Source organism: Marmota flaviventris, chromosome 12 (genome assembly GCF_047511675.1).
Source record: "Marmota flaviventris isolate mMarFla1 chromosome 12, mMarFla1.hap1, whole genome shotgun sequence".
NCBI classification, from domain to species: domain Eukaryota; kingdom Metazoa; phylum Chordata; class Mammalia; order Rodentia; family Sciuridae; genus Marmota; species Marmota flaviventris.
Window position 1 is genome coordinate 70,544,230 of NC_092509.1, and position 72,089 is coordinate 70,616,318.

General features: G+C 41.1%; 1 protein-coding gene across 1 annotated transcript; it reads left to right on the forward strand.

Moving 5' to 3' along the window:
- The first annotated feature begins 43,495 nt into the window (after positions 1–43,495).
- On the forward strand, positions 43,496–50,453 carry Slc30a1 (solute carrier family 30 member 1). Its single transcript, XM_027934831.2, has 2 exons — positions 43,496–44,168; positions 45,740–50,453. Exons 1-2 carry the CDS (start codon positions 43,547–43,549, stop codon positions 46,645–46,647), a joined length of 1,530 nt encoding a protein of 509 aa, XP_027790632.1. The 5' UTR covers positions 43,496–43,546; the 3' UTR covers positions 46,648–50,453.
- The last annotated feature ends 21,636 nt before the right edge of the window (positions 50,454–72,089 follow it).

Here is a 72,089-nt window from a genome sequence, read left to right on the forward strand (position 1 = left end):
TAAGAGTAATGACAAAGTCTTACTAACACAACTATCCCAAGGAGGGCATTGGTAAAAGCTGGATAACTCTGGGTTGAATGCAACTAAATTGAGTTTTGCAATTGTTGATGTATTTACACACACACACACACACACACACACTGTTAAGGTGTACCAAGGACTGTGGAAGGACGGGAGACCAGAAACAAATGCCACTCTCATGGGAGGTTTTGCAGAAATGTGAGAATGGGAATAAATTCAAGTCCACTGCCATTTCCACTGGCCCACCCACTCTAAACAAACACCAAGGCCACACTGTGTCTTCTCTAACAGCTACAAACTGTAACTCTTGCCTGTAGTTTCTGAGCATCCAACCTTCTATGTCATAAAGCCTGTGATCCTACAGTTCTAGAATCAGAATCATTTTTTTAAAGCAGGGGTAGTGACAATGAACTTTCCAAGCAACTCCAATGCTCCCTTTCTGCTCTCCCAGGTTGGAGGCTCCTTCCACAGATCAAGGGCCATGGGCTCAAGTCTTCGATTCATTTACTCGGTCATGTAATCATTAGTTGAGCCAGTAATCCTTAATTATGGGAATTTTACCTGTTAGATTTGGGATAGGCTCTGGAAACTTAAAGAAAGAAAGAAAAGATATGGTGCTCACCTTCTAGGTCTTTACAGTCTCGAAGACTATAAATAAGTATTTGACATTTTTATAGGAGTGACACCTTGACCCCACCTCTCATCTGCCCCAACCCTGAGTTTCCATTGAATTTAATCTGCGTTTGTGGGCCTGCCTTTGTACAGCTTCCTTAATGAATGACCTGATAGATTCTTCCAAGGAATGAATGAACCAATGAATGAATGAGAAGCACTGTACCTAGCATGGTACAGATATGCCCAAGTTCTGCACCCTGAGGGGACCTATGGCCATCTCCCAAAGAACTGTAGTTAGTCTCCCCTTATCCATGGCTTTACTTTTCTCCCACAGCCAACTGTGGTCTAAAAATATTTAACAGAAAATTACAGAAATAAACAACTCATTACATTTTAAATTAATTATGTGTTATAATTGTTCTGCTTTATTGTGAATTATTGCCGTTAATGTCTCACTGTGCCTAATTTATCAATTAAACTTTATCATAAGTATGTGTATAAGAAAAAAAAAGATATACAGGTTCAATACCATCCACAGTTTTCAGCATCCACGGGGGGTCTTAGAACATATCTCTTGTGGATAAGGGGGGATTACTATTTCATGGAATCCAAATGGGAGTTTGAGGCCTGCGATAAGTGAGAAGAGACCAAAATTCTTGAAGTCTTCCTGCTTCTTCAGCAGCACTCAACCTGGTGGGGAGGAGCTGACTCCTGGCTCAAGCTGGGGAGGGTTGGGCTCATTAAAGACAAAGACAGCTTGAAAAATGCAAAGTCTCATTAACAAAGGGCCCAGACAGCCAGGTCAGTGGGTGAGGGGTTGCTCTGGGGTGCAAGGAGTTGCTGTCAATACATTTCACGATCAAAGAAAGAAATGCATCGGCTGGGATATATATATATATATATATATATATATATATATATATATATATATATATAGAGAGAGAGAGAGAGAGAGAGAGAGAGAGAGAGAGAGAGAGAGAGAACACATGTTGTCATTATGGCCAGGGGCTCTGGGACACTGGTTCTAAAGCTGGGGCTGTTGATAAAAGCAGAAGGCCTGGGCTTCTTCAGGGACTTTGGTCAGGTGGCTCAGGGAGCCAAACTGAGCTGTGGAGCCACTAGTCAATGTCAGGTAACTCTGGAAAAGCCCCATTTTCTTGGCTTCTCCTGTTAGAAGCAATTCACTACCCACCCGACATGCCCGACATGCCTGTCAGAGAGGAAGTCCTTCCTTGTGCTTCCCAGGCAGCGGAGAGGCCCCAGTTAAAGAGGTCATCAGTCCTCTCTCCCCCTTTGCTTTGTGCAGTAGGGTTGGGCTGGTGGTGTAGGCTCTGAGTTCTGCGAAGGGCTTATGGCCTGGAATCATTCAGGATTTATGAAGAGGTGTCAGGAAACTGTAGGGCCTCTGGAGGCAGAATCTGAGGGCCTTTAATTCTGCGGGGCGGAAGCTTCCCATCGGGGCTCCTCTGGACTGCTGTCTAGAACACAGTGAGGCAGGAACAATAGGAGAATGGGAGAGTGTCTGGGCTCGGATGGGGGCGGGGAGTCCAAGCCAAGGACTTGGCCCTGAAGGTTTTCAGTTACTGCTTAGGCTACTGGATCCCATGTGTAGAGCCTTGGAAGGTGGCCTGAGCACAGTGTGGCCTGGGCCACATGCCAGGAAGAAAACCTGGTCCTGGGTGGATGAGTCCTCAGGGAGGGACTTGGGAAAAGGTATCTGAAGTGGGATGCCAGGACTTAGCAGCCCAGGTCCTGCCTCACAGGACAGCTGAGGAGCACCCACTTCTCTGGGCTTAGAAGCCCCAAATCTCACTGAAGCTTACGAAGCTGTGTATAGGAGGCTCTTGGGAGCACCAGGAGGGTGAGTGGGTAGGTTTCCTGGGGTGGTCGAGCATCCTGGAGAGGCCAGTTTGCAAAATTCCTGGGGGATCAGGGTCTCTGGCAGATCAGGCTGGAAAACCTTTTACCAGCTCACTAAAATGGGCTGGAGCAGCACCGATCATACTAGACATGCAGGAATATTATTCCCCTGAGACCCTGCAGTGAAAAGAGAATTGTTTTCAAGAAAAGTGCCGTTCTTTCCATTTGCAAGTTTTTCATAATCCCCTGAGAAACTGGCGAGAGCCCTTTCCTGGCTCCATCTCTCCCTCCCCAACAAGTCCACGTAGCTCTGACTTGTCTGGGGACTGTGGGGGATGTCTACCTGACTGAGCCCCCAGGAGCAGGAACAGCAGGGGAGCCTTTGGCTGCATCAGAAGGGAAGAAAGGGCAGCTCCTAGATCCTTCTGGCTGTGGCCCAGGACAGTATGCCAAGGCCAGGCATCTCCCTGCCAGGTGTGGAAAAGACCTCTTGGACACTTCTCCACCTCCTTTTGTCCCTGTCTGTCTCAGAGGGCAGGAGCAGGCTGAGCCCTACTTTCCCCACATTCTTGAAAATAACAAAGGCCAAGGTCTTGCCTTGGCTTTATCCCCTGGCTTAGACCCCAGGTTGAGTCTGTGTATCTGAGCATGTGTGTGTGTGTGAACATATGTATGAGTGTGAATATGTATGAACATGTGAATGTATGTATGAGAACATGTGTGAGCATGGTGTGTGTGTGTGAATATACACATCAACATATGTGATGTGTGCAATATGTGAATTAGTGTGTGAGGTGTGGCTGGGTGTGCACGGAGTGTATACATGGTGAGTGTGTAAGGAGGCTTCCCAGTTTGCTGGGTGCTGCATTCCCAGCTGATCTTGATGGTCACCAGGAGCAGTAGTTAGTGGGAAGTAGAGATCCTATTTCCACAAGGTACGGCACTAGCCTTCTGGAGCTCTTTCCCCAATACCCTAAAGAGGGAATCCTTTCTGGTTAAAGGACTGACTGCTTCAGTCTTTGCCTTCCCTTTCTGACTCCATCCTGTGAGGGTGTGCATGTCTGTAAGCACACAGAATACTCTGTGGGTCTCTGTGGTACTCCATAGAGCTGCCCCCAGCCCCCCACTTCTAAGCACAGGTCTCACTATTGTGGGTCTCTGCCTCTGTGGATGGAGTCCCTCTCAACCATCACAAGGATGCTGGACATGGCCTTAGAGCTTTCTTTAGGACTTTGAGTCTTTGTTGGAGCTCACCACTGTCCTGTGGTCAGGGGCTTACCTTGTAGCAGAGGGCCCCTGCTCCATCACATACACACCAGCCTGGGGTGCCAGAGCTGAAAGAAACTTGGGGTACCTACTGTGAGGGTGACACCCACTTATCAGAGGCAGGGCTGGCCCCCTCCTCCTGACTTGGTGGTGCTCATTCTGGTAGGTACCCCAGGGATTAAGGGCAGGGCTCTGGAGTTCCTCAGATACAGATTCAAATCCCATCTCATCAGTCATGGCACCTCTAATACCTAAAATGAGAATAATACTAAGTGTTTTAGTCAGCTTTTTCACTCCTGTGACTAAAAGACCTGACAAGAACAAATTTTAGAGAAGGAAAAGTTTATTTGAGGGCTCACAGTTTCAGAGGTCTCAGTCCATGGACAGCAGGCTCCACTCCTCAGGGCTTGAGCTGAAGCTGAATCATGGTGGAAGAGTGTCAGGAAGGGAAGCAGCTCACGTGAAGATCAGAAAGCAGAGAGAGACTCTACTCACCAGATACATAATACATACCCCAATGTCCACCTCCTCCAGCCACACCCTACCCGCCTTCCGTTACCACTCAGTTAATCCCCACCAGGGGATTAATTCACTGATTGGGTTAAGATTCTCATAACCCAATCATTTCTCCTCTAAACCTTGCATTGTCTCACACACGAGCTTTTGGGGAACACCAAACCATAACACTAAGCCATACCTTGGGGTTGTGCTGGCTAATATGGTAGCCACTAACGATGTGTGATTATTTAAGTCTAATAATAAAGTTCAACCTTCTCTGTTGCACCAGTCACGTTTCTGAAGCTCAATAGCTGCGTATGGCTAGTGGCTACTATATCAGACAACGCAGACATAGAATATTTCCATTATTTCAGAAAATTCTATGGGTAAATGCTGTCTTGGAGGGTTGTTGTGAAGACTAAATGAGACAATGCAGATCCAGTGCTTAGCTCAGCCTGGCTCTGAATAAATGGTGCCAGCTGTCACTATGATTATCAGAGCCTCCTGTGGGGAATTCCTCCCAGGTAAGGCTAGCCTAGAAGCCAGGGCATTCCTTGGGACCATGGCCGCAGGGGCTGCATGAAAGCACCAAAGTGACACATCCCCTTGAACCGCACTCTAAAGATGGGAACAAGTTGTTCAAGCTCCCTCTTTACTTTACCAATGAGGAAACTAATGCCCCAAGAAATGAAGTGACAAAATTATCTGACAGAACTGGGGCCAGAATCATGTTTCCTAACTTTTCCGTAGTCATGGGCACTCAGAGTTGGTGTCCTCAGGATTGTATGGAGGCTTATTGGAAACTCAGATTTCTAGAACTTACCTTAAGTGTATTGAGCCAGAACTCCCAGGTTGTGGTTTGATGTCCACTTTGTGCCAAGAGCTTCAGGTGCTTTTGATTTTTAGCCAGTTTGGGGTTCCCAGTGTCTGACTCAGGACCCTGGTGGAGCAAACGTGGCCAACCCAGGAAGAGATGGCCTTCCCTCACCCTTCTATTTTCCTTGAGCCTGTTTCTCCAATGTACTTTTCTTCCACCTTAATAACACACATCAGAAATTGTCAGGGTGCCTTGGGAAAAGTGAATAGGTGAGGACATTCAGTCTGTTCCTCTTGGATATGCTGAGGTGGTTGTTCTAACTAAGGTGGAGCCAGGCTGAGGATGAGGAGGCCGAGAAGCACTCAGGTAGCAGCACCATGCTCCCCGAGGAACTGTTTTTGGCCTGGATACCTTGACTTTGCCTCAAGTAGGTTATCAGAGAAGGGAGCCGGTCACTCCAGCCCTGGCTGCCAAGGGCGGCCCTGACAAGATGGCCGTCGGCCAGCCTTCAGTGTTGTTTGGCTCGGGAGGACTGCTCTCTCCAACAGGAAGTCTTTAATCGCCACAACATTGGTGATCTCAAGTTCAGAGTCCAGCTTCCCATTACAGGGAGCTCAGCGGCATTGGCAATCCAGCCCTTCTGAAGGAGAGCCCCCTTTCATCTGAGCATGCCAAGTGTCTTGTTATCTGTGGGGCCTGGGGACAGAGTGACACTCCCCCCACAACCCCCCTCCCCACATGTGACTTAGCTGTTGCTCTGGGAATGACGAACCAGAGTCCTGGGGGGCTTAAACTGAGAGTGGGCAGCTGGATGCCCATAATCTCTGGGGGTGGCCCCATTCAGGAAGTTTCTTTGCTCTCCACAACTGCCTGCAGACCTGCCCCATTCCTGTCAGGAAACTCTCAAGAATGGGGATCCCCTGGGGATGGGGTGGGAACTGTGCTGTCCATCCTCTGCTCAGGGCTTAACAGGTCTCAACAGGGGGCTCCTCACTAGCAACAGCCAGCTCCCTTTCCTGCAAAGCGCAGGGCTCAGAAGACTCTCCATTTGGCTGATGCTAAGTGGGAAATTCAGGTTCAGAGGACTCAGGATTCTGACACCCATTCCCTGGAGAAACTAGATGCAGAAGATAAGGAAATGTGATTAAATGACCCCTCAGAGCACAATCACTCATTCACTCATTCACTGGGCCTCTACCGAGGGCTTTTTCTGTGTTCTAGACAAGGGGAGCCATGCAAAGCAAAAGACAGAATCTTGTCCTTGTGGAGCTTAGAGTCTTTCTGGGAGGAGAGACAGAGAGAAAGGAAAGGTTAGTATTTACAATTTAAGGTGAGTTAGAGAAAAGGGCCATGAAAAAAAAATAAAGCAAAGGAAAGAAGGGGTGGGGAAAGTAGTGGCAGGAAAGGGACATTTTTGGTAGGATATTTAGAAAAATAGGGTTAGGAAAGGAAAAAAGACCACACTTTTCTCTGGTATCAAAAACATCCTCAGCCAGGCGTGGTTGTGCATGCATGCACGCCTGTAATTCCAGCAAAGGCAAGAGAATTGCAAGTTCAAGGCCAGCCTGGGTTAATTTAGCAAAACCTGTCTCAAAATAAAGAAGTAAAAAAGGTCTGGAGATGTAGTTTGTTGGTAAAGTGTTCCTGTATTTGTTTCCCAGTACTGGAAATCAGTTAAAATGCATGGGTACTCCTTGTGTGTCTCATACCTGCTCTGTACACTACTTTCCTGGGAGTTGAATAATTCCATTTTGTTGAGAGCCACAGCCCAGTCGAGTCGGGATGGTGCATGGCATTTTGCCAGAAGGAGTGGTTGAGAGGTGACGCCAGCGAGCCATTAAGATGATGATAATTAAGTTAAGCTGTGTATAATTGCTGTGACTGGATGATACTGAATTTAAACAGGCTGTGTATTCAGTTGTATATAGACCCCTGCTGTCCAGCAATAGGGCGGCAGCTCCTGCTGCCTCGGGCGCCCGCTACTTTTGAGTTCTCACAGAGTTCCCATTGAGTTCTCCCGGGGAGTTCAGGCAATAAAGGAGTTCCTGTTTGAATCTACAAGTGGCTCGTGACCTCCCAATTTGGTGCCCAGCCAGACTGTGGCATTTGGTGGCCCATACGGGAACGCCTGAAGCTTGGGGGTAAGTGAAATTGCTCGCCCCTGAGGGCAGGGCGAGAGAATGGGTGACCATTTCAAAAAACAATGTGTTCTTGTTTTGATTTGTCACATTTCTGTTTCAAGCTGCCTGTCCGTAGAACTTTATCAGGCAAACTGGGGAAAGTGGTTGTCTCAAGGTTTGAAGTTGTTTGCCCCTGAGGAAGAGATAGAGATAGACCACAAATGCACATGTCAAGAAAATAGAAAAACTGATACAACGATTTTTTGTTCCGTTTTTGTTTCGTTTTGCTTCGGTTTTGTTTTGTGTTATCTTGTTGGGTTGTGTTATTTTTATAGCAGAAATATGGAATTAAAAATTAGTAAAAACCAAACTGAAAGGGTGTTAAGTAAATTGCTAGAGGAAGGAGGCATCTCAGTAAAATCAAGAACAGTTAGGGCATACGTTAAGACGATACAAAGGTGTAGCCCTTGGTTCATTAAAGAGGGGTTATTAAATATATCACAATGGAACCATCATGGTGAAGATTTAAAAAGGATAAAAAAGGAAAGCCCAGGAACTCTGCCAGTTGGCACATTACTGTTATGGACGTTGGTACAATATTGTTTGCTTAGTCAAGGAGAAGACATTTTAGATCAAGTAAAAGAGGAAGTCTCTCGAGTTAGTCAGACAGGGGAAGAAAGTTTAGAGAAGGGAAGGCTATCAGGGGAGAAGTTACAAAGGGAGGTTGCTACTAACACCTTTCTATCACCAGAGGGCGTAAATATTCAACCAACAGCTCCACCTATGGAGATATCATATGCTGAGTGGCCCCCAACCCCCGTAGTTGATAGATGGGATCCTGAAATAGGACCTCAAAGATTAGCATGCCCTGTATTTGAGCAGGCAGGAGGGCAGTGAATTCACCATGCTTTAGATTTCAAAACAGTGAAGCCGCTGAAAGAGGCTGTAACAACCTATGGTCCTCAAGCACCCTTCACTGTAAGTATGGTCGAATCCATTACCAACTTGGACATGACGCCAGCAGATTGGGCTAGTATGTGCAAAGCTGTGCTAAATGGAGGACAATATCTGTTATGGAAGGTTGCCAATCAAGAATTTTGCACGGAGATGGCTAAGCGAAATGCAGCAGCCGGTTATCCTCAGAGAAATCTAGATATGTTGTTAGGAGAGGGACCTTATGAGGGTCAGCTGCAACAAATTAGATATGATCCTGCCATATACTCACAAATCTCTTCAGCTGTGGTTAGGGCATGGAGATTTACAAGGTCAATTATCTAAGGTAATACAAGGAACTAATGAACCTTACGCTAAATTTGTAGATAGGCTTATACAAACAGCTACCAGAATCTTTGGGGATGTAGAACAAGCGATGCCATTAATAAAACAACTAGCTTACGAGCAAGCAAATAAATGGTGCAGGGAGGTCATTAGACCATGGAAACATGGAGATTTAAACACATATATTAAATTATGTAGAGACATTAATAAACAGGGGCAAGTCTTGGCAGCTGCAGTACAACAGGCTTTAGGTGCCAGGCCAAAAACATGCTACAATTGTGGACAAACAGGACATTTTAGAAGGAGTTGCCCCATAGGAGGAGGGTTTAACAAAACTGGATATGATCAAAGGGGTAGAATACCGGGTATTTGCCCACGATGCCATAGAGGGAGACATTGGGCTAATGAATGCCGTTCTCAAACCACCATAGAGGGTACTCCATTATCAAAAAACGGACAAGGACCAGGTGTTTACCCATGATAACGTGGAGAAAAGCATCGGGCTCCATTGCCAAAAAACGGACAGGGGGGCCCAATGCTCCAGGGCCCATGACCACAAATATACGGGGCACTGGAGGAACCCAGCAACCCCATCAGGGTAGTGCCCAGGACACATTATCCATTAGATCCCTCACTAGACAAACCAGAGGGAGTGCAGGATTGGACATCTGTGCCTCTGCCAGAGCAGTACTAACTCCAGAGATGGGAGTTCAAATCATTCCCACAGGAGTAAAAGGACCTCTTCCCCAAGGAACAGTAGGCTTATTATTGGGACGCAGTTCTTCTACTCTAAAAGGACTTATGATAATTCCTGGGGTAATTGATCCCAACTATGAAGGTGAAATAAAAATTATAGCCAGTTCTCCAAGGGGTATATCAGTAATTTCACCAGGAGATAGAATAGCACAGTTATTAATAATACCCAGCCTACATGATAAATTTTCCAGCCGTACTATAGAAAGAGGTTCCAGGGGATTAGGCTCCACAGGTGTAGATTGGGCTATGCTTTCTTTAAATTTAGATTCTCGCCCCATGCTAAAATTAAATATTCAAGGACATGAATTTAATGGGCTACTGGATACAGGTGCAGACCTTAGCATCATCTCTTGTGAAGAATGGCCAAAACATTGGCCGTTACAACAAGCCACTCAAACGCTTGGAGGCCTAGGAGTGGCGACTAATCCCCATAGAAGTGCAATGGTATTAGATTGGAAGGATCCTGAAGGATGTGAAGGAACTATACAGCCATATGTATTGGATCATCTTCCTATAAATTTATGGGGACGAGATGTCCTAGATCAATTAGGTTTGACATTAACAAATAACATCAATCCAAATGCGCCCACTATTATGGCTAGACAAGGTTTTAGGAAAGGAAAAAGATTAGGAGAACAAGAACAAGGTATAGCAGCACCAATAAAAATAGATCAAGGAACAGACAGACATGGATTGGGTTTTCAGGAGGGGTCACTGAGACAATAAAAATTACTTGGAAACCAGAAAGGCCTGTATGGGTTCCTCAGTGGCCCCTGACTAAAGAAAAGATACAAGTAGCCCATGACCTGGTCAAACAACAATTAGTGGAAGGACATATAATTCTATTCAGGATACTAAATTGTTTAGAAAATTGCTTTCTTTTAGTGCCTGCTGGAATGTTACATATTTTTTTTTTAGCCATCATTGCCAGAATTCCTATCTTCATCCCAGTGCCAGTTAAGACAAAGATAAAACCAAACTACAGCTTCTGCGATAGCTATCACAACAAACTGTATAAACTGATGCATCAATGAATAATGTAATTCAACAAGTGATGCTCAATCAAGAAGTCGATTTGCTTTGGGAGTAAATGGACATATTGATGGATTCCTCTGCTTTGAACTGCTTGCAGAACTTGCCTGGACTATGTATCACTTGTATGCATTGTGAACTATCTGTTGGTGCAGCGACTTGTGGTAGTGCCGGGGTATTTTTGCTGATGGTGTCATCAGTGGTACAATTTTTCCAAAAGGAGCCATCAATTGGCTTGGTGTCGTGGCATTTTGTATCCTCCTCCCTTCTGTTTGTGATGGTCGTTCACCTAAAATTTGGGGGCCAACAGAGGTGAGGAAAAGAACCTCACCCCCCCACTGGTGCAAAGGCCTATCCACAAGTATGGCTGTATGCTGGGCTGGTAGTCAATGACCGGTAAGATCCAACTGCAATGGTACCAACCTAAGACAGGAGGCTGACGCCTTGAGGTCAGCTCATCCGATGACAGGTAAGGACCATATGCAGTATTGGACAACCTAAGATAGGCACGGTCCCTAAGCCACATGCTTGTTGTTTAATTAAACAGAAGGGAGGAGATGTTGAGAGCCATAGCTGAGTCGGGATGTCGCATGGCATTTTGCCAGAAGGAGTGGTTGAGAGGTGACGCCAACGAGCCATTAAGATGATGATAATTAAGTTAAGCTGTGTATAATTGCTGTGACTGGATGATGCTGGATTTAAACAGGCTGTGTATTCAGTTGTATATAGACCCCTGCTGTCCGGCAATAGGGCAGCTCCTGCTGCCTCGGGTGCCCGCTACTTTTGAGTTCTCACGGAGTTCCTGTTGAGTTCCCGTTGAGTTCTCGAGGAGCCTCGTTGAGGGCTGGGAGAGTTGGGGGGGGGTGTGCGCGTGGAGTGCTGATGGAGTTCGGGCAATAAAGGAGTTCCTGTTTGAACCTACAAGTGGCTCGTGACCTCCCTATTTGGTGCCCAGCCAGACTACGGCACCATTTACCATCCCCAAATCACACAAGTTTGTGAGATGATAAAAATGACCAGGTTGAGGTTATGTTTGTTTCCATTAAGGCCACTGTAGTCAAACCTAGGGCTGACAGGGAGCTTGGCTCACACAGCCACAGGGCTTGATTGCAAGAAAGCACCCCCTTCAGGACATGCATTTACCTTTCTCTCTTTGGACTTTGGAATTATGGCCCCACTTGGCCCTTCCTTTTAGGAGGATGAAGGTATAAGATGGCCTTTTTGATAAAGGAGATCTTCCCTGAGGACAGGTACCTGTAGACTGACAGACTTTAATCAGGGCACACAAGGTGGGTGGTCCTTTTCTGGGGAGGTAGTGGGTGTGGTCTACTTAGAGGCAGAGATGCTTCTGGGGTCCTGTTACCTCGTGGCCTGAAGGAAGCAAGGTATGGATGGGAGTCAGGAAGACCCAGAATAAGTCACAATGCTGCCACTTTCTGCTGCCTCCATCCCTCTGAGCTTTAGTTTCCTCATCTGCAAAACATCCATCTTGAACTATCCAAAAACTGTGTATAAGCCCCTGGCATAGTTAGGCACTTGACAAATGGCAAATAGTTTAATCTCTTTGTGTTTTGATTCTTCATCTGTGAACGCGAGATATCAATATATTGGGCTCATGGGGCTATTGTGAGGATGAGATAATATATGTAAAACCATCTGTCACAGGGCCTGGGGTTTGACAATGTGTGTCTAATCTACACTGGGAGCTCATCCCAGAGTGAGTCAGCAGCTAGGTAGGTGCAGAGAGGGGCCTACATAGCACTGGCAAAGCAGCCCTTCACATGGCAGGGATGAGGCCCTCTTCCCTGGTGACTGGCTTAGTCAGGGAAGAGAAAGTATGAGAGGGGGGAACGGGAGGAAGAGCTTTCTGGATGCTTTTGCAGCTTTGAATCATTGTTATTTATTCCTCTGTGATGTGTTTTATTGTTATTTTTAAAAATTGTTCTTTTTATTATACATGACAGTAGAATGTATTTTGATATGTCATACATACATGGAGTATAACTTTCCCATTCTTGTGATTATACATTATGTGAAGTTACACTGGTTGTATATTCATATATGAACATAGGAAAGTGATGTCAGATTCATTCTACTGTCTTTCCCGTTCCCATCCCCCCTCCTTTCCCCCATACTCCCTGTCCAGTTCAGTGAACCTCCATCCCCCCACACTCCCTGTCTATTGTGAGTCAGCATCCACATGTCAGAGAACATTTGGCCTTTGGTTTTTAGGGATTGGCTTATTTCATTTAGCATGATAGTCTCCAGATCCATCCATTTACTGGCAAATGCCATAATTTCATTCTCCTTTATGGCTGAGTAATAAATATTCCATTGTGTGTGTGTGTGTGTATATATACCACATTTTCTTTATCCATTCATCTGTTGAAGGGCGCCTAGATTGGTTCCATAGCTTAGCTATTGTGAATTTTGCAGTTGTAAATTCTGATTTCGGAATTGAATCTTACAATATTGGTAATGCACTAGTGGAATAGAGCACATGCACAAGGAGGGAGAGGCAGTGCCCCACCGGAGTTTGCTCAAAAGTGCAGTCTCACAACCTCCACTTCCTGGAGAGGCAACTGCTGCCCAGGTTCTCCATTCGCCTTTGGTCTGCTGACTCACCCTCACACAGCTCAGCCCAGGAAGCTGCATGCCTGTTTGGAGGGGGCCTATTAATAGCCTTTTCCTGGGACAGTCCATGTGACTTTTTCTCAGGCAGGCCTGATGCCCTACCCCTCATTCTCACCCTTGCTTCCCCAGTACTTTCCTCACAGAGACTGAGAAGCAATGCTGCTGCTGGGCATTGACTGGTGCTTGGAAGGTTCTAGACCTGGCATTCTGTCACTTCTAGGTTTGTAGGGATTTCAAAATGGCAGCCTGTTAATTTGGGTCAGAGGGCAAGACAGAGGTGGGGGTCTTTTTTTGTGGCATTCCCAGAGGAATCCAATAGGATCTCCAACTTAGCTGCTCCTTGAGAAGTTATGGTGCTGAGGAAAACAAGCACTGGAAAATGTTCCAAGGCCCAGGGGAATAAAGGTGTCCAGCTTGGGGGCAGGAAACATCAGCACTAGCCGGTTTGTGCTGGAAGAGGCTCTGTAATCTGCAGGCTTCTGCCCACTCCAAAGTACAAGTGGAGCCTGATTTGTCAGACAGGCTGCAGAGCAGAGCAAACACCAGGGCTGTGAGTGGTTGGAGGCTGTAGCTGCCTTTCTGACCATAGGCCATATGCTGTGGTGAAGGACTGAGTCTGGATGGAGTAGAATTCCTGACAGGACAAACTGAGGTCCTCTACCTGGGCAGGCTTGAAGAGATAAGTGGCCCAGGCTCTTGCTCACCCACCATACTAGGAACCTGGCTTGCACATTCTCTGAGGGCTTTCTTGTGGGTGGATGTAGTACCCAGAGCATCGGTTTCTCGTCTCAGCCTTGTCATTCATTGGTTGTATGGCTTTGGCAAAGACACACCCCCTTCCTGGGCCTTGGTTTCTTCAACTGTAAAAGGATGGTGTTGGAGGAGATGAATTAATTTGAACCTGACCATCCAAGTGAAGATTATGTGCCTGTTCAGAAGACAGAACAGCTAAGGGAGTCGGTCCTCAGACCAGGGCAGAAGGTGGCGGTGATGAGAGCAGTGAAGAGAGAAGTCCTGCCCACTTTCATTAGAGAAGTTTCTTGCAGCCTTCCCCTCCCATCTTGCTGGCAGGAAAGCAGAGTCCCTGGCGGGGCTTTTCCGGCCTGAGGCATGGCTTCCACCACTGGGCTCTGTCAGCTGAATCTCTGCTTCCTCTTCCTCCCCCCTCAGCAGGGCTCTTCCCTTTTCCCAGCTCTAAGTCCCCATTCAGAAGGCTCTGGGGGAGGGGAGGATTCACAGGAGGAAGGGAGGGGTGAAGGGGGTCTGGATACACCTGTGGGCCTGGGGTGGTGGGGAGAGAGGCAGAGAGGAAGACTCCTCAGGGCTGGAAGGGACCTGGCTGGAGAAAGTAACCTGAATGCTTCCTCCCCACACAGCCACCCAGATCTGTGTGGCTCTAAATATTTCCCCTGCCCTCACCTCTCCATCTTTAAGGGGCTTTTTCTGCTTGAGGAGGAGGTTGGTTGGGAGCATCCACAGCCCCTAAATGGCCTGGCAGAGAGCTGGAGGGGGGGCAAGCCCAGCTGTCTCTGGTTGGGGCGTCACTGGGGACCTGGGGGTAGGGGTACAGGGGTTAATGGCTTAACTGCTGGGGTGGGAATACCAGGGCTCAGCTCCAGCACGCCTGACACCATTCACCCAGGAACCCAGGCTTACACGCCCCTCCCCTTCTGAGCTTGATATGGAGGGAAGATGGCAGCAGCTGACGTGATGTGCTGGCTGGCGCCGCAGCCCGCGTGTCTGTCTAGTAATTGCTCATGCCCACAGAAGCCACCTTGCACAAAGCTCCTGGATTGACATTCCTGCAAAGCTGTGCCTGAAAATCACAGGAGGGAGGTGGGGCATCTGGCTGATGAGCTTGCTTTGAGCCAAGAGGGAGTTTTTGGGTTGAAAATGGCTTGTCTAGGGCCCTGTTCTCTGGCATTAGTTGCCGACTCTGAAAGAGGGGCTTTCAGCCAAAAGGAAAGTGTGCCAGAGGGAACCAACCCAGCGTACAGAGAGGTGTAGGTTTCCTTTTCCACAGGGTGTTCAATAGTCTGCATCAGCTAGAGAAGGAGCCGTGTGCCAAGAACCCCGATTCTGGAATGAAACTGGCTGGAGCAAAACACAACTGACTGGTCATGTGACTCAACCTCCTCATCTGCAAAGTGCAGATGCTACAGGTGAGTCTTGAACTGTGGAGCTTTTGGTAAACAGGTTTAACTATACCTGGTACATGGTGAGTGCTTAGTAGCTCACTTATTGCTGTCATTTATTATAGACATTTAAAGCTACTGTCTCTGCTATTAAGGAAATTTGTAATCTAGTTAAAGAGAGAAGAAACAAAGATGTGAACATTTAGATAACAAACAATATTTATTTATTTTTAAAGAGAGAGAATTTTTTTTAAAGAGAGAGAAAGGGAGAGAGAGACAGAGAGAGAATTTTATATTTATTATTATGATTATTATTATTATTATTATTATTATTATTTTTTAGTTTTCGGCGGACACAACATCTTTTGTTTGTATGTGGTGCTGAGGATTGAACCCGGGCCGCACGCATGCCAGGTGAGCGCACTACCACTTGAGCCACATCCCCAACCCACAAACAATATTTAAATAGCTCCATATAACAGTTACACAAATGGGGGTCTATGATGGCCAGGTGGGTGGGACAGCATCCTGAAAGGCCAGCTGATCTGGTGACACTTGTTTTTAGGTTTCCAGGCCTCCCTCCCTCAACCTATATGGAAGGAGCTATGGACCCTTCAAAGAGTAGTTCCAATCAGATTGGAACTCTAGGAAGTCTAGATTGGACCCAGGGAGAGAGCTGGGGGGGGCAGAAACTGAAAGGATATCCCCAGGTGGAAGTGGGGTTCTGAGGGAGACCACAGAAGCCGACATTGCAAGGGAACAGCAACTATAACTAAGTGTCCGTCTATCCACAGAGATGCACCAGAGCAGAAACAGAGAGATAGCAGAGAACAGCATGAGAGGGTGGCTGGGAGGTTTCTGATGAGAGCCAGGAAGGAGCTACCAGACAGCTGCCTCCCTTCCTTGTGGCCTTCAAAGAAAAGTGAGTCTTCATCCTGGTGACCAAGGAAGCTGAACTGTAATGCAGAGGAGGAAGGGACCATCAGGGCTACAGCAGCCTAAGAAGGCTCCGCTAGCAGAGCAAGAGCTCCTATCTAGAAGGCCAGGTGGACGTGGGCCAGGCAGAGGGGCTGGCGGGAGGAGCGAGAGGAAGAGCAAGCACAGCTGGAAAAGCCCGACAAGCATCTGGGGAGACAAAAGCACACTGGGTTGATGAGTGTCAGAAGATCAAAATATGGACATATTCTAAAAAATACATGGTTATATGAGTGAGGATGCTCTCAGTTGCAGGTAACAGAAAACCCAAATCAACCTGGGTCAGTCTGACACCTGTGGAAAATATCAGGAGGCGTGGCAGGTTTCGGTCAAGGACAATCTATAGAGTTCAAAACCACACCAAGGACCTTGCATTCATGTCTTTCCACTCTCCTGAAGGAGGCTTCATCCAGACTCCAGCACCCTGGCACTAAGCCAATTTTCCAGATGACTGGTTTGCCAAAAACATGATTTAAGGAGCATTCTTTTTTAAAACAGTCAATGAATTATGCTTATATTTTAAATTTGATTCAGAAATTGGCTTTCAGCTAACTGGCTTCCAGAAAGTTGTTTTTAGGCAAATTGCCCTGTTTTCAGCAATTCTATGGAATCATGATGGTTGGCAGCAGCCTCTTGGACTATAAATTTCTCAGTTCATGTCAAGGAGCAAGAAGGGCCTCTGTACCCCAGTCTTTCTAGCACAAGTCCCAAAGTTCATTCTGGTGGGTCAGCTAGGCTCATATGCCATCCCCTGAACCAGTGCTGTGACCTGGAGATGGTGCTGGGTGACTTCGGCCTAGGTCAGTGTCTTTTTCTGATCTAGTCGCTGGGTCCAGGGTGATGGAGCTGCATTGGTGGGCTTTAACCCATTGGAGCCCTACTCCTGAGATTGGGGTTTGGTGAAATCACACCCAAGGAACATGGCAGGAAACGCTAGGTCAGGGTATATAGAGGACACAGAGGCCATAGATATGGAGCACGTAATTAGCAGTGCTAATTATAGCTAGGAACAGTCTTGAATAGCCAGCCAAAGGGTTTGGACTTTATTCCTCAGGCAGCCAGGTGACGCTGAAGGTCTGTAACTCTGGGAAATAAGCTCTTCCAGGTGACATTTTGGGAAGATTAGGTTGACCATAGAGTGAATGGAAGAGGGGAGAGGATTGGCAAACCAGTGGCGTGATCAGAGAACCCAAGAGGGAGGCACCGAGGACCCAAACTAGGCAACTCGTGTAAGAGAGAAAAAGGAATTCCTAGGAAGTCTTCTGAAAAGTAGTAATAGGAGTTGTTAGACGTTCAGGAAGTGGGTGGATGGTGACAGAGGGAGGAGTCAAAATGATCCCAAGGTCTATGGCCTGGGTGAAAGTTTGAAGTTTCTGCCCCACACCCTCAACTTCTTTCTCTGAGCATTGTTCCTCACCCACTGGGAAGGACCTTTGTCCTGTTTTTCAGGATCCCCGTGGTTTTGGCAGCCTGTACCCCTTCTGTTCCTGGCAGTGAACCCTTCCCTCTTCCCCCATCCCTCCATAGTGAAGGTAGAGGCCTTTATGTTAACACACAGCCCCTCCCTGTGTCCAGGGACACCTGACTCAAGAGGGTCAATCAGAGCCCTTCCTCAACTTGGGACCAACACTTAGAAAGAGACGTCTGTCTCTCTAGGAGGCTGAAGATGTGGTTGGCCCAGCTAGTGACCTGCCTGCCTGCTGCCTCTGACCTGGTTCTTCCACACGAACTGAGGCGTGGAGGCAGGCATGCAGAAGAATGAAGCACATGAGGGTATAGCTCCTGAGAGCGTCTAGGAGCAGCCCCAGATTTCTAGATGTATTTCCTGTTCTTGGGTTCTGCAAGACTGTTCTATTTGTTTGTTTGTATACACTTAAAGCAATGATTTCTGGATTTAGGAAATCAGAATGGCTGCTGATTCTAAAAGAGAAGCTACAGCAATTTGGAATCTGTTTACATTACCAGCCAGTTTGCTGGAGGGATTCCAGCTGGACCATCACTTGGAGGAGATGTGAACAATTGGTGAGCAAGTCCTTAGGTGAAGAAGAAGGCCACGGGAGCCCTATCCTTGTGGGGGTCCCACCTCTCTGGGTTGTGTCCCTAGTGGAACCTCTTCCATGATGTAATTATGTTTTGATTGATTTATAACTGTGGGTTAGTGGCCATATTTGTTCTGCTTACAAATGAATTCTTGGGGCTTGGTGCACCGCAGATGCTCAAGAAATATTTGATAGAACTGGGGGGTGTAGCTCAGTGGTAGACAGCTTGCCTAGCATGCATGAGGTCCTGGGTTCAATCCCCAGCACTGCAAACTGAGAGAGAGAGAGAGAGAGAGAGAGAGAGAGAGAGAGAGAGAAAGAGAGAGAGAGAGAGAGAGAGAGAAATATTTGATTAAGGAATTAGATACTTCCCTCTTTTTCCTAAATCATATATATTGTTGTTTTTAAGCATCTTAGATGACTTTGAAGGTCACTCAAATGTAAATATTTCTAAAAGAATAATGAATAGTGACCTTCAATTAACCCAAATAATAAAGAATGCTTGGAAACCTGAGAGTTTAACAATAAGACAGGAAGATTTTTTTTTAAATAATGTTCAAATAATTTATGCTTCCTGTCAATTATCCTTATGCAGATGAAGCCAAAATAAAGGCAAATAGGGCAAATTCGTGAACTGGTTTACCGTAGTCTTTGCTCCAACCCCTACCTCACTATTAATTACATTAGCAAACATGGATTGAATGCTTCCTTAGTACCAGCCATTGTGCTGGGCTGTAAGACTTGGCCCTGATTTCAATTCTTTTTCTCCTAGGGCTTCCAGCACCTCCTTCTCCCTTTGTGGCTTTCCTCAGTTCAATTCAACAAATATTTATTGAACTCACAGTAGGATGGAAGAAATGGTAAATGAGTGAATCCACAGAATGACTTTGTGTTAAGATTCACAGGGAGGCTGTGAGATGCTGCAAGATTTTGAACCATGACAGGTTTACAAGACGGTCAGTCTGTCTACTGAGACAAGAACTTAAGAATTCTTAAGAATGGATCTCCATTACAGTGATGGAAGCAGATAAGTTTTCCTGATTAACCCTCAGAGAATTCAATTAACTTCTATTACCAGAACATTCCAGTCTGCTTTGCCGGTTTGTACACAGGAGGGGCTTAAGGGCCAGCCATCTCTTGGGAAGGGAGGCTGGAATTTTGTCTTGAAGTCGTGTTGACCCGGCAGGCATGCTGATTCTGTTCAGATTATCTGGCCATTTGGGATGGTTAGAGGTGGCTATTGGAAATTAGGGGAAATTAAATCTTTGCATTCTGTTTATCAGACTTACAGATATCTTGGGCTTGGAAATACACTAGTATTTCAAAAGAAAAATTCAAAGGGAGGAAGCCGCAGTGGTCTGCTCTTATAACTTGTTTGTCAATTTCTTTTCCAATTTCCCCATTCTCTTCTCTCAGGGGGAGACAGAGGTGAGAACCCGACTATCAGGGCTAATACCCAGAAAGACTATGAAATACAGGGTGGGTACTTTTTTTTCTTTCCTTCTTCTTCTCTCCCCACTTTGTTGTTGTTGTTGTTGAAAATAAGAACAATGGACTGTGAAATTAAAAAATCTATAAACTGGCAATATGGAAACAATATGCATTTACCTATTTCAAGGGACACTATGGCATCAAAATCAGAGGAATGGGCTGTGCAAATACAAATGATGTAATTTAATCATTTCCAAATGGTCTTTCTTGTTTTATTTCCACCCATCCACTCCTTGCACATTTATTTATTTATTTTTTCTTTCCTAATATTTTTATTTATTTACTTATTTATTTATATTAGTTGCTCATGACAATACAATGATCTTGACATCATACATTTGATTCAAATGGGGTATGGATTCTCATTTTTCCACGTGTACAGGTTGCAGGACACATTTATATATATATATATGTGACTAGTTTATGTTGACCCTTTTCACTTTTGCTGAATAAGCACATTTCTCTCAAGGAAGGCAAAACTAGACAGGTCTGACTTAATTGCACAATGGGATATTCATACAGTGTTTTGAAGATAGATGCTTTATGACCTCAGGATGAATCAGCTCTCAGGCTAAGGAGACATTTAATGGAGCAGGCAGAACGCTTGCTGTCCTCTGGATGTGCCATAATTATTTCAGAGTGGGGCTAGGCTTCATAGTCATGCCACATGTGTACCGTACCCACAGTTGTATTAGCAAGACGTGTGAACTTGGACTTCATTTTCTTTTTCTTTCTTAAACTCTGCTCAGAAAGTGAGGCTTTGTGATAAGGAAATCATATGGGGTGAAAACTCAAAATGATAATGACACTCCTAATAATAAGGAAGGTTTTTTTGTGCAGTTACCATGGTCCAGACACTAGGCTAAGTGCTTTGCGTCTTCATCTTTGGAGCTGCCATAGCACCTATCTGAAGTATCTTTTATCAGCTTCTTGGTTTTCTCATCTTTCGGATGTGGACACTGAGCAGAGAGCAGTTAAGTCACTGGCCCAAGATCACACAGCTGGGATCCTCTTGTCTCAACCTCCTAAGGCTCCCACATTATAGTTGTGTGCTACAGCAGCCAGCTATCGTTTTTCTTAAAGAAGCCTCCTAAGGGTGCAGTGGCAGTGGTGCACACCTGTAAACAAGAGGCAGGGGGATCATTAGTTCAAGGTCAGCCTCAGCAATTTAGTAGTGGAAACATCATTAAATACTAGTCTTCCAGCTGGGTGTGGTGCACTTGCCTGTAATCCCAGCGACTCCAGAGGCTGAGGCAGGAGGATGCAGTTTTGAAACAAGCCCCAGCAACTTAGAAAGGCTGTAAACAACCTGGTGAGACCCTACCTCAAAATAAAAAATAAAAAAGGGCCTTGGAAAACTTGGAATGGAACCACGATTTGTCTCAGCTATCCCATTCCTTGGTCTATACCCAAAGGACTTAAAATCAGCATACTATAGTGATGCAGCCACATCAATGTTCATAGCAGCTCAATTCACAATAGCTAAACTGTGGAAGCAACCTATATACCCTTCAATAGATGAATGGATAAAGAAACTGTGGTACATATACACAATGGAATATTACTCAGCAATTAAAAGAGAATAAAATTATGGCATTTGCAGGTAAATAGATGGAATTAGAGAATATCATACTAAGCAAAGTAAGCCAATCCCACAAAACCAAAGGCCAAATATTCTCTCTGATGAATAGATGCTGATTCATAACAGGGAGGGGGGAGGCATGGAAAAATGGAGGAACTTTGATTGGGCAAAGGGGAGGGGGGTTGGGAGGTACATAGGGACAGGAAAGATGGTGGAATGAGATGGACATCATTACCCTAGGCACATGTATGACTGCACATATGGTGTGACGCTACATCATGTACAAACATAGACATGTAAAGTTGTGCTGCAATTGTGTACAATGAATCAAAATGTATTCTGCTCTCATATAAACCTAATTAAAATAAATAAATTGAAAAAAAACTGGTCTCTGTTGTCAGGGGGCTTGGGAGAGCAGCTGCATTTTCACTAGGGTAAGAGCACACGTGCAATGTAGGCTGTTCTCTGTATCCCTCTGCCACTGGTAATTTCTGGAGAATGCCATCTCGATCGATGTATATGCAGTGACTTTTTGCAGGCACTTCCATAAGAAACACTTCACTTCATTTCACTTAGCTTATCCAATTAACAAAAGGAGACAAACAAATTAAAGGAAGTCCCTGAGGTGCTGAGACTCCGTGTGCCTCAGTAGATAAACAACATAATTGGAATTGCCCATCCTGAGGAAAGCACCATACTCAGGGCAGGCTTTGAACAAGTAGTTCTTCTAGTTTTGCAGGTGTTTGCTAGGGTCATTTCAGAGAAAGGCTAGGAGGAAATATGTTTAAAATGCAACAAGAAAGTTTTTGGCTAGGCTCGCAGATGGCGAGAATTGATACGTTGCTGAAGCAGCTATTGGAGGAAGTTGGCTAGTGGATGCTACTCATCAGCCAAAAATGGAAACTAGTCTCCAGACCTTGGGAGTTCTCCAGGACTCTTCTTCCAACCTGGAAACTCCCGTGTAAGCGTGGGGTGCCCCTTCTCCATGATTTACACTGAACTACGCACCAGAGGGTGAACTACCCTTCAGAGCGATTAGCGGAGCTCTGTGTCACTTAAGCTTTTCTTTTTCTTGCTTTTTTTTGGGGGGGGGCGGGGTACCAGGGATTGAACTTAGGGGAACTTGACCACCAAGTCACACCCCAGCCCTGTTTTGTATTTTATTTAGAGACAGGGTCTCACTGAGGTGCTTAGTGCCTTGCTTTTGCTGAGGCTGACTTTGAACTCGTGATCTCCCTGCCTCAGCCTTCTGTGCCACTGTACCTGGCTTACTTATGCTTTTCTGATGACCTGATTCCAGGGCCCTCTGCCGCTGGTTTCATGCAGGTATGTTTACCCAATGCAGAGGAATTTGGCCTATCTGAGTCTTGATGCCTTGAGTATTATGTACAAAAGGTATTATGTACATCAAATGATTTGGTATCATATACATCAAAGCTATAGATAGCTGCTCTTATCTGTAGCAGAAGGACAAGGAGCAAAATCACACACGCTGTCTGTTTATCAAATATTGGGGCCACTTGGGATTTAATTTTAGGAAATTATAGTCTTGGTGAGTGATATCATGACTTAAAATGGGTAGCTCTCTACCACCAATCAACAAATTCAATGCAACTCTAGTTGATATCCTAGAGGGATAAAAAAGGCGAAGGTGAAGAAGAGGAAAGACAGGAAGAGTAATAAGGCAATGCCACAGTCACTTTCCTTTCTGGATATTAATACACATTTTAAATGTTCAGATAACGTGGTCATTAAAAGTGTGACCCTCCAATTCCACTGCTAGGTATTTATTCATGTGAAATGACATTTACACAAAAACCAAATGTTTATAGAAGTTTTATTCATAATAACCAAAAGCTGGAAATAACAAGCTGGAAACAACTGGAATGTCCCTCAGTCAGAGAATAAAATGAATGAACTGTGGTACAGTTGCATAATGGAATACTATTAAGCGACAAAAAAGGAACTTCTAGTATGTGCAATGAACAACCTGAATGGATCTTAAGGGTGTTGGGCTGAGTGAAAAGAAGCCAGACTAAAAGGGCTACATATTGTATGATGTCATTTCCATAACATTCTGGAAAAGGCAAAACAGGGATTGCCAGGCATTGAAAGAGAGGATCAAGTTTGACTGTGCATGGGCGTTTGGGGCAGGGGTGTGTGTGAAAGAAGTGATCTCTATCTGAATTGTAGTGGTTTTACAACTCCAAGCATTTGGCAAGACTCTGTACTATATGCCCCAAAGACTGAATTTTATTGTCTGTAAATGAAAATCAAAATAGCAATACCCATATCACACTAGCACAGGTATAAACAGGTCAGTGAAACATCATAGAGAGCTAGAAATGGAATCAAATATAAATAGTTCATTTATTTTGCTAAAAATGGCATTTCAAATCCATGGGGAAAAGATGTGTTATTTAATAGACAGTGCCGGAAAAATTAATTGGTTCTTGCCATTAAAAAATATATACCTACCTCAGAGTAAATTCCACAAAAATGAATCAAAGATTTACAGGAACAAAAATGAGAATACTAGCGTAAAGTACAGATTTTGTAATGATTAAAGTTAGAAAGCATAAAGAAAAAAATGAATTGATTTAAATATCTTAAAACAAATAAAAATAATTATTAATAAGTTGGCAGAAAAATAAGGTGGGAAAAATATCTACAACATATAGGACAGTCAAAGATATCCATAGTGGATTCTGAAGCTGTTGCCCAGAACTCTTCTTGAGTATTGGGTGCTAATCCCCCCATAGTCAGGAGTGTTAGTAGTTGACAGCTCAGAGCTAAGTTCCTCTGCTGCAACTCTCCACAGCTGATGAGAGCTGCTTTGCTCAGGGGTAGCCCCCATCCAGTGATCATCAAAAAGGGGATATAAAAGCCTGACCCAATGGCTTAAGGAAGAACCATGAAGGACCAGCCCAGCTTCAGAGCCTGCTGTAAGGTCCCCTAAGTGAGAACTTCCTTGTGATGCAACTCTTCCTTCTGTCTAATCATGCTTTTTCTTTTTTCTCCCCCAAGGACACTCCCCAGTAAACTTCATGGGAATTGGTGTCAGAGTCTGTTTCTGGGAACTCAACCCAAGACAATACCCTTAATATGTAAAGAATATATGTAAAAAGGAAGAAGTGAAAAACAGCTAATTTTGATATATGCCATAATTAAATTTACTTGTTCATGTCTCAGCAAGATCATTTGTAGGAATTTATCATAGGGAAGTAATCTCACAGGCCCATGAAAATATATGTTCAAGACTGTCCATTGGAACTATATTTATAAGAATGAAGTATTGGTAACAATTTTAATGTCCATTAATTGGTTAAATAATATGCACTTATATTATGATAGCTATTTATAATCATAAAACTGTTCAATATTCAAAAATATTCTTTAAAATACATTCCACAAAATAGGTTGCACAATATATAACATGTATAAAAATAGAAAAACAGTCTAGAAGACTACAGAACAAAATTTTAGTGGTAAATTTTTCAGAAATTTGGAAAGATAGTTATTTTCTTTTTTATACTTTTCTGTATTTTCTGAAAATTTTAAATCACTTATATAGCCAAAAGACAAATAATAGCTATTTTTAAGAGAATACTTTTGGATAGCCTTTACTGGGAAATTCAAGTATACTAATAGAAACTAAAGCACACTTTCCTTTTCAGTTCCTAAACGTTTCAATTAGAGCAAAGTTAGCCTTAACAGATATGTCTAAACAACATAACCCCCACCCCTCCTGTGTACTGGGGACTGAACCCAAGGGTCATTTACCACTGAGGTTTATTTGCCCTATTTGTTTATTTACTTCTTTATTTTTGAGGCAGGGTGTCACTAAGTTGCTGCGGCTGGCCTTCCACTTGTGATCCTCCTACCTCAGCCTCTTGAGTAGCTTGGTTTAAAGGCGTGCATTACCGTGATGGGCTGAAACCATATTTTATTTTATAGTCCATGAAAGCCACATGCTACCTGTACTGGACAGCTCCTGTTTCTATGCTTATTTCACCTGAGCAGTGTCTAGTCTCCTTCCTTGGGTAAGGTTCCTTCACTCCACCAAGGCCAAGGGATTCCTGCTGGCCTGACCCTGTATCCCCTGTAGGGGAGCACAGAACCTATCTGCAGCCCCGTGACAGCAGGAGGTGCCTATCTCTAGTGCGTCCAGTGAGAGTCAAGCCAGGGCTTTTACTAGAGCTAATGAGAAAGCAAAGTTCTGTTTCAACTGTGGTTGCAAGCTAGCAGAAGCTAAGTCTGGAGAATGCTGCCGAGGATGAAATCCACACAGAGTAAAGCAGGGCAGAGACATGGAGAGAGGGACACTCCCAAAGAGAGTCTGGGGCCTTGAGAGCTAGCTGTGCTCAAAGCCAGAAGAATTGCTGTACTTTTCAATGACATGGGCCAATAATTCTTTGTTTCTATTTAAGCCTGTCTGAATAGGGGCATCCTTTGTAGCTCAAAGGATATGATATTATATACATCCCAGTATAGCTCCATGACAAACAACATGGTATTCTTATATACAATCTTTCATTCATTCATTTATTCATTCATTCATTCAATTAAAATGCATCAAGTACCTGGGACCTACTTTATACCAGCAACAATGCTAAGTCCTAAGAATACAGAAGATTTTGCCCATAATAGGAGGGGCCACTTGGTGAGAACTCCATCCTAGAATACGGCCCCTGGGGGTGTGAAATTTCCTTCCCTGGAGCAGACTGAGTGGCTTTTCAGGAGAGTCATTTTTTCTCTTTGGATGCTCTCTCTGGCTGGAGAGGTTGGTTTTCTCTCCCCTCATGGCTTTCCCTGGCAGGATTCTTTGGATTCTTCCATTGTCTATCAAGGCAAAAAGACTGTGACTGTGTCTACTGGGGAGGCCTAGACCAGAGTCTGGCCCCTGTACCTAGGAATGACATAAATGCCCTCTTACTCTGGCTCCACATTTCCTGTACAGCCACCTTATTGCCTGAACTTAGAAAGGATCTGAGGGTGGACTTAAGTCCAAAGAACAAAGGAAAGAAAGCTGCACTGTGCCTGAGTCTAGGTGTTCTGCGTGAGCTCCTGCCTAGAGCAGTAGATTCTAGGTAAGTTGGGGCCCATATTTCAGAGTCACTCTTTGCTGCCAGCCATTGTTCTTAGAGCATGGTTCCCCAGAGGACCTCAAACAGGGAATGCTGGCTAGAGGACAGAATCTGGGCTTTCCTGGGCTCCCTATCCAAATGCTACCTTAATTTCAGAATCACTGTCAACTCACAAATTTGTATGAGACCTTCTAGAGAAAGTGCACAGAATGAGAAAAGAGCTGTGGGTGTAACCCTTCTTAATATGTCAAGCTCAGCCAGATGGGGCTCTCAGAAGTTCCACTTAAAGAATTTTTGAGGTTTTAGATCATATCACCAGAAAGGGAAAAATAAGCATCTTCAGCAGATTCCATTAGAATAAGGGTAACTCATGAGGTCATGTCTGGTGATTATAGAATTATCTTAATTATTCATTAATGTATTCAAGGCTTGAGAACATTGGCATTAGCATTATACAGTATAAACTTTCAAAACCAAGTCCAAACACTACCTGGCAAAACCACATGGATGAGCCATGAGACCCAGACCACACTTGAGAATGAACTGGGATAAATGATAAACCACCACCTTTATGAAGTTGCCCACTCAATCTGGATTGAGTAGAGAATAGAATTCAGCAATCTCTTACTCTAGTGGTTCTTTGGTGTTTACAGCAGAACCTTCTGGAGAACTTTTTCAAACTTTGCTTGTCTAGTCTTCACTTCTGGAGATTGATTCAGAAGGTCTGGGGTGGGGATCCAGCAACCAAATAAATACTGGTTAAGGCACATCCCTAATTAGCAGATGGGAAACTGAGACCTAGGGAGAGAAGGCAATTTGTCTAGGGGAACAATGACCATTTGTCCAAGAACCAAGACCAGGACCCAGGTTTCCTGACTCGGATCTGATGTTCTTTATATTATTCAAATAGAAGTGCCAGGAATTCATTATCACCACCTCCACTGCCTAGTTATCCTCAATGACTCCAGTGCTCATGTTGAAAAATGGAGAGAGTCTGCAGGGTGTGCTTGGGAACCTGCCACTGAGTAAGATCTGATGACTTATTTGTCCTTCATTTTCAAAAGCAGGGTCATTTGCCCTGGGTATTCCGCTGTAGTAGGCAAGATACAGAACTGTGTGACACACGTCTCCCTGTTTCCTGTACGTACATTCCAAATACCCTGTGGTTTGTGGTTGTGGTTGCCTGTTTATAAAACCCGACTCTCAAAGTCTTGGTCAGCCCAAAGCCTTTGTTGAAGAAGAACTCACTATTTATGTTGTCGCTGCCCAAGGGGGACCTCTCTGCTGCTGTCATTTCCAAGTAGTTTCTCTCAAAGTTTTCAAGTTGGACATTTTCATTGAACTCAGGAGACACATTCATAACATCAGTCAAGAAATAATCATTCGTTGAGAGAAGGTACCTACTCAGCATTGTGCTTATGTTAAATCAAGTTGTAAGGCGGAAAAAACGTAAGCTGCCTCCAATTTAGGAAAAGCTGTTCCCCTTACTTAACGGGACACCCAAAAGAACACAAAGAGGTGTTACTCCTGGAGAAAAACATCCTTGGGATACTCTGGGAAACTTCCGTTCAGTCTTTCTGCACAGGGTTATCTTTATTGGCTAAGCCACATACCATTATCATCCATCTCAAAAGCGCCACCTTATTTATCGGAGATTTGGCTACTGCAAGTCTTACAGTCTCCTGGACCCTTGGACTTGTCACCCTTTGCAGCCATCTGTGTTTTACAGTTGAGGAAATCTACGGACTGAGCGATTAAAGCCCAGCCAAGGTCACTCACATGGAGTTCAGAGTACAACCAGGGCAAAAGAGAAACTTGCTAGCTTTCTAGAATCAAAGGACACTACAGCTGGAAGAGATTTCAAGAGCTCATTCGGCTCACTTGCTTCTCTGCAGGTCAACAGTAAAGCTAAGACTAATGATTATCTGAGGTCAAAGGCCTCATAATGCCTCCAACCTCTTGCTTCAAGTTTTCACTTCCCCACATTCTTCCTTAAGTCTAACTGAAGTTACTCCTTCTGCCCTCCCAGCCAGGGTTTAACAGAGACAGTGCTTCTCTAGTGTGAGGCCTCATTTGCTCTATTTAAGAGGCAGCTCCAGAGAAGCCTTGGACTACTCACTTGGAGGGGCTCTGTGGGGGGCCACAGGGAACAAAGCGGACTCTTCTGTATTTTTGGTTCTTTTATGGTCTGCTTGAATGCCAGACAATTGCATTTCCTTGCTCCACTCTCTCCAGGGATTATTTTCCCTGGAGAAGAGGAGACAGAGGTAAGTCGATAGAATGCAAATAAGATATTGAGGAATAGTACTCATGACCATGGGAAGCTGCAGGGAAAGGGTCATAAGGGAGGCTGATGGAAGGGATTTTTCTGATTCTAATGGATATAATTTAAATGCGCCCGATCCAGAGGGAGGCTGTGTTGTCTCCTTCCCAGGGAACTCACGATGGAAGAAGGTCTCACTACCTAGGGCTGGTTTCACTTTATCCCCAATTGGGAGTAGAAAGATGGGGAAACTTGTCTTGAACTCCTTCCAACTTTACAGCGGCTCTTTCCCCAGTCTAAAAAAACACTAGTTCTAAGCATTTCAAAAGATTAGCGTGTGTTAGGAAACTAATAAGCAAGCCTTGGCTAAATGAGATCCACTTTGAATTTGGCTCTCACCCTGCATTAAACCAGCATGGACAAGCCTAAAATGAGATGGTTCTTACATGGCTCCCCGGGCAAAATTTTGAAAACGAACAACTGAAATTTTCTTCTTGATATTTTCCCACTCTCCTGCCTCCTTCAATTAGACATGCAGTGGGAAGAGACGCAGAGTTCTGAGATTATTCCCATGTACAGGATTTTATTTTGTGAAGTCTCCTTTGGGGGTAAATATCCACTAGCATTTGCATCAGTTGCTCTTGAATTGCTGCCTAATATGAAATGCTTCAATTGGGAGAGTTTCTCTTAAGCCAGTTCTCCCTAAAGGTAAAATGAGATATTCCAAACTCTATGCAGAAGCATTTTAAGAAAAAAAAAAGCATGACAAATCTGCAATCTATTCTCGTTTTTTTTTTTTTTTTTTTGGTACCGGATATTGAACTCAGGGGTACTGGACCACTGATCCACATCCCCAGTCCTATTTTGTATTTTATTTAGAGACTGGGTCTCACTGAGTTGCTTAGTGCCTCGCTTTATGCTGAGGCTGGCTTTGAATTTGCAATCCTCCTGCCCTCCTGCCTCAGCCTCCTGAGCCACTAGTATTACAGGAGTTGTGCCACCAGACCCGGCTCCATTCTTTACATCAACACTTAGAGGACACTTTTCATCAACCTTTTCCAATCTACCAACAAGTGTGTTCATCAGTTAGGAAGCATTTACTGAGCCCAGCTTTATGTCAGGCAAAGTGGGAGTTATCCAAAAAACAAGGCTTAATCTCTGCCCTTAAAAGTGCCCAGGCTGGGGGGATATAAGAATAACTCATAGGAAATAACCAGAGGCTAATGCAAGGAAATATACACTTAAGTTCTAAGTGGCATAGAGCAGTCCTTAAATACAATGGAATTTTGCAATTAGTAGATTAAAGTAGTAATCAAGTAGTTTTTACTAGAGGGTACATAGCCTGAACCGGCTTCCACGAAAGGACAGATCTCTTTTGAAGAGGCAGAATGAAAAAAAGCAAGCAAACAAAAAGAAACAAAATGAGAATAATGAAAATTTAACCTAGCACTTTCAAACTTTTTGTTCTAAATTACTTGAATCACATAAAAAGGCAAAGGGGCCCCATGAACTCATCACTCGGCCTCACCCTTTATCACTTCATGACCAACCTGGCACCATCTACATCTATACCCTCGCCTCTTTTCCTGACCTCTTTATTTTGAAGTAAATCCCAGACATCATATCATCTCTAAACATTTCAGTATTTTACTAGCATTTTGATGCAAGCAAGATCAAATCATACAGGTCAGAGCGTGTTTCGAAAAAAATAGAAACACAACTGAAAATCTTGGCACAATAAAAATATCCCCCAAGCCTCAGCCAATAGTGCATTTATTACTATTCTGTTTTGTGCAACAACATCCTAGCGCATCAGAAGAACCCTAATGTTTTTTTGGAAAGGGTTGAAATAAAATGTGTATGTCCAGAAATGCATGCTTTTTGCAGTACTCCTTGGATGGTAATGGAATGTTGGAAGCATATGGACAAACACTTGTTCCTGTACATCTGCTGCAACTTAAGTATATTTCTTTGTACTATTTTCAACGTAGATTGGAGTGATATTTCAGGAACACAGGTTTTTTTTAAAACAAGAGTTAAACCAAAGTGGCCAGTGGAATCTGAGGATGGTGGGACAGTCTGGGGCAAGGAGGTAAAATCACAGCTGAGGAAGAGGGAACAGGGTGGGCGTGGGAGGCAGATGGGGCACAAGAGGCTCTGGAGGCTCCGGTGGGATGTGAAACTGAGTGGGAGGCGAAGAATGAAAGTGGAGCATGTTAATCTTGGAATGAGGATGAGTCATGCAGAAAATGAGATACTTTCCCACTGATGCTCTGAATAACACCCCTTGACTAGGAAAAGAAACCAAACCAACATTGCCATTGATCACAATGGAGAGAAGATATTGCTTTGAAGTGCGTAGTGGAGGAGCAGGCACCCCTCCTGGTTCTTTCACTCTCTCTGGGTGACCTGGTGCAAACCATTTAATCTCCCATGGTTTCATATTCCTGGTCCTCAACAAAAGAGCATCCAGGCTAGGTTATTGCTAGGTCCCCTGAGAATCACAGCATTGAGCAACTCAGTTCATTGAAATGTATCATAAAAGGGCAAGTAGACATGAATGTGGAAGTGACTTCCAGATGGTGGCAACAGCAATTGAGACAACCCAGACCATGCATAGACTATAATATAGGGAACTATAATAATGGCCCTAGCTCACATTTGTCCGATACTTATGTGCCAGCTACTCTATTAAGCAGTATCTATACATTATCTCACTTAGTCCTTATAACAACTCTGTGAGGTAGCTTCTAATTTTTATCACCGTCATGAGCAAAATGATGCACAGAGAGGGTAAATAATATGCCCAGGAAACACTATTAGTTAACCAGAAAGCCAGAGGTGGATCTAAATTCCAAACCCTTACCCACCGTGCCCCATGCTCTCCTGTTGTGTTAGGGTGTGTAGAATAACTGCAAAAGTCTTGCATTTTATCATTCACTCAAAATCTAGCAACTTTCCTTAAATGGCTGGTGGCATAAAAACTCAAAGGGGTTCCTACTGGCAAAACTAGGACCAATTCAGCATCATAATTCAGTAATTAATTCAAAATGACTGAGAATCCTTACTGATAACAAATAGATAAATGGGGAGGAGTCCTGCCTACTGTAGAACAATCAAAGCTGACTGTAAACAGAGAGAGATTGCTGGAACCAGAAAAGCATCACTTGACATTCCATATAGGGATCAGGCAAAAATAATCACTGATGCTAAATTGAAGGGCAGGATGTCGATGAACAAGTTATTTTCATGGTCTTATATCTCTCCCAAAGACTGCGACTGCTCACTAGTTCAAGGGAGAAAATTAATTATACACAGGGAAATTGGGCAACACTTTGAAGGAGTGATATATATATATATATATATATATATATATATATATATATATATATATATATATCACAGAAAGGGGCAGATGGACATGTATGCCTCTAACCGTGACACCCTTAGGATACAATGTTGATTTTGCAATATTCCAGCCAAGAAAGTATAACAGGACATCAGAGAAAAGCAAAATAGGAAAGTTTTATTTAAAAAAATGGTGAGGGGACTGTATTCTTATTATTCTTAAAAAACAACAACTCCATAAAACACAAAGAAAGGCATGGAAATGTTTCAGATTAAAGGAGGTGAAAGGACAAGGCAGCTAAATGTGGTCCTGACTCTGAACTTGATGCTGCACAGGAGGGGCAGGTGGACAATGCTATAAAAGACATTATGGGAACAGTTGGCAACACTGAAATAAGGACACTGCCAATGTAATTTTATAAAGTTGATAATAAGTTTACTGTGATTATGTAAGAGATATTCCTATTTTTATGAAGTACACTCTAAATACATGATATATGTAACTTAACCTCATATAGTTCAAAGAGAGAAAGAGGCAAAGGCCAAAGAAAACAGGGTAAAATCTAAGTGAGAACACAGATATTCCTTGATTTTTATGGGGTTTTGTCCCCACAAAATTCATCATTAGTTGACAATATTGCAAAATGCATTTAACATTTCTTACCTGGTTCTTACCCTCATGATGGTGTGGCTGACTGGCAGCTGCAACTCACATTGCTAGACATTATGATGCCACATATGCTCATCTGTGAAAATATCAAAATTGAAGTTGGAAGTACAGTTTCTATTGAATGCGTATAGCGTTTGTACCATCATAAAGTCAGGAAATCATAAGTCGCACCATCCTTAAGTTGGGGTCCACAAATAAGACATTTTGTCTTGTAGTCAATATGACATCACATTAGCAAGAGGTGTGGTCAGATGCTGAGCTCCTGAACTGGGGTTGGGCTGGGAAGAATGACTGGTGTTGCTAAGCTGAGCTGGCTTCACCAACCAACATGAAGATCACAAAGATCCCAAAGAAAATAGGCCCACCAGTGAACATATGACAGAGCAATTCCACTGTGAGAAACACCAGGAAAACCCACATCTCTGTATGGGTAAGGAAAAGATTTCCAGGCATGGTCCTACAGTCTACTTATTTCACACAAGTCTACCCAATAGAAGGATCAGATAGGCCTGTTCAACTCACCTTCCATTTGCAACATATATTTGAAATACATTGGGACTGGCAGGATGAATGGCAGTTGGGAAAAGCAGTTGACACAAGGAGCAAACGGCTACCATTGGAGGATATAATACATTCTAGGTCCTGGGGAAACCATGGAATGAGTAACAAATTAGTGGACAACTTTTGACAATAGGATTATTATTGTTGTCATAAACTTGATTCACTACCATGTCCTAGGTCCTGAGGGTATTAAAAAGATAAAATAGCCCAGATCTGTCTTCAACAAGCTTGGGGGAGGGAAAGAGAAACACACAAATGGAATGCATTATGGGGCAGAAATTGAAAACACTAATCATGAGTGTTCTTGGCACTTTTTATGTGTGTGTGTGTGTTCTTGTCACTTTATGATGGATTTTATGGAGTAGAGCAATCAGAAAAAGCTATGTTGGGGAATATGGCATCAAGACAGGTGGTAGGGGTAGGCTTTTCATTCATTTATTCACTTACACCTTCACTCATTCAGTCATTACTTTTGATTGAAAAGGTACTACGAAAGACACTTGAAGAGAACAATGAAATTAAAAAAAAGCTGAGGGGAGAAGGAAAAAACATGTTTGGGATTTGTAATAGTGAAATATATAATGGGCCCTGTACTGGGTTCTTGTGACTGTGGTAACTAATTAACACAAACTTTATAGTTTAAAAACAACAGAAATTGCTGGGCACAGTGCACACACCTGTAATGCCAGTGACTTGGGAGGCTAAGGCATGAGGATTGCAAGCTCAAGGCCAGTTTAGGCAACTTAGCAAGATCCTATTTCAAAATAAAAATGACTGGTGGTGTAGCTCTGTGGTAGAGAGCTCCTGAATTCAATTCCCCATCACACACACACACACACACACACACACACACACACACACACACACACACACACACTTATTATCCCACTCTTTTGAAGGTCAAAAAGCCTAAAATCAAGCTGTTGGAAGGCTGTGCTGCCTCCTGAGGCCTACAGGGAATTCTTTGCTTGCCTCTTCCAACTTTCAGTGGCTGTTGGCATACCTTAACCGGTGGCTGCATCACTCTGATGTCTCCATTTTACAAGGTCTTCTCCTTCTATCTTGTTTAATCTCCCCTGTTGTCTAAGGGCACTTGTCATTGGATTTAGGGCCCACCTAGGTATTCCAGGATGATCTATTCATCTCAATATCCTTAATTATGTCTGCAAAGAACCCTTTTCCAAATAAAGTAACATTCACAATTTCCAGGAGTTAGGACATGGAAATGTCTTGGTGGGAGGACACCATTCAACCTATTACAGGCTCCTTCCATGTACCAGACATTGTCCTAGACTGTGTGTGTGTGTGTGTGTGTGTGTGTGTGTGTGTGTGTGTGTAGTATATTTCATCTAATTCACAACTTGATGAGATAGATTGTTATTTTGGTTTCCATTATATGAAATGGAGAAAAACGAGGCGCAGAGCCATTAGATAACTTGGAACAATCACTTAATATAATTTGATTTGCATGGAGAGTTTAGATTGAGGAGCAGTGCTTTAGACAGCTTTTTTTTTGGTCGCTGTGAACAAAAGAGTTGACAAGAGCAAGATAGAGGAGTAAACGTTTATTTGGGGCTCTTGGTTTCAGAGGTCTCAGTCCACAGAAGGCTGACTCTATTGTTCTGGGCCTGAGGTGAGGCAAAAAACGTCAAGGTGGAAGGGTGCAGAAGGGTGTGGAGGAGGAGAGCAGCTGAAGACATGGAAACAAGGAAGTGGAGAATGAGCTCCACTTCCCAGGGACAAAATATATAATCCGAAGGCATACCCCCAGGCCCATCTCCTCAGCACACACTACCTGCCGATAATTACCACCCAGCTAATCCTATCAGTGGATTAACGCACTGATTAGGTTATATCTCTCATAATCTAATCCTTCCAATTCTGAAAATTCTTGCATTATCTCATTCATGATCCTCTGGGGGACACCTCATATCTAAATCACAAGTTGTGAGAGAGGATTTTGGATAGACTGGTTAAAGTCATACTCAGGATACTTTAAATGTCTGGATAAATGTTATACCTTATGCTATGGGTATTGGGAAACCACTGAAAGTTTTTGAGCAAGAGCAGCATGAATATTGTTGTATGGGAATATTAACCAGAAAGCACTGTGTAAAACAGATTGAAGGAGGGGAATGGGAGCCATGTTAGGAAATGCTCACACAATTGCTATGAATGATGATGGATGCCTGGACCACAGAAACAGAAAGGAATACTTAAGAGCTCATCCTTCTTCTCCCCTCAATTTGTGAAGCCAGACTCTGGTTTCCATTAGGCTTAGCTCTTCCAGCTTCCTAGACTGCCTAACAGGAGGCATTTGAGAGCTAAGACAATCTCTATTTGCTCCAGTTTAGCAGACACTGTTTCCATTAGAGAACTGCACTTAAGATTTGGAGGCAATGGCATGAACAGCTCCTAGAAACACAATTCCCCATTGTCTTGATCGTGGTCTCCTTGAAGGCAATGGCACTTTGGGGACTAAGAAATGTCTCTCTTGACATTTCAACTCTGACCTTATGATGGAGTAAACCTTGAAGGCAGCGTAAAGTACAAGTGAAGTCATTACCAAGGGCTCACCGGGAATGGTCTGTAGGGATGATTGCGAGGAAGTTAGATCTTTCTCTCTTCCTCTAGAATGAGTGGGCAAGCAAAGAGAAATGTCTCTCTTTTCACCTCCCACCTACACTACTTGGTGACTACTGCTGCTGATGTTCCTGGTACAACCCTTTATTCATATTAGTCTTTTGGGTTCCTTGTGAGGATTTGATGGGTAATGATTGACAGGCATTTCCTGCTGGATAATGAAGGTTTGGGTACAAGAGACCGTCAGTGGTACTCTGAGTCCTCAGCCCAACCTATCAGGCTTCAGGGGCCATTAAAGCTAGTCAGAATAACAAAATGATTTTAAAAGCTGAAAAGTAACTATTTTTCTCTCACACAGTGTAAGCAAAAACTGAAACCCTTACTTGCACCGGGAGTTTGACTAATTTTAAAGAATGCAAGGATAAGACATTTGATTTCATTTAAAATTTTAATATAGAGGTAAATATATGTTCGTCTGCAATTAAAATTCAAACAAGACATACGAACAAAAAATAAAAAAGTAAAATAAATGACTTTTTAAGTTTGAGGTTGTTCCCACCCTCCAGAGAATAACTTCATACAATATCCTCCTTCTAGGGAAAAAAAAAAAAAAACTCATGAACAGCTGGGAACAGTGGCACATACCTGTAATCCCAGTGGCTCGGAAGGCTGAGGCAGGAGGATCTTAAGTTCAAAGCCAGCCTCAGCAAAAGTGAGACAGTAAGCAACTCAGTGAGACCCTGTCTCTAAATAAAAATACAAAATAGAGCTGGGGATGTGGCTCAGTGGTCGAATGCCCCTGAGTTCAATCCCCAGTACCTCCCTGCCCACAAGAAAAAAAGCTTATGAACAGGGTACAGTGGTACCTATAGTCCTAGCTACTGGGGAGTTCGAGGCAGAAGGATCACTTGAGCCCAGAAGTTGGAAGTTAGCCTCAGCAACACAATGATACCCTTCTCAAACAAAAAAAAGAAAGAATGGAAGAATGGACAAAAGAAAGAAAAAAGAAGGTAACTAAGAGAAAAGAAGAAGGAAGGAAGGAAGGAAAAAAGAACGGTGTAAGCTTATATTACCTGGGTACTCAAAATGTGACCTGTGGACTATCAGTATTAGACTTGGAGCTTATTGGAAATACAGATTTGCAGGTTCCACTGCAGAACTATTAAATCAGAATCTGCATTTTAATAAGTTTTCCAGGTGACCTGAGTGCACGTTAAAGAATGTGAAGCACCTGACCGAGGAGACAATACTTAGGCCCTTTGCAAGATACTCCAGTTGTTAAAAAAAAAAAAAAGAAAGAAAAGTAAGAAATGTATAAATGCAGGAGGCAGAACAATTAACTAATTCACCCTACAGAATTATCTGTGAGTAGGACCCAATTTTGGAACACATCACTAGAGAATCAGACCTCGGAGTGACCTGTTAAAGAGGTGTCACTCACAAGTAGGCCACTTCCCCTTAGTCCTTATAGTAATTACAAATTAATAAAAGAATCATAGAACCAGAAACTTTTAGAACTGAGATAAGCTTTAGAATTTGTAGAAGTTAGTGCATATGAAGTCTTGAGCCTCAGACTGGGTTTGTTCCTCTCAAATTTGGGTATGATGCTAAAATAAACATTCTGGTGCAGTTAGGGCTTTGTACTCATAAACTCGGAACAAATTTTTTATTTCATGGAGTCTCCATCCGTAATCTACAGAACCTGCCTTGCAAACATCATAGGGTTATTGTGAAGCTCGAAAAGGAACAAAAACTCTGAAAACTATGAGAACCTAGAAAGTTATCATGACAGATTCTACAACTGGTTCCCAGTTTTAATCAATTAATTACATCTCGTGTGAGACAATATCACAACAGAAGGGTGATATCCTGTTTGAAGAACGAGGTGAGCTAATTAATGAGATTGTGTCCTGGTGTTTGCTATTCTATCCAGAAGAAATGGGCCATCTGATTCTCATCTGATTCCTTGTGTGGATAGGGAAACCTGGATGTTCAATAAAGATCTGAGGAATGAACGTAAGGATTACCATGAGCATGGTGATTTGTCAACATTCACTCATTCAACAAATATTTACTGTGTACCCCTATGCTAGGCTGGCTAGAGTGATAAAGGTGAGTAAAATCACACACTGTCCTTGCCCTTCATAGAGTTTACAATCTTATTATTTGCTTTAATGAAAAATTGCATCTTTGTTTAGTGCCACCAAAGAGCAGGTAATGAGCTGAAAGAACTTGTACTATAGTGACTTGAAGTGGTCAGAGGAGCCAGGGAAGACTTCCTGAGGAAGTGGCCCTTGAGCTAAGAGCTGAAGGATGAACAAGAATTGATGTGAGGGGCTGATGGTGTGGCTCAGTGGTAGAGCACTTGCCTCGCATGCTGAGGAACTGGGTTTGATCCTCAGCACCTCATAAAAATAAATAAAATATATTGTGTCCATCTACAACTTAAAAAATATATATGTGTGTGTGTATATGTGTGTGTATGTATGTGTGTATATATATAATTTTTTTTTTTTTTTTAAAAGAATTGATGTGGGAAAGAGGGGCAGGAAGAGTGTCCCAGGAGAGGGAATAGTATGTACACAGGCTGGATTCATGGGCGTCAGAAAGGCTAGTCCTATTGGGTGGAGTGATATCATGAGACTGGGGAGGCTAACCAGAACCCAACGATGCCCATCTGTGCATCCAAGTCTGGGTCTTCTCCTTGGAGTTCTAGAGCCACCAAAAGATCTCTGCTTGATAGTAGTGGTGGAGGACATATGTTTTTGCAATAATCAGATCTGGGTTTTAAAAGGTCATAGCAGCTAAACAGTAAAACTCAGGAGGAGGAGGGCAGGATGATATGTGGAGTTAGGCAGATATTTTTATATCCTGGAAGAGGCACTGGAAATACTCCCCTCCACAGGTTTTATTCTATCATGTGACTGTCCTGAGAGGCCCTGGGCCACCAGGTGAGATAGAGGGAGGCTCTGTGAATGGGCTCATCCCTCTAGCCAGAGAAAGTGAATCAACTGGGTAGCTAGCTGGCAAATGAGTCCTTTTTGAGTCCATGAGAATGAGTTTCCCAAACGTAAAATGGTAACAAAGCAGTTGCTGAATTTGCCAGAACCCAGCGCAGGATTCACAGAAAACACAAGTACAGATGGCTTAAAAGCTTCACTTGAGAATATCAATCAGGCAGCTCTACCTCTTTTACTCACCTATTATAACCTCTTAGCTCTTATAACTCCTCACTGGAAAGATGTGGGAGTTGAGGCCCAGAGAGGCTTAATAACTTGTCTGAAGGCACACAATAACTCTTAAGGGTTAGTTCCCTGATGTTTCTATCATCCTAAAACTCATTAAGTGTGTGATGCTTTCAAAATGCTCCACTGGTCAGTATCATCTTTGTAGACAAGTAATGGGACAGTCAAAAAAAATGCTTTGACTTCTTTTTTTTAAAAACTTCTGTACTTTCTGCTTTAATTAGATCTCCCATCCTTAGAACAGCCCTTCTTTTGAAAGAAAGAAAGATTGGGCAGTTAGCCTAAACTTTAAGACTGACTTGCCTGAGTCTTCAACAATTTCTGCTTTTAAGTAACCTGGAACCTAAGAAAATCACAAAATTCAATGAGCCTTACTGTATAGACATCAGTGCCTTTAGTTCTAGATATAATTTTCAGGCATGACTAGAGAACAGTTAGATCCAATTTTCAGTGTCCAAGAAAAAATGAGTTTCCCTTTGCTGCTAGTCCTTACCTGCCATTCTTTAGCTTAATCAACACATAAAAAGAGCTCAGCAACTGTCCTGGGCCTGTCACAGAACAATTCTGTTCTCCACACTGTTGCTGTTTCTCCTCTGCTTGCTCTGGGTTTCCTGCTCTGAGCATTTCTTTCTTATGGTTTCCCTTATACCTCTGGGACTTTTTGTGCTGTTTCTGGGTTTTGTTACTGCATTGTTACTTGTTTATTCTTGTTCTCCCAAAGGACTGGGAGCAGCTAAAATAAACCCTAAACCTTGGTCCTTGAATTGTTGCTAGAAATTTCAGTTCATATTTGCAAGAATCATTCATGTAGTTCCAAAAGATGAAAAAACAAACAAAACCTGATTTCCGCATGAGTTTTGTTTCAAGATTGAACATTAGAAGTGATTTAAGGGCTGGGGCTGGGGCTCAGCGGTAGAGCACTTGCCTGGCATGTGTGAGGCACTGGGTTCGATTCTCAGCACCATATATAAATAAATAAAATAAAGGTCTATCAACAATTTAAAAATATTTAAAAAAAGAAGTGATTTAGTGTCAACTGAATCAAATACAACCCGATTTTCACGTTTTGTTCTTCTGTCTTTCCAGGTAAGGCAGAGCTTTATACACTCATGATTTTTGATAACCAAAATTCAGAGGTCTGTTTGTGCCTCACAGCTTTTACAAGAATCCTACAAGATTCTTTCAAACTTTAACTGAGAGCAAGGATAGGGCCAGAGGGCTGAGATTGTAGGGTGTGTGTTAAGCAGTTGACTTGCATTCAAATTGGCAGTCTCTTTCCAAAAGGAACATTATTCTCTCATCTTCAAAGTATGCTGTGTTTGTCAGTTTGGATACTAAGCAAGGTATCAGGCAACTTCTCAAAAATTAGGAAGAAAAAAATCAAGCCATCTTTCTCAACCTGGGGTCACAACCTCTGGGAGTGTTGGTGAATAGGTATGGTCACTTTATTTTGATCCACTTGTGGCTGTGCCAAAACTCTAGGATAACCGGCTGAAAAGAGAGAAACTTGGTAGTCAAGCTATAAGAGTATTCTGCCCACACAATGCTGGGCAAAAGGAAAGTTTATTTGACTGAAATATTTTTCTACTCTAAAAATATTACTTTCTCTGGAGCACATGATTATGACTTCTTTGACAACCTGGAAAATGTAGTATCCCCTGCCCCACCAGGTTATGAGGGAATAAAGCACATTGTTTGGGAAATGGTTTAAATGTTGCCCAGAGTAGGTTCTCATAAGTGGCTACTGAGGTGACTATAACTCACTTTTTTCTATGGGTCTAAACATCTCCTAATTTAGCCTGTTTATTGAAAGACTGTTACCCTGTTTGTGAAGCAAGACTGCCTATTGCACTTATTGGTTTTTCTTTGAATATCAAATTCTTGCATTCGGTGGGATGCACAGAAGCCTCCAGTAGAAGCAAAATGGTCCTCCAACTGTCCCCTGGCCATTCCCATGAGAACATTTTAACCACGAATGGCTCCCCAATTTCTGTAATAAATGGTTTCACTGGGAGCTGTGTTTACATATGTTCAGAGAAAAATGTCACTTGTCCACATCAAAGAAGGGGAGATTGGTGGTCCTAAAGTTCATAAATCCAATTCTTAGCATTGCCACCATCCATATGTCACTTCAAAATCACATTTATAAATGGAGCTCATTATTAACCCCTTAAACTAACTTGAGATTAGGAAGAAGGAGGTTAGGGAAAAGAAGATCTGGGAGAAGATCTGAAAGGAGGAAGATTAGGGAAAAGATCAGAGAGGAGGTGGTCAGGGAGGAGGTTGGGGAAAAGGAAAAAAAAACATGTAAGTTTCAAAGCCACAAGGGATATAGTCAAAGCAACAAGTGACCCCCTGTTACACCCCCTTCCCAACCTCCTTACTAAAGCACTATTTGTCAGATTGGAAACATTGTAATTATCTTTGTTGAATTCTATTTTTCTCCCTCCCAATAACAATAAATCATCAAATTCTGTCAATTCTTTTTTTATAATGTCTTGCAAACTTTCCTCCATTCTTCTATATTCCAGCCAAGCAGAAACGGAAGATGAACATCTGGCTCTCCACGCTAGATGGGGAGATGACAAACACACCATATACACATCACAAAAAATGTATAAGAATAAGTGGGTGGGGTATGGGCAAAACAACACAGCTCCAAATAAGCCTTACCTAGGCATCTTAAGGCAATGACTGGCAGTACACTTATAGCAACCTGGAGCAGTTAGTTGGGGGGTCCTTCATCCAGTTCAGGGGTGAGGCCTTAAAGGTCCATCTCAGGCCATTTTTTTGACTCCAGTTACCAGCCCACTTTCCATCAGGAAGTCTTGGCTTCCAGATTATTCTCTCTCTCTCTCTCTCTCTCTCTCTCTCTCTCTCTCTCTATATATATATATATATATAGATAGATAGATAGATAGATAGATATAGATATCTCTCTCTATATATATATATCTCCACAGTACACATTCGTTCAATCTAAACTTAGGGTTAGCAAAACTTATGAAGAGCACTTCATAGTAAACTTAAAATTTTTATATTCTATCTCCACCTGGACAGCTTTTTCTTTTGTATTTTTACTGCCCCTCCCCCTCCCCCTAGCAACCAACACAGGGTTCCGCTGTTTGTGGTCTATAAATAAAGTGTGAAATCATAGAGCCTTTAGAATTTTGGAGTTAGAAGGAATCTTAAGAGTTCCACTTGTTCAGTCCTTTACTTTATAGATGAACAGGTGTAGAGAGATTAGGTGACTTGGTCAAAGTCACTTGCGACAAGGCAAGGATCAGAGCCCAGGTTTCTCCAGCTTGAAGTCCGTCCCTAAACTGTTCTTAGATAATCAGTGACAGAAATACCTGACTTACACAAGGTCTCCCGGGGAGGTGATGATAGGAGTAATTCACTTTACTAAACCATTTACAAAGATTCTCGGTTCAGGCCACTCGCCTGAGGGCTAACTCCTCAGCTCGGTGCTAAGCCGAGAGTCACAAGTTACGTGCAGCACTTGTTTATGAGTCTGTTGGCCTAATCTCAGGCTCCTCTGCCCGGAGGATGCACCCGAGGGCCCCGCACGGAGGGGCTCTGCTCCCGGCCCCTCCCAGGTGGCGGGTCTGTCACACAGCCGCCCGGCGGCCCGCCCCCACGTGGACTCGGCTCCTAGGATCAAAGTCTGTCTAAAGCCTGGCCCCCGCAGGTGTGCTGGGGACTGTGAGGACTCGCAGAGCCGAAACCAGGACCCCGCAACATCGCGGGTGGGGGAGGTCTGCCTGCCCGCCCCTCCCCCTCTGCTGCACGCGGCCCGCACCCCGGACCCTCCCCCACGACGCCCGCCGCTGCACCCGGCCGCGGCCCCGGGCCCACGCCCGGCTCCAGGAGGGAAAGGCCCCGCCTCCCTCGGTTGAAGCCGAGACCCCGCCCCACTCCCGCCCCTCCGCGTCTCCATCCAGTAGCGAGCGCGTATGGGAGGGACGCGACGGCTGTCGTGAGGGTTCCTGGCCAATGGGAAAGCGTGCCGGGTCTGGGGGGCGGGGCGCCGGGGCCTTGTCACGCTCGGGTCCGTGTGAAAACGGGGGTTCCGAGTGCAAAGCAAAGTTTTTTTGTAAACCGTCTGCAAAGGCGGGGGGGCGAAGAAGGCGCCCGAAACCGGGCCGAGTGCAGCTGCTGTGGCTGCCGCCTCTTTAGCGCTTCAGCCGTGGGCTCCTCAGTCCAGCCACAGCCGAGGAGACGAGCAAGGAGAGCCCTCAGATGCTCGGAGCCTTCTCAGCGCGGAGCCACCCGCCGCCCTCGTCCGCCGCCCGCCTGTTCTCGGTCCCCCGGCTCTGGAAGTCCCAGCCCCCCGCCGCCGCCGTTGCCGCCGCCTCCGCCCGGGTGCGTGTGTGGGGGCTGCTGGGGCCGAGCCGGGCCTCGGCGCCGGCTCCGAGGACGGACGCCTGAAGAGCTGCGCGCCGCTGGCCGGCCGAGGACGCCTACAGGCGCGGGGCGCGGCGGCCTGACCCCGGGCTCGCCCCCGTGCGGCCGCGGGGGCCCGGCAGCGGTTTCCCGAGCGGCCCGCCGCGGGCCGTGAGAGCCCCGCGCCGCCCGCCTTCCTCGGTCGCCCGGTCGCCGACCCTCGGCGCCTAGCCGCCGCCTCCCGAGTCGCCCGGCCGCCTGCGGCCGGCCACCGAGCCGCAGCCATGGGGTGCTGGGGTCAGAACCGGGGCCGGCTGCTGTGCATGCTGCTACTGACCTTCATGTTCATGGTGCTGGAGGTGGTGGTCAGCCGGGTGACCTCGTCGCTGGCGATGCTCTCCGACTCCTTCCACATGTTGTCGGACGTGCTGGCGCTCGTGGTGGCGCTGGTGGCCGAGCGCTTCGCCCGGCGGACCCACGCCACCCAGAAGAACACGTTCGGCTGGATCCGGGCCGAGGTGATGGGGGCTCTGGTGAACGCCATCTTCCTGACCGGCCTCTGCTTCGCCATCCTGCTGGAGGCCATCGAGCGCTTCATCGAGCCACACGAGATGCAGCAGCCGCTGGTGGTCCTCGGAGTCGGCGTGGCCGGGCTGCTGGTCAACGTGCTGGGGCTCTGTCTCTTCCACCATCACAGCGGCTTCAGCCAGGACTCCGGTCACAGCCACTCGCACGGGGGGCACGGCCACAGCCACGGCCTCCCCAAAGGGGTCCGCGTCAAGAGCAACCGCACCGGGGACAACGATGTCAGCGTGGCCCCGGGCGAGCCCGGGCCAGACCAGGAGGAGACCAACACCCTGGTGGCCAATACCAGCAACTCCAACGGGCTGAAACTGGACTCTGCAGGTAAGCAGGGAAAGTCGCCGCCGCAGGTGGTTGGTTTGGGCAGCCCGGACCCTCGCCTGGCCCTCGGCGGGATGGCCCGCACGCCCCCTGGTGCCCGCGCGCCCAGGTCGTGCCGCCGCCTCCCGGCTGGGTCGGTGGCCCGCACTCTCCCCCTTTCATCCTGGCGGAGGAGCGTGGGGGCGCGATTCACTTGCAAGTGGAGGGACTGTGGGTCTGAGGGTAGGAACGTCGGGGGAAGACTCATCCCATTGCACCCTGCACCCGCATTTACAGGTTGTATTTTTTAGAGACTTGTCTGGTTTTTGCTTAGCAGGGTCAGAATGCTTTCCAAGTTCAATTCCTTGCGCTCCTGGGAAACGCAAAAAAACTCCCAATTGGGTCCTAGATGTTGGGCTGTAGGAACCCTTCCTCTTCAAAAGTAGTTCTTATGCCCATTGAACAAGTTTCATAATGATGCATTTAGAGCATATAAACCCTGGTTAAAGGTTTCTTTTATGAACACCAGTGTGTATTTCACTTAATTGACACCTAATCCTGAAAATCATAGGCTTAGGGACCTGTTGGGGCATGTTTAACGTTTACTTCACTTAGGACTTTTTTTATAATGGTACTAAAAGTAAAAGTGATGGTAATGCATTCATCTTATATTTTTAATGAAGGCTTTTAATTCTAAATATAAGTACTCTGGAAGGAAATGTGGAAAATGTTGAAAAAAAGGAATGAAAGAGTCAACCAATACTACTCAAGCACAGATGTTAACAGTTTGTATTTTCTTCCATTTTTCTCCCCATATGTATTTATTTACCTGAGACAATTTTCTTTTTCAAATGCAGGATATCATGTTAGTGAAGTTTTAGTTGTGCATTGAAAAGGTTTGTTTAATATTGGGTTTTTCTCATTCCATTTGGCAGGGTGTTACTCTAGAGAAAATTAAGCTACTCTGTCTGGTGTATAATTCCTTTAAAAATCAATACTTGGGACTTTAAAGCTTTTAGGGTAGGTAGTGATCATTTAGTTCCAACTTTACTAATAGTCTCTGTGATTAAATTGTTGATTTGTTAGTTTTTAGATCCTCTCTACCTAAAGTATCTTTTATATTATTGATAAATCTTCACAAGTTAGAACTGATTTTATTCTCACATCTACCTCAATGATGGTAGAGAAAGTCCAGTGTTTAATTAGGCATTTTATTTTAGTAGGTATATCCACAGCTGCATTTAATGGATGATAATCTTTAGTTCTATGTTTTCCTTTGTATATGCCAAAAAATGCAGCAGAATGTTTATAGGACCCTCACCCCCATAGAAAAGATACTTTTTAGGAAGGAGAGAGAGTAATTATAATTTGGAGAGTGGAGAAGCATTATTTTAAGGACTTAATTTAGCCCTGGCCATTATGTCCTGGCTTGTTCCCAGAATGTCAATTTATATGAAATTACTCTGAGCATACTTAGGTGTTTTTTTTTTTTGTTTTGTTTTTTAATTTTTACCTTCTTTACCATTTAAATTAGAAAAGGATGTTTACATAAAAACACTTCAAATGTATTTGATAAATTTTTTTTTTCTTTGTAGATCCAGAAAAATCCAGAAGTGATGATGCAGTGGAAGTACAAGTGAATGGGAATCTTATCAGAGAACCTGATGATATGAATTTGGAAGAAGAAGATGATAGGGCCGGACAACTTAACATGCGTGGAGTTTTTCTGCATGTCCTTGGAGATGCCTTGGGTTCAGTGATTGTAGTAGTAAATGCCTTGCTCTTTTTCTTTTCTTGGAAAGGTTGTTCTGAAGGGGATTTTTGTGTGAACCCATGTTTCCCTGATCCCTGCAAAGCTTATGTAGACATAATTAATAGTACTCATGCATCAGTTCATGAGGCTGGTCCTTGCTGGGTACTATATTTAGATCCAACTCTTTGTATTGTAATGGTTTGTATACTTCTTTACACAACTTACCCATTACTTAAGGAATCTGCTCTTATTCTTCTACAAACTGTTCCTAAACAAATTGATATCAGACATTTGCTAAAAGAACTTCAAGATGTTGAAGGAGTTGAGGAAGTTCACGAATTACATGTTTGGCAACTTGCTGGAAGCAGAATCATTGCCACTGCTCACATAAAATGCGAAGACCCAGCATCATACATGCAGGTGGCTAAAACCATTAAAAGCGTTTTTCATAATCACGGAATTCACGCTACTACCATTCAGCCTGAATTTGCTAGTGTAGGCTCTAATTCAAGTGTAGTCCCTTGTGAACTTGCCTGCAGGACTCAGTGTGCTTTGAAGCAATGTTGTGGGACACGGCCACCAGCCCATCCTGGAAAGGATGCAGAAAAGGGCCCAGCAGTTAGCATTTCTTGTTTAGAACTTAGTGACAATCTAGAGAAGAAGCCCAGGAGGACTAAAGTTGAAAACATCCCTGCTGTTGTGATAGAGATTAAAAAAGTGCCAAACAAGCAACCTGAATCATCTTTGTGAGTCTTGAAAAAGATGTGATATTTGACTTTTGCTTTAAACTGCAAGAGGAAAAAGACTCCATTGAAATTCTAAGTTTGCCAAGTAGTGTAATTGAAGTCCTTGTCTGGTCACACAGTTTAATTCTATTTTTGTAAGAACATAATGGGACTGCATAACAGAGTTCTATATTACAACTTTGTGATTATTAGTGCAGAGTACAGCTATGCTGTAACAATTTTTGAAAGCCAGTTTTAACACTATGTTACATTTTTGTTTAAGTATAAACCTTATATAACATAATGACATTTGATTTCCGATTTTCCCATGATAAAAAATTAGGGGGATAAATAAATTAAAAATTGTTACTGGAATTTCTCTGCTTTTCTTTACCCCCATTGTTATTCTTTATTAGGATTATAATTGGTAGACCTGTAAAGTCATCAGCAAGTTTTGGGTAATGTTTACTTGCTCTTTGAAATCATTACATAGTATAATGGCAGCGTATTTTAAGAGTGACTCATGGCTATGAGCAGAAAAATAAGATCAGTTACTATTCTGTATTCTATATTGCTACTCGTTAAATCCAATAAACAGTGAGACAATTAGAAAATTGAATTAGAGTTTACACATAATAGGCTAAATAGGGAGTAAGAGCAGGGAAGAACCAAACTAAATACTTTAAACTATTGTATGTTAATATTCAGACTACATCTCTAAATTATTTTGAGAATTTCAACTCCTTTCTTCTACTAAGGTTAGCCTAAAACATGAACATGTTCACCAGCATTACTTTCTTTGAAAGATTGGTATTAGAAACATTGAGCTGAAAGTTTACTCACAAAATATCTAAATATTTTTAAGGATTTTAACTTGATCTTAGCTTGCTAAATGCAAGGTATTAATGTAATCTTTTAAATTGTGGGTGTTTAAAAAAACTTTGAAGTTAAAGGCATTTCATGGTGACTAATCATGAAAGGATTTAAACAGCTTTTTGAGTACAACCATTGTGCTTTGCCAAGAGCCACTAACTTAAAAGAAAAGAAAGATGGTTAATACAATCTGGATATTCTTAGCAAAATTAATAATTAAGGGAGAATTGAAGATTCCATAAGTCATCAGTTCTTGACATTGCTTAGTTCTTAGACCAGTGACTTATTTTGCAGGATGTCATGCTTTCCATCCAGAAAATTGTTCTTGGCTATTTTGATTATTGCTATAGATTTTAAATCCAACACAAATATTTTAAGGTTATTTAAGTTATATTTTTCTTGTTAGAAGAAGGGGTTCTGCTTTGTGAAGAAAATGAAGATTTTTGTCCTCAGAAGAATGGATATTAATATCAGTTATCATGTATAGCTCTATTTTTCTAGAAACAAGATATTCTGACTACTTCAGTAACTTTTATAGCTGACTACTTTGGGGATTTAAAATAATTCATTGCTTAATAGGTCTTAAGATGAAAGTGTTTGAATATGACAGTTTTTAAAGAGATGATCTTTTGTTGTAGATGGTGTTTTTTCCCCTAATATATGCCTGTTGCTGGCAATGGGTCTATTTAAGAACAGCTGGTTTTTCCAATGAGAATGAGGTAATTTTAGGAACATAGTTTGTAAGTTCACGTATATTATAATGGGCCAAACCATAACCTGCCAATTTACAATATATCTTGATCTTTTAATACTCTTATCTGATAGTGTGTCATTCAATTCTTTACCTAGTAGTTGCTTTGAGTTTTGCAAAAGGTGTTTTTTCTTTTTAAACATGAAATTGAGCAACCTATCTGGGTGAACAAGAGAAAGCTGCAAATTTTATTGTATCATGTACATTCCTGATTTAATACTTTATAAAACATTTTATTAAGATCTCAAAACAATTTGTTACCTAAACATTTTAGCAATGATACAATAGGATAACTGGTAAAATATATTACATTCAATGGGGTTTTCTTTACAATGTTCCATTTGGGGTCTGTCTTAAAGGTGGTAAAACACCTAAGTAGAAGACATCACCAGAGTGAGAATTTTTTAAAATGGTATATAAGCATGGGACAAGGGCTTTGTTTTATTTTTCAAAAGTGCTTTGAAGGGATAGCCTTTAGGTTTTAGATATTTCACTTTTCATAATTTTTAAGTAGCTTATGTGTAACAAAGTGGTACCATAGGATTTTCTTTTTTCAAAGGACTCTGTCATAGCAAAATCAGTGGGCACTGACTCACCTTTTGAGTTTTAGCAGAGAATTATTTATTTCTTTACAATGCACTTTCTAACCCATTTTTAGCTATATTAGCATTATCTTTAAGAAAAAAAGACATGCTTTTATATTTAAATGTTGCAGGATTTAAGTGTCTTTCTCAAAATAGTTTATTCCTTCCAGAAAGAAAATGCGAGAAATATCCTGAATTATTGGGAGACTTACATCCATTATTTAAATATGCTGTTTTATAACACTGCATCAGTTTTGGGAGTTGCATCTCTCCTACTGGCTCTTTTATATTTGAGCAAGATCAGTGTAGAGTGTTTAGAAACTTGTCTGAAATTTTTATTGAGAAGAAGGTGCTGCCATATGCCTGATTTAAAACTAACCAGGAATTTTTCCAAGCCAAATGCAGCCTTAGTGATGAGAGATTTAATTCTCTATTGTTAACTTTTAGCTTGTATGATTGTTTATTCTGGAAGATATCTATGTTATAAAAATTTGGACTGGAACCTGAAAAATAAAAATCCTCTAAAATTTGGCTGTATATATATTTGAGAAAACAAAATGCTGAATAACTTTATCCTAAGGTATGTAGTTTGAATAGGAAAAATTTCCATTAAGTGCACCTTGGAAAATCACTCTAGGTAGAAGGTTATGTTAACATTTGTATCTTGTTAGCATTCAGTTAATTTTGAATTTTTGAAAAATTTAAGGGAAAAGACCTATGGAACCTAATGTGAAATGTTTAGTAGGTTAACTGGTATTGAGTTGAAGATTTTTACTGTTTATAAGCACATCTCATTTGAATGATAAACATGTCATTAACCTGCTGTCTTAAGATGTTCACATATACACAAATATGGAGAGTAATTCTGCAATTTAAAAATATTTATTTTAATACTGAGTTTCAGTTAAGTGATAAAACAGTGTTAAAACTCTTGGGAAGGTGGAGGTTTTGTTTGTTTGTTTGTTTGTTGTTTAAATTGAAACTGTGTCATACAGTGTTCCGTGTCTCTGAAATGGGAATTGTAATAGCACTATTTTGATGTAGCTCTACCAGTATGTGGTGATGCTAATTTGTTTCACTAACAAGCTCTGGAATGTTTAGCAGTCATTTTCACTGGCACAAGAGCCTTTTGTATGTTATTCAATTTAAACTTTTAAACCAAAAATTTTATGGTTCAGTGTCTTTGGCAAAAAGATGCTGAAGGGAATGTAACATACAATTAATATGTGGTTATATATAAAAAGACACAAATTGCCATGTTATGGTTCTGCCTTGAAACAGCACAATGAAGTGTATTCTGTGATTCTTATGAAACTTTCATAATTGTGTTGTTTTTGTGTCTGCTGTTGCCTGTCTTTTGGGCCAGATATGGCACAGTTAAATGCAGTTATCATCTCATTAAATGCAGATACAGATAAACTGTCTTTTAGTGCTGCAACATTTTACCTAACTTCTAACTTTTTGTATGTTTTTTGACTGTGTGTTATTTTCCAAAGCTGTTCCTACCTCACCACGAGGCTTTATGGATTGTTATGTATTATAAATGTTCTATATGAGACAGACTACTGTGTTTCTTCTCATTTATTAAAAGTTAAGTAGAAAATAAACTAATTTTCATATCTACTTTGTTTGTGCATATGGCCTTCCCTTTAATACTAAGGTGGGTTTTGTGAAAGAAATGGGATTCAGGTATTGAGTTGAAAGGTGTAGTTCAATAACAAATGTTGCTAGTGTGCAGAATAATGATTTCAGGACAGTGGTATTGAAGGAAACAAATGTGGGCAAAAATTGTAGTAGAAAGGTCCACTAATAGGAAATACTCAATGCCTATGAATCTTTTCTTTTGGTTATAATCATTAAAATTAGATTTATATAGTTACAGGTAAGCTGCTGCTTTTGATACTTCCTAGTTTTTACTTGTAAGCATTGTTACTAATAAAGATGAAATATTTTGTACCTATGTGATCATCTAAAACTTAAGTTAGTACATGAATGTGTTAATTGAACCTCAGGATTTCCACAAATAGGCTCACATAAAAATTTTTCCTTGAACTTTTGCTGGGAGGTAAAAAATAAGTTGGCAATAAATGGTAGTAGATAAACATTCAAAGGAACTGATAAATACAGTAGATATTCCAAGGAAGAGGTAAACATCTTTGGAAAAGAGTATGTCAGTTCAGATGGAGTGGGGCTGACAGGTGAGGCATCATAGGATAGTAAAAACGACTAGGGGGTTGGGAAGTAAAAGCAGATGGTAAAAGACAAGGTTAAATTTATGTTAAACAGTTTGAACTTGGTTTTATAGGAAAAGAGATGTTACCAATTTGAATGGATAAATGAAAAAGTGGAAAAAGTACAGGATAAACTTGGAGTGGGTTATAGTGAAAGTAACTACAGGAAGACAAGTCAGTTTACCTGTTATTTGGAACTAAAAGTTTGAACTAGCTCTCAGATATGTCCACATCTACATATACACATTTCAGCTGATTCCACATGCTCTTTTATATTTTAACATTTTCCGAATTCAGAAGGTTATCTCTTACTGAGTGTGTCTGAGAAAAATTATCTTTTGGGGCAATGTGGCTTTTCAAAATATCTGCTAATTTTCCCTAAAATCAATTTTATATATTATACCCTGCATATTTGAATAAATGTGTTGCTTTTGAATTAGATAAATGTTATATGAGATATATAATTTTTGGTACTGGCAATTGAATCCAGGAGCACTTCACCATTGTGCTACATTCCCCAGTCCTTTTTGAAAATTTTTTATTTTGAAACAGGGTCTCACTAAGTTTTTAAGGCTGGCCTTGAACCTGCAATCCTGCTTCTACCTCCTGAGTTTCTGGAATTACAGGAGTGTGCCACCGTACCTAAGTAATATTGGTTTTTAGACATTTCTGGGCCTTCAGAAATTTTTGCCACTCTGGACTGTAGCCTATTACAGGCTTTTTCATTTTAAATCCAGTAATTTATAGCATTCTTGCATTTGCCCATTTAAAAACCTGTTTACTTCTATATTATAAATGGTAAGGTCAGGATTGTTATTTTCCATCTATATTTTCTCATAGCCCAATGACCAGGACACTGAAGTGTTTAAAGATGTTCGGATGACTATGGAGGAATGTCAGGAGTGGAAAAAATTACAATACTATTAGAGCTAAAATATACTCGGCACTTGTTACATATGAGGCATATTTTATATAATCCTTACAAACCATTAGACATATTCCATTCCTACTTCACAAACAAGCCACATTCCATTCCTACTTCACAAACAAGCGGAGACAATAAAACTGTTGTGTTCCCTAGGGAGACAGTATTGTCTCCCACTGCGTCCTCTTCCACTCTCTCCTATGGGAACTAAAGGGTATTAAAGTCCCCTCCTTTTACATAATTTCCTCATGTTTTACATGAACTTCAATTTCACTCAATTTAGGAACCATGCATGCTTCCATGCCTGACAAAGTAGAAATTCCAAAGTTTGATTTCTGAGACTTTTACAACACTTGGTGAAGGATTGCCATAGGTCCAGGTAGCCAGGAATTCCTCTGATCTATTCTGAAGATTGATCTGTCCAAGAAAGCAGATACAGATATTTGAATTGGCCTTGGAAACTTTTAGCTAGCTCTTTTAAAGTATAAAGTAAAAATGGGTTTCTAGCAATATAGAAGGGATTCAAAACCAGCATCTGTTATTATGATAATATTCGAATATCCATCAAATTTGAGTAAAATGTAGAACTGACCCTAACTTCTCTTTCTAATGACAAAAAGGTCAAGGGTAATATCAGGCAATATTAGAACATTTTTATAACATGGAACAAGGATGACCTTCAATAACACCTGCCCTGGGCTTTTGCATCAGGCTTTGATTGCTCTTGAAGGTAGTGATAAGACAGCATTTACTGATAAATCCACTGAATCTCTAGTTTCTATACATTAGTAATGTATAGTTAATGAGCTTGAAAAATTAGGCATTGTATTATGGTAGACAGAACAATGCCCCCGTCTAACGATGTCCATGTCTTAATCCCCAGAACCTGTGAATACCTTATGTAACAAGGGATGTTGCAAGTGCCATTAAGGATCTTGAGATGGGGTGATAATCTTGAATCATCTAGGTGGACCTCATGTAATCATAAGGGCCCTTACAAGAGGAGGCAGGAGAATCAGAGTCAGAAGATGTAATAACTAAGAAGGCAGATATGCTGATAGAGGCAGAGATTGTACTTAGAGATGTGAAGATGCTACCTTGCTTTGAAGAGAGGTCATGAGTCATAGAAGGCAAGCAGCTTCAAGAAGCTGGAAAAAGCAAAGAAATGGATCAACTGCAGAGTCCCACTCACCACAGCAGGCTTTTCTTCCATTTTCTCTTTGTCCCACTTGGGGCCTTCAGAAGGAACGTAGCTCTGCTGACACCTGTGTTTATTCCCTAAGACCCACTTGGAACTTATAACTTCCAAAACAGTAAAATAATAGATCTTTCCTGTTGTAAGCCATTAAAGTTGTGGCAATTTGTTATAGCAGCAATATGAAACTGATATATATGCCTAAATGCTATAATTTATGCACTTGATTTTTCTGTATTTTTATTACAAAGATTTTGCTCTCTTTGGAGTTAAACTGCAGACTACTTTGTGAATAAAATTTTGTCAGAAAAGAGCTCTATTCAATAAGTAGTGATACAAGTTTTTGTTTCATGCATAAGCAATAATTTGCATTGGATAAATAAGTTCATGAAACATTGATCTGTGGCTCTAAGGTAGGAAGGAGAGGCTGATGTTGAATGTGAAATATGATGAACAGTTTTCTTTAACTACACTTGTGGTTTGTTTGTGTGTTGAGATATCAGGCTTAAAGGATAAATAATTCCTTAAGGGATTTGGTGGGAGTCCAAATTTCTTCATGTGTTACAATGGGAACAAGCCTGAACCTACAGAGAGTTCATGGTGAGACTATGGTTTAGGATTAGAGGTAGCCATCCTGAAAGCCCCCAGGGCCTCCTATGGTGACTCTAGAGTGTCATTCCCCACCCTTCATATTTTCTCTCTTCGTACTTTCTTTCTTCCCCTTTTCTTTTTCCTCTCTTCCAATTTAGTGATCCTTAAGGCCTCGATGGATCCATCAGGCCCCTTGGGTTTACTCTGTTCTTATTGATGGCACCACTCTTCTCTCCCTTTTCCAAACTCGTGAGTCATTTTTATTTCCCCCCCCCCAAGTGACTCTCATAACAAATGTGATTTGCAGGAAATAGAAGCATCTGGAGGGAAAACAGGTGTTTACCTAGTGATCTGCACAGATCTGTTTCTTTGGGGAAAGGGCTCCAGAGGAGAAGCCGTAGCTTATTGCTTCAGGAGAAATGGTGGCATTCAAAACAACAAAGACAATTCCAACAATTTGTGTAGGGTGTAGAAGGAATGGGTGGTGTGGTGTTGCCATGACTGATGGCCTTTGGGTGTGTGCTGCTTGTCCTACGGTTGCCAGGAGCCCTGGTGGTAATTTCTACAAAGGACGGAGCTTGGACATGATGACATCTTGAGATCTTTCCAGATGAGATGCAGGATTTTATGAGAAGCCCTCATAAGGGCCATTGGTGGCCCAGGAGAAAGAGTCCTGGACTAAGTAAACAAATGTTGATAGGCTTGGATTCTGCTGTTCCCTTCTTCCATAAGTAACCAATTGGTTCCATGGACAAGTTGTTTCTCCTCTTTGGGTCAATCAAATAAGACTGCATCATCTCCAGGCTGAGATGCATTCTGGTACTGTGCCTCTCTTAGCAGCTGAACACCATGACAGTTTAATCATCTGTTGTAAGATGCTGTCACTCCCTCTGAGCTTCCGAGTAAAATGTAGCTTTAGAATTGATGCTTCCTATGCACGGAATAAGGAAGCAAACTGTTTGCTGGATTGGGTACTAAAGAAATTAAAAGGATTGGCTGTGAGCATTTAAGTCTCAGAGTCTTGGTTGTTTAACGTCCATAATTGAGTCTAATTCCATTCTTTTTTGGGATTAGAAATTTGCTTGATATCAGCAGCCTAAGAATGATGACATTTTGGTATATCTGTGGTCTCAGTTAATTTTGCACAGAAGTTGGTCTGCACCATGCTCCCTAATTTTGCTCAGAATGTATCAAAATCTGCCTTTGACATATCTCTTACAGTCCTTTCCTCCAGCCATGATCTAAAGACTAAAACTGTCAGCTGGGCATGGTGCATGCCTGTAATCCCAGCTACTTGGGAGGCTGAGGATGGAAGATCACAGGTTTGAGGCCAGATTCAGCACCTGTGTCTCAAAATCAAAAATAAAAGGACTGGAGATGTATCTCAGTGGTAGAGCACTCCTGGGTTTAAGGCCAGTAATGTGAAAAAAAAAAAGTTATAAAAATGAAACTGATTGCTAGTTTCTCAGCTGGTCTCCCTACCTCCCTATAATTTATCCATTGAATTTTGCCAGAGAATCTTTTTAAAATACCAATTTGACCCTTTCTTCAAAAAATATTTTTAAGCAGCTATTTTGTGTCAGGCACTATTGTAGGTACTGAATTATAATTGTGTGCTTCTGCATAAAATCCTTCTGTGGCTCCCTATTACCTGTAAGGTCAAGTTCAAATCCTTGGTGTGCAAGACACTGCAAACAACTCAGTTGTCATTTGCTTTCCTTCTTTCATCAGTCACCTCTGCCACTTTTGCTCCTGCCACACAAGACGAGGTACATTTCCTGAAAGGCTGCACTGTGTTGTGACTCCATACCATTCCTCATCTTGTTTCCTCTATATGGACTACTTAATGTCTCTATGCTGCTACCCCAGCCAAGTTACTACTCATCCTTCAAGAACCAGCTTAAGGACCTTTAGGAAGTTTCCTGAATTCCATCTGCTCCAAACAGAGTGATCCACAGGTGGACCAGAGTGGTGGGTGTCTCTGAAGACTCCAGTGGAAAATGTAGCCTAGTAGGCGCTTAGCATGATGTCTGAACGGCTGTAAGTACAGCCCTCGATCTTGCGTTTTTTTACAGAACACGAAACACATGCTGCTTTTCTCCCTCTACCCGATCCTGTGTCAGTCAGCTTTCTGTTACTATAACAGGTACCTCAGATAGTCAACTTATAAAGAGAAAAGTTTTATTTTGGCTCACAGCTTTGGAGGTTCCTGTCAATTGGCCCATTGTTTGGGGGCCTCTGGCAAGATAGCACATCATGGTGGGAGTGTGTGTTAGAGCAAAACTCCTTTTTTTTTTAACCTCTTCATATTTTTTATTAGTGCATTACAGTTGTACACAATAATAGGATTTATTGTTACATATTCATACATGCATATGATATAACAATATAATTTGGTTAATATAATTCCCCAGTATTTTCCCTGTTATCCACCTCCCCCAACCTCAGTCCTTTTGATTTTCATGAGATTCCCCCCCCTTACCTTTTTTTTCCCTTTTTCTTCTCTAGCTTCCACAAAAGAGAAAACATGACCTTCTGAGTTTGGCTTATTTCACTTGGCATATTTTTCTCAAGTTCCATCCATTTTCCTGCAAATGACATAATTTTATTTTTCCTTATGGCTGATTAAAAGTTCATTGTGTGTGTGTGTGTGTGTGTGTGTATACACATACACACAATTTTCTTTATTCATTCATCCATTGACAGACACCTAGGCTGGTTTCATAATTTAGATGCTGTGAATAATAAGCATGGATATGCACGTATTGCTACAGTGTGATGCTTTCAGTTCTTTAGGATAATACATAGGGGTGGTATAGCTGAATCATATAGTTTTTCTATTCCTAGCTTTTTGAGGAATCTCCTTACTGATTTCTACAATGATCATAAAATCTACATTTCCACCAACAGTATAAAAGTGTTCCTTTCCCTCCACATTCTATCCAGCATTTATTATTGTTTGTCTTGATAATGGCTGCTATTCTAATTGGAGTGAGATGAAATCTCAGCATGGTTTTAATTTTCATTTCCCTAATTATTAAGGATGTTGAACATTGTTTTCCTGTATTTTTTGGCCATTTGTATTTTCTTTTTTAAAGAAGCATTTTTGTATTTCATTTGCCCATTTATTGATGATGGTATTTTTTTGGTGTTAAGTTTTTTAGTTTTTCATTTATTCTAGATATTAATCCTCTATCAGAAGAGCAGCTAGCAAAGATTTTTTCTCTCACTCTATAGGTCTGTCTTCACATTTTTTTTTCTTTTTGGTAGTAGAGGAGATTGAACCCAGGGGTGCTTAAACCACTGAGCCACATCCACAGCCTTTTTTTTTTTTTTTAGAAGAGAGAGGAGAGAGAGAATTTTTTAATATTTATTTTTCAGTTTTCTTTATTTTTTTATTTTTATGTGGTGTTGAGGATCAAACCTAGAGCCCCGAGCATGCCAGGCGAGCATGTTACCACTTGAGCCACATCCCCAGCCCCACAGCCCTTTTTATATTTAATTTTGAGCCCTTTTTATATTTAATTTTATATTTAATTTTAGGGCCTTGCCAAGTTTCTGAGGCTGGTCCTGAGCTTGAGATCTTCCTGTCTCAGCCTCCTGAATGGGTGGGATTGAAGGTGTGCACCACCATGCCTGGCTCTCATCACATTATTAATTGTTACCTTTGCTGTGCAGAAGGTTTTTAATTTGATGCCCTCCCATTTATTAACTCTTATAATCACTGCCTGAGCTTTAGGAATTTAATTGAGAAAACAATTGCCTGTGCCTACATGTTGAAGTGTTAACCCTGTTTTCTTCTAGGAGTTGCATAGTTTCTGGTCTAATTCCTAGGTCTTTGATCCATTTTGAGTTGTTTTTTTTTGTGCAGAGTGAGATAAGAATCTTCCACATATGGATAACCAGTTTTCCCAGAACTATTTGTTTTTTTAAAAAAGCTGTCTTTTTCTCGAATTATTTTTGGCAATTTTGTCAAGGATCAGATGACTGTATCTGTGTGGATTCATTCTGATTCTTCTTTTTCTGTACTAGATCTATGTGTTGGGTTTTATGCCAGTACCATATAGTTTTGGCCTCTCTAGTATAATTTGAAGTTAGATATTGTGATGCGTCCAGCATTGCTTTTTTTGGCTTAGAATTGTTTTGGCTCTTCTGGCTCTTTAATTCTTCCAAATGAATTTTAGGACTGTTTTTTTTTTTTTTTTTTTTCCAGTTCTATGAAGAATGTCATTAGTATTTTGAAGGGGATCACATTGAATCTCTATATTGCTTTTAGTAGTGTAGACATTTTAACATTATTAATTCTGCCTATCTCTTTCCACCTCTTGTGCCTTGTTCAGTTTCTTTCTTCAATGCTCTGTAGTTTTCATTGTAGAGGTCGTTCACCTCCTTGGTTAGATTTATTACTAGGTATTTTATTTTTTGAGGCTGTTGTAATTTGGGATTGTTTTCTTGATTTCTTTCTTAGCCAATTCACTGTTGGTGTAGAGGAAAGCCTCTGATTTTTGTAGGGTGATTTTGTAACCTGCTGCATTCTGAATTTGTTTACTATCAGTTTTCTGGTGGAGCTTTTTGGATCGAAGTATATAATTTGGTTAAAATAAGAGGCATTGTGTTACCTTTTTTTTATATTTCTTATATTCCTGTTTTGGGTTTTATGTATCTGTTGGGATGGTTTTCTCTTCTACTCTTATGTGTGGGCCTTAGAGAGATCTAGATTAAGACCCCTTTATAGGTGTGGTATTTATAGCCTTTATGTTAATCCTCTCTGTTTTTGTTATAGGAGTTGAATGTCCATGAATGGGACCTGAGGGTTCATCTCTAGTTGTTTCTACTTGGGGTCTGGTTCTTAATTTGGATTTTCATTTCTTCTGTCCTTTGTATTAAGATATAGTTGAAATCCAATGTTGTTAATTTGTGGGTGGAGCAGGATGCACTGTGTTTTGTCTGAGTTTAGTTCAGCAGCAGAGTCTCTGCCTTGTGAATTTGTAGTGTCCCTGTAGGTTCCCAATACCTCACAGAAGAGGGGGAAATAACCAATAGCAACAACCAATGCAAGCAATATACACCTTTAAATTAATACCCAGTTCTAACAATGACATCTACTACACTAATTATCACACACACACACACACACACACACGGAACAGTGCAGTCACCAATTTCCAACAGCAAAACCAATAAGTAACCATAAAGTAGACCTGGGATTAAAATAAACAGCAGGTTCCAACCTTTCATCCACAGAAGCAATAACTGAAACAATATAAAAAGTGGGGGTAGGAGTTATACAAACCAATTACTTCTAAAAGATGGTAAAAATATAGTTTATTAAGATAAAAGGAAATGTGATAGGAAAGTAGAACAGAGTTTACAATATTTAAAATGTGAAAATAAACTGCAGAAGAGATGTAGCAGGCGATAGTTATGAGGAAGGAGGGAGAAAAAATAAGAAAGAGGAGGGAGAAGAAGAGAACAAGAGAATATCACTGTTAGCAGGAGAAGAAAGGAAAGAAAAACAATAAAAAACAAACTAAACAAACGAAACATCCTAGCCCTCAGAAGACAAGGCAAGGAAAAATAACCACTTTTTTAAAAAATGCTAAAAGTGAGAAAAAAGAAACAAGTATTTATATGTAGATGTATATACATCAACAAACCAATCTGCATAGAAGAACATCAAAACAAAACAAAACAAAAAATCAAAATCAAAGACAAAAAAAGAAAAAAGATTCTCAATGAAAAATGGAAGAATTGTCAAAACTGTTGATATGAATGGATGGTTACTGCCTGTGTCCAACTGCCCTTCTTTCTGTTTCTTCTTGGGTTAGGTACTAAAGGAGAGTGAGTGAGCAAAGTCTGGAGATTTTCAATCCCTTCTTCTTTTTGGAATAGCCTAAGACTAAAGCTGGTTGAAATAGCTCTCAATAGGGAATAGGGGTGGGAGGGAAAGGGAGGGAGAAGGGGAATAGCTAGGATGGTAGAAGGAGATCATCATCATTACACACAATACATGTATGAAGATGCGAATTTGGTGTCAACATACCTTATATACAGAAATATGACAAATTGTGGTATAAAGGTGTATTAAGAATTGTATGCAAAAAAATAAGAGAGCTTATGTATAATGGCATAATTTGTTGTGAACATACTTTATATACAGAGTTACAAAAAAATTGTGCTGTGAATGGATAATTATGAATGTAATGCACTCCACTATTGTCATGTATGTAAGAAATAAATTTTAAAAAGAGAAAGAAGAAAGAGAGAAAGAAAGAAAGAAAGAAAAAATAGCTCTCAGCTTTCCTTCTTACCACTATGAGGTAGGATGGAATGGGAAGTACTATTGATTGGAATTTTATTTCTATAGATCAGATCAAAGCACTTCCAGGATGGATCTGCTGCAGAATTCTACGAGGGGACTTCCCAAGTCTGGGCTCAGGTCTAATTAGGCCTTAGGGGCTTTGTTGGGTGGTATCTCGTCTGGAGACGTTGGATCAACCCCTAATGCCAGGCAGGTGTGGATCTCTGCTGGGAAATCTAAACCTCAGGAGTCTCTCAAGAAGTCTACTTTCAGGGGAAGGGAGCCAATTCTCCACGTACTCTGCTGCCCATGAACCCAGGCATAACTCTGAGTATATTCATACTTGCCTGTTTCTTGACCCTCTTTAGCTGGTCATGTGAGTGGCCAGACTCAAAGGAAAAGTGAGTTGGGCTCCCCTCTGTATTTCTTACTTGAATCCTCCTGGGTACAATATTCCCTCTGCCTTTTCACTCATGTTATGCTAGATACACACTAGGTAGCCACTTACCAGGGCAGTATTGGCGATGTTTGCCATGATCTCCAGGGCTCCTGAAATAGCAAACAGTAGTATGGTCTCCTCAAGATGGTTGCTGCTTCAGCTGTCTGATTGCCAGATGAGAAAAACAGCACTTTTCAACAGCAGTTTGTACCGCATCCTGTGGATCAGCTAAGTTCAGGCTGCTTTTCTGACCTATAACTTTTTCTGTGCCAAATCTGTCCATTGTGTTTCTTGTTCTGTGTTATCCCTCTTCTCTGTGATGGACCAGTACTGCTCCAATGTAGTTCTTCTTTGTTCAACACACCCAAATTTCTGAGTTTCTAAGACACTTTTACTGTCCAATATTGAATTTTAGTGAAATACCTCTTTCACCCATCGTACTGAGAAACAGTATTCTTGCTGCCTGAATCTTGACCCACAAAGCAACTAGGAATGGAGTCTTCCTCTAATCTGCCATCTTGAGTAAAACTCTTGAAATGTGAGATTATGTTTTAAAGGAGCTTATAGAACAATTTTAAATATATATATTTATCTAAAGTAAAAATATTTTTCCTTTATAAGTCACTTACTTTATGCAAAAGTAACAAGGCATCAGGTTCCTTATACCAAGTAAGATCCTGGGGCTGCGGCAATGAAGTTGTACCTTAATACAAAAGGCTTCATCAAACCATCAGTATGGGAAGGGTATAGCAGGTGGTCTGTTCATTTAGCTTGTGACTGTCCCTGCTCTTTTTCAGTGTAAGGAGTAGTACCTCCACATTTTGAGTAAGGAGGAATTTTGATGAAATTTCTGATGAGAGAGGAAATAAAGGGACATTACTGGGGCACAATTTCTCTATCAGGATATAGGATATAGCATTTTTGTACACAAACTAACTCTAGATATGGTATGATGATTGGGATGTGGAATTCAGAAACAGACAGAGGAGGGTTAAAAATCTTACCCTGTCTCCTTCCTGTCTTTACCACCCTGGGCAAGTAACTTCAGTCTCCTTATAATGCATGCTTCATGAGATTGTTGTGAGAAGTAAAGAAATAATGCATGTACATTTCTTCCTATGGGACCAGGTATTAAATAAATGCCTAATAAATCATTAATGAGCTGTTCACTACACTCCCAAGAGGTAAATATTATCCTCCTTTGGCCAACTACAAAATGAGGTGTAGTGAGATTATATATGGTTTAACTGTCTAGGACTAGATTCAAACTCAGGCCTCCAAAGCTCTTGATGTTTCCAAACTTAATTGATATTTAAATCTTGTGGGGTTTTCCAGGATGTCACTATCCTCTGGAGTTCAGATTGACTTATTCATTCAACAGATATCTATTGAGCACAGGGATATAGCAGTAGACACAGATCCAATCCCTGCCTCGATGAAATGTACATTCTAATGAGATAGACAGATGACAAGATAAAGAAGTAATTAATGATAAATTCTAAGGAGAAAAAAAATAAAGCAGGGAAAGACTAGGTGAGGAGGTATATGTATGTGGGGGGTGTTGTTTTAGATACAATAGCTAGGAATGCCTCCATGACTGGGAAAGGCGGGAAGCAAGCCCCTTGGATTTCTGGGCAGAGAGCCTTCCAGCCAAGGCAGTAACAGGGGCAAATGCTCTGGGATGGGAGCGGAGCCAGCCAGCTTTTGAAGAACAGAAGTTATCTGTCCTTGGGGGGAAGACCTGAGTTCCTAGAAACAAGTTCTTCATTCTTGGATTGGGCTGTGAAACAGCTTTTATTCCCAAAGCAGATATTTCTCCCATTTGGATTTGCCAATATATGCGATCACCATGCATTCCTTTGTTGGGTCACTAATGCCTGAGGTTGAAGCAATCCTGAGGAGCAGAGCTGGCTTTTTGACACTCTAATTGGTTGTGTAATATCAGTGGCTGCTCTAACCCAGCACCCTGCTAGGAATGAGAATCAACCCAATGGATGACAAGCTCCAGCTCCAAGACCCCGGGGTCCCTCAGATGCTAAATAGAATGAAGGAAGGGGACATTTTTTTTTTTGAAGCCTGACCTTGATGTCAACATTTGCTACCTGAACTCTAGGAGCTTGTTGAAATATTTGAAACCAGGACTTGAGGTCTTTGGGCTTGATTTGCCTACCTGGAAAAAAGGAGAGAAAATGAGAGCAGGGACTTTGGAACAAGAGAACTGGTTTCAGTGCTCACTCTGATGTTTAAGAGTTATGTAACCTTGAGCAAGTTATTGACCTATAAATCGAGAACATTAATATTTATGTCTTAGGTGACAAAGCGTGAGTGTGGTGTTGTAGGGGCATGCGTACTACAGGGCTGGCACTTCATAGAAGTTCACTAAATGATCCCTGCGATTGTTTTTCCTCTTTTGAACTATCTCATGAAATAGCCTCCCCACTACTCTGTCCATTTCCTAATCTTAGCCAGAATTAAGGAAAATTCAGGATGTTAGATAGTGTTCAGAATTCAGGTTACATTTTCCTGGACATCCAGAATCACAACTGAAAATGGACCACATGACCTCCCTGTGTGCTGGAGGATCTAGGTTGTGGGTAGGGGAAGAGCAGTATCAAATGAGCTAGTTAAATTCAATCAACTTCTGATTATGTTCCCTGGCTGAGAAAGGCCTGGGCATCATTCCCATTTGATCTTGGGATATGGTATTCTCTTGTGTCATTCTGTAGACTCATCAATTGCATATGGATTTGGGTGAATGAAAACCTATTTTAGGTGTGACAAGAGATATTTGTACACAAATCTTTTTTTTTTTTAAATATTTATTTTTAAGTTTTTAGGTGGACACAATATCTTTATTTTATTTTTAATGTGGTGTTGAGGATCGAACCCAGAGTCCTGCACCTGCCAGGCGAGCACGCTACGGTTGAGCCACATCCCCAGCCCTGTACACAAATCTTATTGTGTGTTTTAAAAATGTTGACACACTATCTCCTAGTGGTTTGGTTTACTAATTCAGATTTTCAGATTTTGATATGTGTATTTTTATGTTGTAGAATCATTTGCTCCTTATCAAAGACATCCTGGGTACTTATGGAGTCATAGAATTAAAGAATTTTCATTAGAGTTTTACTTTCCCCAGTTTATGTGGGGTAGAGGAATAGTCATTGGCCTGGGTTTGAACTTTTCCTGGGGAAAACCTGCTTTGGGTGGTAAAAGTCATGGACTCAGTATTTGTCCTCACAGTTTAAGATCTGCTGACATGAAAGCAACTGCACATGCCCATCCACCTTCCCTTGTCCTAATGCACTTCTGGTCAGTGTGGCCAAAGCAATCTCCTTAACTCTGGAATTTTAAGAAATAAATTAATTTTTAATTACACAAGTTATACCAAATGCATTCATGTAGTAAACAATCATATAATTCTGACAAGGCTTATGTACGTGTTCCCTATCTTTTCTGTCCTTTGATATGCTCATATGGTTTTGACTTTTAATCTAATCACTGTTCTACTATAATCATCAACTTGGGGTATATCACTCAAGACCTTTTCCTGTGCTCTGTGTGTGCACGTGTGGTGAATACCAACGTTAGTTTATGCAGGAATATTTTCTGTGGATAGTGTTTCAAACTGAATCATTTTGCAGTTTGTTTTTTTATTCAACAATACGTAGTTCATGGAGATCTACCTTTTTATTTGTAACTGCTCCATAGTGTTCCCTAGTGATACTTTTTTTTTTTTTTTTGCATTGGGTTCCTACTGATGGGTATTTAGGGTGGCCTAGTTTTTTTATTCCTAGAGACAGTGCTGTAAAGAGTATCTCCAACTGTGTTCTCTTGTGAATGTGGGTCTTTTAGGAGGCTGGTTTGAAATGTCATGGGGTATATACAATTTAAATTTAATAGATCCTGTATTGCCAAATTGCCCTTCAGAGTGCCAATTTAAATTCCCACCAACAGTGCACAAGAGTACTTGAAAACTTTTCATACTGCTAAAGGCAAAGATTTTTGCCAAAAGTCTGTGGCACTTTGGTTTTGTTTTAATCTGCACATACCTGAGTACCAGTAGAGTAGAAAATCTTTTATTGGACACTGATGGTTCCTCTTCAATTATTATTTTTTTTTTTGTCATGCTGAGGATTGAACCCAAGGACTTGTGTGTGCTAGGTAAGTGCTCTATCTGAGCTTACACCCCAGGTAATGAATTTCTTATCCAAATTCTCTTTATAGCTTTGTCATTTAGTTTATTAAAAAAGCTTTCTCTTACTAATTTCTAACAGCTTTTAAAATATATTCTGGATATTAATTGTTTTTCCTAGGCTGTTGCTTGCATTTAATATTTGTTTATAGTTATAAAATTATTTAATTTAAATTTTTAAATTTTATTTATTTATTCATTATATTGGGGCCTGAAACCAGAGGTGCTTTACAACACTGAGCTACATCCCCAGCCATTTTTATTTTTAATTTTGAAACAGGGTCTCACTAAGCTGCTTAGGGGCCTCTCCAAGTTGCTGTGGCTGACCTCACACTTGTGATCCTTCTGCATCACAAAATTGTTTATTTTTTACACATAGAATTTTAATTTTTTATAGAGACAAATTAAAAATTTTAATGATTTTTTTTAATGGGAGGAGGCAGAGTTGTAATTTTATTCATTTGTTGAGTGGTTTGGCAGTGTTAAGGATTGAACCCAGGACGTCATACATGCCAGGCAAGTGTTCTACCACTGAGCTACTTCCCTAGCAGTTTTTGTGTTTTGAATCAAAAGTTTAAGTAGAGGGCTGGGGTTGTAGCTCAGTGGAAGAGTGCTTGCCTCGTATGTGTGAGGCACTGGGTTAGATTCTCAACACCACATAAAAAAATAAAATGAAGGCCCATCGACAACTGAAAAAATATTTTTTAAAAAGTTTAAATAGACATTCCAAATACCACGGTAATAAGTATTTCTGATCAAATAACACACACACACATTTATGTAATTCATAGAGTTTATTTTAGGGTAAAAATTTATTTGGTTTTAAAGAAAGTTATAGATTGCATATTATCTCATTCACCCATAAAAACCTCAAAATGTGTTTCTAACTGATAAGACTTAAAACATAACAATATGTCATTATTGTACCTGACAACTAACCAAAAAATGAAAAAAAAAATCTCAACACAATATAATATCCAGTTCAGGCTAAATTTTCCTTGATTTTTTAAAGATATATTTTTCATGTTTGCTCGAATTTGGATCTAAACAAGTTGGTGGGTATGTTTCTTTTAATCTATAGCAGTTCTTTTTCCTTCTACTTTTCTATGACATCATTTAGTGAAAAAAAAAAAAAACACAAAAAACCTGGTTATTTGTCCTAAGCACTCTACCACAGAGCTACATCACCTGCCCTTCCCTTTATGACATTTTTTTAATGGATTAACTGAGATATGTGAAAGCTATCCTTTTGTTTTCTCATTTGTTTTACTTCTTGATTTTGTATTTAGCCATTTGGCTAAATTCCCAGATCAGTTATAATAGCCTTTGAATTGATCGTCTTATATTTTTTTAGAAAAACAATCGTATTATCTATTAATAATGTGAGCTTTTTCTTTCTTTTTCATTGTTTATACATTATGTATTTACTGCATTGGCCAGGGTCTCTTACAAAATGTTGAAAAATAGAGATGGCTAGTCAGTCAGTATTTATGTTAATGGGAATGTCTTAATGTTTCATAAGGATATAGCATGTCCACTATATACTTTTGGCTAATGCCCTTCATCAAGTTTAAAAAGTTGATTTCTTAGCTTTCTATGAATTTCTATTTAAAAATCATGAATGCATTTTGAATTTATCAAAAACTGCTTTTTAATGATTTTTCTCCTTTAATTTCATTAATATAGTATATTACATTAATGAATTTTTGAATGTCAAATCATCTTTGAATTCTTGTTTCAGTTTTTACTTGGTTTTTAAATACAATGCTGGGTTTGATTTTACATTTTCTTCAAGATGGTTGCTCAGAAATTGTATTAGCCTACACATTTCTTTTCTTGCAAAATCTTTATTTGATATAAGAATCAGAGTTACACCAACCTTTTTAAATGAATGAAGCTTTCCATCATTTTTTCATGCTGTGGAAGCTCTTTGCCTCTTGGAGGTCTGGTAGAACTTGCCTTCGAATTACTAACATCTCCCTTGTATCTGTAATCATATGCTTTTATTCTTGTTTACTTTATCTTCTCTCTCCCTTTTTATCATATTTGCTGAAAGGTTACCTATTACATTGGACTTTGCAAAGAATCATCATTTAGTTTTAGAGACAAATGCATATATTTTAAGTCCATATTTTTTTCTATGTTTGTGTATTCCTTCATCCTACTTCTTTTCTTGAAAGTTTACCTCACCTGTTTTTTTGATGGTTTTAGGTCTTCCTTCCTTCCCTCCTTCCTTCCTTCCTTCCTTCCTTCCTTCCTTCCTTCCTTCCTTCCTTCCTTCCTCTCTTTCTTTCATACTGGGGATTGAATTCAGAGGCATTTGACCACCGAGCCACATCCCCAGCCCTATGTTGTATTTTATTTAGAAACAGGGTCTCAACTGAATTACTTAGTGCCTCGCACTTGCTGAGATTTGCTTTGAACTCGGCATCCTCCTGCATCAGCCTCCTGAGCCGCTGGGATACAGGTGTGTGCCACCGCATCTGGGTCCCTTGTTTTTTGATTACAACTATTTTGCATGTGTTTAAGATAATAATTGTTCTTCTGACTACTGATTTGTCTGAGTCCTTGCAGATTTTGAGATGCACTGTTCTCATTCTGGAGCATTTCTAATTGTGCATCATCACCATTTTGATTTCCTATTTGATCCAAAGGTAGATGTAATATTGGGGAGCTGTTATTTATTTAATCATTTCTAATTTTGTTGTATTATGACTAGTGAATGAGGCTGTATGAAGTTAACATTTGGGATTTGCTAAAATTTCTATTTGTAGTCAATTCATGATCAATTCTGTACAAATTCCATGTGCATTTCATTCTTTTGTTGAGAGCAGTTTGTTAATTTGTATTATTAAAATCCTCTACATCTGTAATTATTTTTGTCTGCATGAGTAGTCATTTTCTGAGAGAAGTGTAAAGGCCTTTCAGTATTATTGTTTATTTGTCAATTTCTATTTGCAAGTCTATCAGGTTTTAATTCACATATTTCAAAGTTATGTTATATGCATATCAATATTCATGACTATTATATCTTCTTGAGGGATTATTTTTATCAATAAAAATATAAGCACTTTTAATGGCTTTCACTTTGAATTCTATGTAATCTAACATTTATAGTTATGAATACTTTCATTTTCTTTATGTTTGCATTATATAACTTTTTCAATCTTTTATTTTCAACATTTCTGGGTCATTTTTTATAAAGCATATATGTCTTGTTAAAGTCTATGGCTAGATAGTTTCCAAAGTCCAATCCTACCTTCTGTCTTTTAATAGGCAAATTTAACCTATTCATATTTATTGAGACTGATACATTTAGACTTATTCATTTGTGTCTGTCTTATATTCCCATGTTTTATTTTTTTTTAAACATGGTACTAGGAAGCATGAAAGAGAGAAAGAAAGAGAGGCCCATGCTTTATAGTTTTGTTTTTGCTTTCTATTCCATGTTATTTTCTTTACTGATTAGGAAGTTTTACATTCTACTTAAATTCTTCTTGTATTTATTTCAACCCTTTAAATATTTAACACATTTTAATATGCTTTTTTCTAACAATGTTTAGATACTAATGCCCTTAAATAAGATAAGAAATTTAAATTATCTTTACTTCTTCTCCTTGCTCATTTCACTGTGCTCCTATCCATGCTGATATTTTTCTTTGAGTTTGTTTTTATTATGGTAAAATATACATAACATAAAATTTACCATTTTACCATTTATTTATGTTTGCAGTACTTGGGATTGAACCCAGGAGCATGTTACCACTGAGATATATGCCCAACATTTTTTTTTTTAATTTTCTATTTTGAGATAGGATTTTGCTACATTGCCCAGGCTGGACTTGAACTTGTGATCCTCTTGCCTCAGCCTCCCAAGCTGCTGGAATTATAGACAGCGTCACTGCACCCAGCACATTTAAGCCATTTTAAAAAAATTATACATGGACACAATATCTTTATTTCATTTATTTATTTTTATGTGGTGCTAAGGATCGAACCCAGTGCCTCACATGTGTGAGGCAAGTGCTCTGCCAATGAGCCACAACCCCAGCCCCATTTTAACCATTTTTAATTGGATAATTTAGTGGCATTAAGTGCATTCACTCTGTTGTGCAACCATCACAACTATCCATTGTCACAACTTTTCAATCATCCCAAACACAAACCCTACCTATTAAATAAAGCCTCCTCATTATCCCTTCCCAACAGCTCCAGATAACAGTTATTATGTTTTTTCTCTATGTATTTCTATGTAGGTACCTCATATGGGTAGAATTGAACAATGTTTGCCCTTTTGTGTCTTGCTTGTTTCACTAAGCATAAGGTTTTCAATGTACTTCCATGTTGTAGCTTGTGTCAGAATTTCATTCCTTTTAAAGCTAAAAAATAGTTCATCGTAGGTATATATTACATTTTGTTTATCCATTCATCTGTTGATGGACATTTGTGTTGTCACTATTGTGAATAATGCTGGTATGAATATTGGTGTGAAAATATCTGTTTGAGTCCCTGCCTTCAATTCATTGGAGTATCTAACTAGAAGTAGAATTGCTAGATAACCTGGTGATTCTGGGTTCAACTTTTTAAGGAAGTGCTGTTTTCCACGGGACTACACTATTTACTTTCCCATCAGCAATGCCCCAGCATTCCAATTTCTCCACTTGTTATTTTCCTTTTTATTTTTTTAAAAAATTATAGCCATTCTAATAGATGTATATGAAGTGGTATCTCATTGTGATTTTAATTTGTATTTCCCAGGTGACTAGTGATTCTGAGAAACTTTTCATGTGCTTATTGGCCATTTATGTATATCTTCTTTGGAGATACATCTATTCAAATATTTGCTCATCTTTTGCTGTTGTTGAGTTTTATGAATTTTTTTCTACATTTATGAATTTTAATCCTGTATCAGACACATAATTTGCAAATATTTTCATCCATTCTGTGGGTTGACTTTTCAATTTCTTGATAGTGTCTTAGTCCAATTTATACTGCTATAAGCAAACACCTGAGCCTGGGTAATTTATACAGAATAGGAAATTATTTTCTTATAGTTCTGGAGGCTACACACACACACACACACACACACACACACACATACACACACACACACATTTCACCACATTTGCCCCTTATGAAAACTTCTTTATTCATCATGGGTTTTTTTTTCTATTATTGGGATATAACTTTATTACAGAAAAGGTATAGATTGGCTAGACATGGAATTCTTGGTTCTTCTATTTTGTCTTAACATTTAGAGAAGTATTGCTTCTCACATCAAGATGATCTGATGAAGGCTCATCTCAATTTGACTTTCTTCCCTGTGTAGGCAATCTGTTTTCTTCTCCAAGGAAGGGTTTAGGATCTGCTCTTTGGTATCTAGAATTTTGCTATCATATGTCTAGACAGAGACAGGCTGTGAGAGGGAGGACAATGAGAAGGTGGGTGGTGGGGGTTCAAGTCCTCAGCTGCTCTCACCGTCCACCTCCTCTTGGTGCCACCTCTTCTTTTGAGAACAGTGACCTTTATAATCCTGTATTGTTTCTGCCTTTCAGGGACCTCACACAACATCTGACCCAGTAGAAGTCCTCTTTTCTGTTTTTGAGCTCGAATGCAGCTTCATTTCATTTTTAAATTGTATTTCCTAATGTAAGAGCTGAAACCATAAAACTTTTGCAAGAAAACATAGTATCATTATTGTTTTAGTTTAACAAAGATTTCTTTAAAAAGACACAAAAAGCATGAACCACAAAAGGAAAAAATGATAAATTTGACTTCATTAAAATGGAAATCTTCTAGAAAATGAAAAGGTACAGACTGGAGATGATGTAGTCATCTTTGTTCTCATGGGAGAACAACTCCAGGACCCCTCGCAAATTACAAAATCTGTGATTGCTTGAGTCCCTTCTATAAAAGAGCATAATAGTTATATAAAATATACTTACATCCTCTTGTACGCTTTAAATCATCTCTAGATATAATACCCAGTATAAGGTAAGTACTATGTAAATAGCTGTTGTTCTATATTGTTTAGGAAATAATGACAAAGGAAAAATGTCTGTACATGTAAAGTACAGATGCAATTTTTCTCTGAATATTTTTGATCTATGGTTGTTTGAAATCACGAATGTGGATCCATGGATATGGAGGGTCAACTGTATTTGCAAAATACATATCTAATAACAGACTCAGATAAGATTATGTAAGAAATTCTTAAAAAGCAATAGTTAGAACTAAAGAATTTATTTATTTTAAATGGGAGAAATATTTGACCAGACTATTCACAAAAGAGTGTATTTGGCAAATAAGCATGTGACAAGATGTTCAACATCATCATTAATCATTAGGAAAATGCAAAGCGAAACTACCTTGAGAAACTACCCATGCACTGGAATGGCTACAATTGAAAAGTGCTGATGAGGAGTTTGGGCAACTGGACCTCTCACTCCTTGCTAATGAGAATGCAAAACCACTTTGAAAAACAATTTGGCTATTTTGACAAAGTAAAACATACACTTGCCATTGAACTCAGGAATTCTACTTTTAGGCATTTTCCAGGAAAAATGAAAGCTTATGTCAGCCCAAAGATCTATTTGTGAATATTTATAGCTATTTGATTTATAATCACCCCAAAGTCAGAGCAATCCATATGCCCATCAATTGGTGAATTGATGAACAAATCATGACACTTTCATACAACTGAATACTATTTAGAAAAAAAGGCACTTATGATTCACACCACATAGATGGACCTCAAAAACATTATGCTAAGTGAAAGAAGCCAGATCCAAAAGGCTCACATTATATAATTCTTGACAAATGACAAGGAGAAGATAAAATTACAAGAACAGAGATAAGATTGGTAATTGCCAGCAGCTGAGAATTTAATGGAGGGCATCAACTACATAGGAGCATAAGAGAACTTTGAGGGGTAATGGAAATGTTTATATCATGGCGATTATGTGATTTAATATACATATATTTTTTGTCAAAATCCATGAGCTGTACACTATTTTTAAAACGTAAGTTATGTCTCAATAAATTCTGACATTAAAAAAATCTGTTCTCCCCACTGTGATTTGTAAAACTTGAAGACAAATAAAAGCTGTAACTTATGCTCCATGGGTCATCTTTGCAAAAGCATTCAGCCCAAGATTTCTAAAGAACATGGAGAGGCTTAAGTATGTTAGTTCTGTTTTGAGAAACCTCATTCAGTGTCCACCTCAGAGAACCTTGTATCAGTCTTGCTTTCCTAGTAAGATTATAAACTCTCAATGCATAGACGAGGGTCACTGATTATTTTGGTTTGACTAGAGCTGAGGGGAGTTAGGACTCCTGAGATGTGAGATGCTCAGTACGAAAACTGAGGGAGTCCTGTGCAA

Bases quoted from the DNA above. Each gene is read 5' to 3' on its own strand.
- Slc30a1 (XM_027934831.2), top strand. From the start codon at position 43,547: ATGGGGTGCTGGGGTCAGAACCGGGGCCGGCTGCTGTGCATGCTGCTA. The intron at 44,169-45,739 runs GTAAGCAGGGAA...TTTTCTTTGTAG, and splicing joins GCTGAAACTGGACTCTGCAG to ATCCAGAAAAATCCAGAAGT.